This window comes from Eupeodes corollae, chromosome 2 (genome assembly GCF_945859685.1).
Source record: "Eupeodes corollae chromosome 2, idEupCoro1.1, whole genome shotgun sequence".
Taxonomy (NCBI): domain Eukaryota; kingdom Metazoa; phylum Arthropoda; class Insecta; order Diptera; family Syrphidae; genus Eupeodes; species Eupeodes corollae.
Window position 1 is genome coordinate 65,917,288 of NC_079148.1, and position 72,089 is coordinate 65,989,376.

The 72,089-nt window shown below is 34.5% G+C and overlaps 4 protein-coding genes across 4 annotated transcripts; 2 read left to right on the plus strand and 2 right to left on the minus strand.

Moving 5' to 3' along the window:
* Positions 1-3,554: 3,554 nt before the first annotated feature.
* LOC129945361 (ATP-binding cassette sub-family D member 3) lies at positions 3,555-56,366 on the plus strand. Its single transcript, XM_056055051.1, has 11 exons — positions 3,555-4,095; positions 50,940-51,052; positions 51,124-51,314; positions 51,388-51,485; positions 51,563-51,743; positions 54,390-54,672; positions 54,741-54,838; positions 54,900-54,990; positions 55,053-55,272; positions 55,336-55,510; positions 55,573-56,366. The coding sequence occupies exons 1-11, from the start codon at positions 3,983-3,985 to the stop codon at positions 55,984-55,986; spliced, it is 1,977 nt and encodes a 658-aa protein (XP_055911026.1). The 5' UTR covers positions 3,555-3,982; the 3' UTR covers positions 55,987-56,366.
* Positions 56,367-60,813: 4,447 nt separating this feature from the next.
* On the minus strand, positions 60,814-62,156 carry LOC129946717 (lymphokine-activated killer T-cell-originated protein kinase). The gene is made up of 4 exons (XM_056057001.1): positions 61,843-62,156; positions 61,622-61,784; positions 61,366-61,561; positions 60,814-61,293 (listed from the first exon to the last, which is right to left on the minus strand). The coding sequence occupies exons 1-4, from the start codon at positions 62,106-62,108 to the stop codon at positions 60,914-60,916; spliced, it is 1,005 nt and encodes a 334-aa protein (XP_055912976.1). The 5' UTR covers positions 62,109-62,156; the 3' UTR covers positions 60,814-60,913.
* A 4,323-nt stretch (positions 62,157-66,479) lies between these two features.
* Positions 66,480-67,118, plus strand: LOC129946596 (NADH dehydrogenase [ubiquinone] 1 beta subcomplex subunit 7). Its single transcript, XM_056056846.1, has 2 exons — positions 66,480-66,590; positions 66,650-67,118. The coding sequence occupies exon 2, from the start codon at positions 66,662-66,664 to the stop codon at positions 67,028-67,030; it is 369 nt and encodes a 122-aa protein (XP_055912821.1). The 5' UTR covers positions 66,480-66,590; positions 66,650-66,661; the 3' UTR covers positions 67,031-67,118.
* A 71-nt stretch (positions 67,119-67,189) lies between these two features.
* Positions 67,190-71,332, minus strand: LOC129946595 (RNA cytidine acetyltransferase). Its single transcript, XM_056056844.1, has 14 exons — positions 71,103-71,332; positions 70,933-71,027; positions 70,705-70,864; positions 70,354-70,641; positions 70,128-70,291; positions 69,542-70,031; positions 68,954-69,475; positions 68,798-68,894; positions 68,459-68,654; positions 68,179-68,399; positions 67,942-68,114; positions 67,642-67,887; positions 67,436-67,581; positions 67,190-67,369 (listed from the first exon to the last, which is right to left on the minus strand). Exons 1-14 carry the CDS (start codon positions 71,208-71,210, stop codon positions 67,264-67,266), a joined length of 3,012 nt encoding a protein of 1,003 aa, XP_055912819.1. The 5' UTR covers positions 71,211-71,332; the 3' UTR covers positions 67,190-67,263.
* Between the last annotated feature and the right edge of the window lie 757 nt (positions 71,333-72,089).

The window sequence follows — 72,089 nt, forward strand, 5'->3', positions numbered from 1 at the left end:
CAGTTGCTTTTTCTAGAAAAATTGAAAGGTTGCACAGTAAACACGAGTAATAAAAACGAGTGTTTCTTCCACGGAGGTTAATCAAAGAAGAAGCATATAATTTATTAACTTTTAGATTATAAGATGGTGGTTGACTTCAGCGCCACATATATGAAAATATTGTAACTCCAATACTCCTCCTTAAGCTAAAAGTTTGTTCTGTATTCCCATTGCCTTTCGGAAAGTTTCCATCTTGACTTTCTCCAGAGGCTTTGTTAAGATAACTGCTATTTGTTCGTCTGTAGAAATGTAGTTGACTTAATTTTACCTTTGCTGAGCGTATCTTTTACGAAATGATGACGAATGTTAAAGTGTTTCGTCCGGGGGTGAAAACCATTATTTTTCAAGATTGCTATTGCACTTTGATTATCGCACAAAATTTAAAGTGTGTTATTATGCTGCTTTAGGATTTCAGCTTTAAGGCCATTCCACCAAATAGCTTCCTGAACTGCTGCAGAGAGTGAAATATATTCAGCTTCGCATGATCACAATGCAACAGTGTGTTGCCTCCTAGAGCACCAGGTTATAACTCCTCCCTAAGTTAGGAAAACGAAACCTGTTGTGGACTTCCTGCCATCAATGCTGGCTGCCCAATCAGCATCTATGAATTCAATGATGTCATGGTTTTTACCTTTTTTGAAATTTCAGCTTCCACGCAAATAACGGAGTAGATGTTTTACAGCGAGCTAATGCAGTATTCCTGCTTTTGAATTGAAACGGCTAAGAGTGTTGACACTGAAACTTATATCCGTTCGAGTGCACTGGGATAGATACATGAGACATCCTTTTTCTTCCTGTTACGGAACAACGGAACGGTTTGAAGCTCATCATCATCTTGAGTTGGTAACAACTTTTGACTGGGATTCATCGGTGTCTTCACTGGTTTAGAATCGTTCATGCCGAATTTTATAAGAATTGATTCTATACATTGTTCTTGGCCTAGAGCGAAGAAATCTTGACCCTTGGTGATACGCAAGAACGTGTGTGGCTGGTCCTAGTTCCTTCATCTGGAACTTTTGGTGCAAACTGGTTTTGATTTCTTTTAGCCAATTGTTGCTGTTTGAAAACAACAATATGTCACCCACATATATGGCTAGTATAAGGATGTTCCCATACTTTGATTTTCTGCGAAATTTACGAACTCTAAGAAGCACCGACATACTTCGTGTTCTGATTTCTATTTAAGAAAGAAAACAAATTTCTTTCGCGAGCAGTCGTCAACGAAAGATAAAAAAGTATCGGCTACCTCCGAGAGACTCTTGCTCCATCGGACCGCAAATGTCGGAATGGACGAGTTTTAAAAAATCAGTTGCTCTTTTACCTTGCTTAATAAATCGAAGTCTAATTTGTTTACCAATGGGACACATTTTACAATCTGCTTAGGATTGGTTTGTAAAGTTTATTCCTGTTGCCAAACCTCCTTTTAACTGGTCGGACTGTTGTAATTCAGATGGCCCATTCATCTGTGCCAAAGTTCACGAGTAGCAGTTGCTCCACACGCCAGCGCTTTGTTCGGGTTTGCGATATCTTACCTTAACAAATCATTAGAATGTGATCCGGTTGCAATTACCTCTTGATTTCGATTAATCACTTGAACTCCCCTGTTTTGAAAGACAACCGTGTGACCTCGTTTTACGATGCGGCTTACGGACAGCAAGTTGGTGCTTAGATCTGGGATAAACTGAACGTCATTGATTTCAATTACATCGGGCAGGTTCAGACGACACAAGGGACTTGAAAGTAAGGCAAGTTTCTAGCGTCTGATTGGCCAGCTGCCAAAAAATTGCCTTCCAATTAAGGCAACTTTGTTGGAAAATTGACTGGAAAGTTAGTCAAGAAAAATCTACCTAACTATCAAGTCAATTCTATTCATGTAAAATGACAGGAGATCATGTTTTTTCATTCAACTGAACGCTGAACTTTATTACTCGATAAATTATTTATTTCCTGCACAACTTCATTTAATCCTTTCTGTAAAATGGTTCCTTGTCAATTTTGAAAAGAAATAACTAATATTTCTTTACAATGCAATATATAAATCATGAGGGAGTTGCCTGAGAAGTATTTTGTAAACAATAATTTTGTTGGTACTTTTTCCCTTGTGTTGCCTGAACCTGCCCATCGTCTGCGCTTTTCCAGCTTTCACCGTGAGATTTCCAGTAGTTTTGACGAGCATAACCCCTTTATTTGCTGCAATGACTGTACCTGTTGCTTCTTTGGGATTTTTCAGTGAATCCTGACAGTAAGTGATGTGGAATGTTGCGCCTGAATCAAAATACCAATCGTTGCTGATTCCAAGTGCAACTGTAGAGAGCGCAGTTCGAATGCATAAGTTTTGTTTGTCAGTTCTTGGCAATGTGGCCGAAATTGAGACATCTGCGACAAAATTTTCGCTGCTCCGTGTTGCTTGTTTGACGCTTATGGTATTTACCCGCAAAGAACGCAGAATCTTTTTCACCTGGTCGCATCTCCTGTAGAACCTTTGTCTTTATAACATCTCCGGTGATCCGGAATTTTAAAGCGCCATTATCATTGGTCGGTAGTCATCAGATAAGCCAGGTAATAAGAGCGTTCCAATCCATTTTTCATCAATTTGAAAGCCAATGCCGTTTAGTGACTGAGAGGTGGAGATAATTTCTTTGACGTAGCGCTCCATAGAACTACAGTTCGACATTGAAGTGGTTATTGTCTTACGCAGTAAACTTACACGATGCGTCAGACCATTGTAGGCATCTGCTAGCTTTTGCCACATTTCTTTTGCTGTCTTGCCACTTTGGGTATGGATGTAGCACACTAAATGGATTGCCAAACTTATTTTGCTTCTCGACTGTCCATCCTTATCTTCTTGAATTGGAATTTCAGGCTCAACAATTTCATCTGTGTCGTATTCTATGACTCCGCACCAGAGATAATCCAGGTTGAGATACGGCTGCACTTCAATTCACCAGTTCGAGTAGTTTGCCGTCCCAGCAGCTTTTCAAAGGAAAGTCCATTTTCTATTTTAGCCATTATTTTAATTCTTAAAAAAAAAACTTATTATTTAAAGAAAAGAAAATCAAATTTATAATTTAATCGAGAAAAGTTAGTAACTTTTTTTTTGGGTGTCTGGGCCCACCTGTAAGAGCAGTGGTTAATCAAAAAGGAAGGATATGATTTATTAACTTTCAGATTTTAAGATGGTGGTTGACTTCAGTGACACATATATGTAAAATATTGAAACTCCAGTATTTGTCGTTATTGTTTTTTGTAGCATTAAAAAGAGAAATAATAATTCCACTTATATAGATCTGCAATTTTATAAAGAAATTTATAGAGCTTTCTCTGTACAGTGGCCTTACCGAAAACATAACTCGTTCAATTGCAATCAACAAATGTCACATCACTATATAATACTCGTTACTTTTTTAACATCACTGAAGGCTTCCATTTTTTAATTGACAACTGTCACCTCAGCTGACTGACGTTATCGTTGTTGTACTTGTGGAAAAATATATGTTTTTGCGCCTTGTTAAAGACCTAGAGCTAGCTAGACCAGAAACGATTTTAGTTTAGGACGGAATAGGCAATTTAATTTTGATTGTGAACCTGAGGTGATTAACGATGAGTGTGGGGTGTCGCTAGTTTATTAAAAAAAATAATCTTCACTTTAGTAATACTACATAACAAGTTTAAGTGCTTCGTGTTTTTCTTTGTCTTTTGTCTATCCCAAACAAAGCAATTTTTATTGCTTTGGTAAATCCTTTCAAATACAACACGTAATCGTGCGAAACATCAATTAACAAGTAATCTTACCGGAAGAACAAATTTCACCATCAATTACCTATCCAAAAATAAATTTAAAAAAGAAACTCCTCCCAATATATGTACATCTAGCCAAAACATAACAAGTGACTAATTAAAAACAACAGGAGTACCGACGAAATATCGATATAAAAATAAAAGAATGGCACCAGCACTGAGCAAGTTGGCCCAGCACCAAAGTGCCATAGTCGGCCTAACTGGTATTTCAGCCGCTCTATGGATTATTGGTCATGGCAAAATGTCCAATAAGAAGAGGTAAGTAAAAATTAATGTGTGCGATCGTGAGCGAGTGCAATGCGCAAACTTAAAAACCAGATAACACGACAATCAAGGTCGATCAATGGTCTTGAATTATAAAACAAAACTAAACGATCACCTGAAAACAGTGAGTGGAAAAAGTAATCATACGCCTGAGAAGCTTAATTGCCTAGAAATTGGACACGATGCGATGGGCACCACAAACCGACCACATCAATGTAACGCAATTTTCTTTTAAATAAATAAGAGAAAACATTAAGACGTAAAATGATCATTTTGGTGGGGCTGCTGAAAAGAATGTTTTATTTCTTGATTATGTTCATGCAGTTGCTGTGGTCTGTCTGGTCCGATGAACATTTTAGCTTTGCATAACTCGGTTCCAGTTCAATGCTGGTTGGGTTAATCATGTTTGTTGTTTTCTCATTTAAATGGAACTAGACACTAGAGCCCAAATGCAAATGCAAACAAAACAAAGATATGAATTTATTGTTATGACGTTATGAAAGATTAGACATTTTTTATGAATGGATTTCATTTTCCATTCTAAGAAGATCGTAGAAAGATTGAAAATTCGCCTGATTTTATAGTTGAAACTAATTGTGCTGTCTGAAAAATTTAATCCCGATTACCACCTTAACACCTGTCGTGCAAGAATCAATAAAATAAATTATACAGTACGATTCAAATTTGTTGTGAAGATTATATAACACTTGAATGAAGGTGTAGGTATTCAAATTCTGGAACCAAAGGTGAATGCAAACAATAGAGAACTACGACGAAATATAAAATTATGTATATTCATTTCAATGCCTCTTATTGATCATGCTTCCCAGAATTTTATCGTTCATAGAAATATTTCAACAAAAAAAAAAACAAACTCAATTTGCGTTCAAAAAGGTTAGAAGTTGTTAGGGGAGATTCTTGAATCTAGAATAAAATTAAATAATGCCAGTTAAATTAACTGTGATTGTTCGGTTGAATGACTTGGCATATTATTTATTTTTTTTATTTTCTAGAACTGAAAGTTCTTGTATGAAAGAATATTAAGTATGAGAGTAAAAAAGATAGATGAAAGTTTGACATCTTCATTAAAAGCTTAGAGTATTATTTCTCTCTAGTTGCAAATATATTTCTGTTTTAGACAGATTTTGAAGTGATGTCAAGAAAGACGGCATAATAGCTTCTTTTTGTGTGGGATCTGCCAGTGAGTGTTATGACTCAGTCTGTACTTGAGCGAGTTAGTGATTCTATGGGACCAACCTTTTATCGCACTCATACTGTGGCAAGAGTTCTTAAAGATCTCAACATTCATAAATCAGCTGGTGCGGATGGTCTCCCCGCTATTGTTTTGAAGAGGTGTTCTTCAACGGTGGCAAAACCACTGCGTAAGCCTTTTCAACTGTCTTACTCCTCAGGTCTCGTTCCGAGCGGATGGAAAGCGGCATTTGTCCAATGTGAATCTTCCTCACTTTCTAACTACCGACCGATTGCACTTACGTTCCTTCTTTCCAAGGTCATGGAAACACTGATTAATTATCAGCTCAAAAAATATCTTGAAGAACGGAAGTTTTTTAATGACCGACAATACGGCTTTAGTAGCAATAGGTCTACTGGTGATCTCATGGTTCATATCACCGAACAGTGGAGCAAATCTTTACATCGTTTTGGAGAAAGTAAGATTATTGCACTTGAAATTTTCAAAGCATCGAAAATGCGTGCTTTTGGTTTTCACGAATCCCTGCTTCATTGGATTAGTAATTACCTTTCGGATCGTTCAATACAAGTAGTATTGGATGGATTCAAGTCTGAAAACCATAAAATAAATGCTGGTGTGCCCCAGGGCTCTGTTTTATCTCTAACACTCTTTCTCATTTTATTAATGATCTCCTGTCTGCAACATCTAATCCAATACATTGTTTCGCTGACGATAGTACTCTTAGCTTTTCATATTACTTTCCAGAATCACATCCCTCACCTTCGAATGTGGAACTGCAACGACAAAATATGATAAGCTCATTAAATTCCAACCTTAACAGTATTGTTCAATAATAGAATAAAAAACCGCGTGGAATTTAATGCTTCGAAAACGTGCAATGCTGTCTTGTATCGTTAAAGCGAGATATACCCCCCTTGCCATTATCAATAGATGGCACTTGCATCGAGGAAACTGAACATCTCGATATTCTCGGTATGTGTATCACTAACCACCTTTTGTGGAACGATCACATACGCGATGTCGCCAAAAATGCCGCAAGATGTTTGGGTTGTCTAAGGCGATGCAAGATCTGTCTGTTATTTACAAGACTTATATACGTCCAAATCTTGAGTATAACTCCCATATCTGGGCTGGTGCTCCTGCAACTTACTTAAGCCTCTTGGACAGTATTGAACGTAGAGCATTTATGTTGATTGGTGATATTACCATCATAAGCTCATTTACGTCACTTGACTATCTTCAGAATGTTTCTTGTCTCACCATCTTTTACCGTTATTTTAATGGTTTATGCTCTAGAGAAATAGCCAGCTGCATTCCTCCCCTTAAACAGTTCAACCGTAATACTCGCGCTTCTAGGAATGCTCATCAATATACCCTCGAGCCCATCTTCGGTCGTACCGTCAAGTATAGAGATTCTTTTTTTAGTCGTACTACGCGAATGTGGAATTCCTTACCACACTCTGTCTTTTCCAACTATTGCAATATTCAGGAATTCAAAACCAATGTGAACCGACATCTCCTTTCAACCTTTCTTTCCCTTTTCTAGTGCTCACACTGTGTCTGCATAATAAGGGTAGTAATATCCCCTTAAGTGTGTGTTTATTATATAAAAAAAAAGTTAAGAACAAATTAAAACATTAATCTTTTTGGCTATCCAAACGTTAAGACAATTTGGGTTTCTTGAGACATTAGAAATTCGTTGGGTAATGCTGTTGCTGACCAATCAAACAACTTTATTCTGGTTTCTATGTTTCGGATTAAGAAAATTAATGGTTAACTCAGGTGTATACCTATTTTTTATATACACTGCATCAAAAAATTGCACGTACATCTGACTGTTTAGTGAAAAAATGCACATACTTTATCAAAAATATTTATTATATATTTATTTTTTCATTAATTATTTTCTTTATTATGATAGAAGTAAAAACAAAATAAAATTCAGTTACATAGACTTCATAGGAATAAAAAAACAATAACAAAAAGGGAAGAAACTAAAATTAACATCAAAAAATTGCACATACACTTTAAAGTTTATTAGTTAATTGCTTCGTTTAGTACCTAGTATGGTAACCTTTTGCCTTAATAACATTCTTTAAACGGTTTTGCATGGACAGGACTAGTTTTGAAGTCACTTCCGGTGGAATTTTGTTCCATTCTTCATTTAAAACGGCTTTCAGTTGATTTTTGTTTCTTATTTCCGATTGTCGGATTTTCTTTTCCAAATAATCCCAAAGATGTTCGATGGGATTTAGATCTGGGGATTGAGGAGGATGAGGCAACTGCGATTTCACATTATACAACAGCCATTCTTTTACAAGCCTTGAGGAATGCTTAGGGTCGTTGTCTTGTACTAATGCAAATTCCTCGCTTAAGCCCATTTTATTAGCGCTGGCTTTTAAGTTATCTTTTAGTATTTGCAGATAAACCATTTTATCCATCGTTGACTCAACAAATACTAAATTTTTCACCCCGCTAGCCCCCATCGCTCCCCAGACCATGACATTTCCGCCTCCATGCTTTACTGTTGGCTGCATATTTTTTGTCTCCAAGGCCGTGTTTGGTTGCCGCCACACAAACCTTCTTCCATCCGACCCAAAAATGTTGAACTTACTCTCGTCAAGGAATATCACGTTTTTCCAGAAATCATCCGGCTTCGAAACATACGCATTTGCATAGTCCAAACGCTTTTGCACGTTTGTCTTCGAAATATAAGGCTTTTTTCTTATTGCACGTCCTTGATAACCCTTTGAATGCAATACGTTCCGGACTGTTTGTGGGTTTAGTGATATTCCATGACTTATTGTGATTTCTGCAGCTATCTTAGGAGCACTTATTTTTGGGTCAACCTTCACCATTCGTACGATTTTGCGTTCCATTTTGTCATTTAAAATTTTTTTTTCGACCTCTTCCTCGGGCCATTTCGAAGCTTTTGTTTTTTTCATAATTTTTTATCACGCATTGAATAGTTGATTTTGATCTCTTAACAATGGATGAAATTTCAGAATAACTTTTTCCATACTTTTTAAGATCCACAATTTGTTTTTTTATTTCAATAGGAACTTTTTTATGTGATGATTCCATAACTAAAAAAAATTTTTAAAACGCAAAAAAAAAACACTTTTAGCCAGATCAATTAAACATAACAGACTGAGTAGGAGATTCAATCTCATGATCGTACGAGTTTTTGGCTTGGAAAAGAACCGTTATTTCATTTTTGTAGAAAAAAAACAACAGTGTACGTACATTTGTTTGGTGTACGTGCAATTTTTTTATACTTATAGAAACATATGTTTATAAAAAAAAAAGTTATAAGAAGAAAGGTCGAAATTTGTGTTACCTATTAATACTGTACTTACATCTATGTATCATTTTTTGTTCAAAATAAAGTCAATCGGTACGTGGATTAGGTTATAAGTACATTAAATGTAATAATTTTATTTGAATTTGATTGATGTACGTGCAATTTTTTGATGCAGTGTAAATAAGATTGAAGCACCTTAAAAATAGAAAAAATGTCTACATTAGCCATTATTTTTTAAGTCTAAAAGACATTCTAAGTGAGTTTTCACCAAATATTTTCTAAGACCCAATTTTACATCTGAAACACGTTTTTGTCAGTAAAATATAATTAGTTGGCGCTCATTTCTGTGATAAAATGTTTAATTTAAAATAAATAATAACAAACTCACGATAACGTGAACATTTTAATATAAAGCTCATTAAAGATTGGGAGATTGTTTTTGGACTTTTGGCTTATTTCAAATAAAATTTGAATTGCATTGAACTTTCTGGAAAATGATAAAGACAAAAAATAAGTGTAACAGTCCCCATATTACATGTTTCCCTGTCTTCACAGAAGCTGATTCTCAAGGTAAGGTGAGTGTAATGAATGATATTCTCAATAAAATGCAGGTACCTATTGGCCTAACTTTTCTTTTAATATTTGTGTTGCAATAATTGCACAGTCAAGGCCATTTAAAATCCTTGCTTTTTATTTTATAATAACCACCAGTTGGCAATTGACTGGATTCCAATTATTATCAAAAAGATAATTTTGTAGCGATAAATACTAATTAATTTAACGTGCATGTACATATGTATGTATAAGTGTAGTTTTGTATTTAATATTTAATAATATACAAGATACTGAAGACATGTGCAATATTTTCTTAACATTTCAATCGATTTTATCACGACTCAAAACATTTCCTTCAATGTTTTTCAGTGTCTTCCATTAAAAAATGACTGGAAGTAGCCCGCCTACTTTTTAATGAATGCATACGATTTATTCGCTTTCCATGTTTTGTATGAATTAATCATTTTCTAAGAAAATATAAAAACTGAAAAAAAACCTATCAGGGAAGAAAAGTTGAAAATTGATTGAAGCTAACATATTGCTTCATTTAGTTTTGTATTAAAAATCGATTGATATTACAATTAAGATAGACATTGCTTCACATTTAAATTAATTACCTGCACGAGATTTCAAAACACCCTTTTTTACATCGGTTCTTTTAAATATCCTTGGTATTTTGAAAAAAATTGAAATGTAAAGGTTATTTTTACAGATTGAAATATACTTTGAAACAGATAGTAGAAGATTTTATTGAAAAAAAATGCGTTAAAAATGTGTCCTTAACCCAGAGCGTACGTTAAAGTTGTACATAGTATTAAAAGCCGTAAAATCAAATGCTTGACATAGAAGGAACCTTAGCTCTGTTATCATTTATGGGAAGCTAACTGACAAAAGGGAGAATACCTTTCCTGGATAAATAGGTCACTTACCTCTTTTGCTTTAAGTTCTAATTGTTTACTAGTTTTAGTCTAAGTTTTTACGTCAACATCAGAAACTTGTTTATCAAATCATAATTTACCATAATGGCATTTTGTTGAATTATGAACAGGTTTTGTTTACATATTCCAAAAGAATATCAACCTACAATTCTCAAGAGGTTTCTTGATATCCATAGATGGCAACCTAAAATTTTAAAGAGCCTTCTTTGTTTTAAGCCTTATATGCTTCAAAATTATAAATGCATGATTAAAACTAAAAAACTAATGTGTAACCACGAAGTAAATAACGATCAAATGAAATAAAAATTGGGAAAGATCCAAGATCAGTGTTTTTTTCGGCATTAATTTTTCAATTATTTAATTTTTTTTTCTAAACAGAAAATTGTTTCTAACAGTTTCTCTTGAAAACACATTATTTAAAATTGAAATTTCAATTGCTTATCGAAAACTTTTAAGATTAAAACGAAAAACGTGTAGACATGCAATAAATAGATAATAATAGCAGGGAGTGTAAAGAAACCCACACATCAAAGTTCATATCATTTATAGTCTTTATCTGAAGTGCAGATTTTTGTTTGTTTTGAGTACTTAGGTGAACTATTCATGCATCAATTCGTGCATTTTTATTTATTATTATTATATACATACAAAGTTTTGTCAGCTATCGGCTGACAATAAATACATTCATTTAACTTGTTATCAACTTAATATGTACTGTACAGTGTACAGTATATGTACCTACATTAGGGTGTCAATGTATGGAGAAATAAAAAAGTATATTGACAAAAAACACAACAAAACTTATTAATAAAATCTTAAAAATTCATAAATAATTGAAAAACTAGCCTTAATATACCTTCATTTTTAGTGTTTAATGTTAAAATTTCTTTTTGTGGGGAAAAACGGCAAAATACTTCGCAAATATATTCTTGATGTTATAAGCCCGTCTCTTGCTTTTTCACCAGCTACTGTACTTGAAGCTTCGGTCACCATCTTCACGCAGCGCTTTGGAAATGACATGTCGATTAGAGTTTTTTTTTGTAGAATGCCTTCTAAATCCTGATCACTCATTTCCTCCTTTTCCCCAGTTCTCTGATGTTAGGTCTTTCATCACAAAGCATTGCCATTAATATGTTCTCCGGATGTACAAAATAAGAATTGCGTTGAATAACGGGTCAATTATTTCTCTTACGCTTGAATTGAAGCATCTTGACAAATTTACTAACTCGAAAACGTGACTCGGACCATTTTGGAAAGAACTGCCTTTTTTCACACTGAACCAAACTGGGCCATACACCTTTACAATGTATTCTGCAATTATTTTTAAGTTTTCACTCGGTTTAGATGTGGCAACATAAAACCTTAGAATTCTATTGGCAGTTGTCAACCACCTAGAGTGTGACATTTTTCATGGGTTTCGGTTGGAGAGATTTCTAGGACAGGATCCTTTACTTATAGCGTCAAACATTTGATACAAATATTTTTGATCCGTACTTAAAGTATCTTAGTTTTTTTGACAAAGCAGGTAGGTTCGCTGGGACTGGTAAAAACTCAATAACAGGAAGGTCACAAACATTTTCCAGCGCCTTTCCAATGTGTCCTAAATAGATTTGAGGTCCTTATGTAGCTCCATCCAATTTGGTGGTCTCCCAAGCTTCAACTCCATTAGCCGGAGAACCCCACTTTTCCAACCAGTATTTGTAGCAGTACCATCGCAATTAACAACAGACAGTTTACTTAAATCCAGTTCTGTATGCAAGAAAGGAGTTAATAGAATCCGCTATAGTTTTGCCTTTTCCAGAGAACATGGTAAGATGTCCTAGGTAGTTTGAACCCGGCTCCGTTATTAGTGAAATATGTTCCATTACTTTAGTCACTCTGTAAAATCGTTGGCCTCGTTTTTCACTAACTAATGTCCTGTCTTTTCTTCCATCGAAATAAATGCTTTCAATGTTTGAAAGACAGTCTTTAGTTTGGAGAGCTTCTCTTTATCGTTTTCTGGCGCTGCGAAATTTACTTCTATCTATGACGTTTTCGACATTTGCTGTGGTTACCAAGTCAACATCCTGTAAAACTGCACTCGCAACTGCTCTTGCCAAATTTGGAAGACATAACCGATTTCTTACACTAATTTCTTGGCATTTTGAAGAATGACTTGGCTGTGGGTCATTATCATAATCAGTAGGTGGGCAAATTGGAGGTTTTGATTGAGATCTTGATATTGATCTAATTTTTGTGCTAGTTGATGATGTCGTCAAAGTTTCTTGTGTTAGTACCTTCTCACTTGATTTTTTTTTGCTCAAACTTTTTTCCTTTAGTTTTTGGTTTCCAAAAGGTCCAACCCGCCTATAGCCATTTTTCTGTCATTTCTTCGATCTAAAAGAAAAGATCTTTCTAGTAGGGGAACTTTCTTATCTCTTGGACAAATACAGTTATTTAAATTTACGCACTTGTACGAACAAATATCAAATAATATAGAAAGAGATTTATTTTTCCAGTCTTGTAAGTTGTTTTTATAGTTTTCATTTTGTTTCGATTTTGGGCATCTCAAAAAATGCAAATATTTATCATAGATACTTTTCATTTGTTGTTTTACGCGTTGTATTGTCACTGAAGGCAAAGATGCAGTCTTCCATACGTCAATAATGTCAAGTCCTAGGGTTTCGAATATTTATGTGATGGATGGCTGCTTTCCATTATTTTTATTTTTTTTGTTAATTTCTCACAAAAATGATGTGTTTTATAACTTCAGCAATTGTCGGTAACACTCTTTTATTTATAAGGCACGTTGCTCCAAAGATAGGACAGTCGGAATCTTGTCGAGTTCAACATTTTGAATTGTAGGTATTTGATAGAGAAACGAAAACGTGTTGCTTCTTACCAGTTCAATGAACGACTGAGCTTAAATAATTATTGCACTCTTAAATAAATACAGATGCAAACTATAGAGTGGCCCGCGAAGTCCATTTTTCATCGACCACTAGCTGCACTTGCGACCGATCAACCAAATCGGAACCTCACTACGAAATTCCGTACATTCATGACTTGGTAGGTATTCAAAAAAAAAATGGCTTCAGGTAGTATTCTTAGGATGCTTTTTAAAAAATATCTTGAGAACGACTCATCGCAATTTCAAGTTTTTAGTGTTATTTCCATAGGAAATCAAATTGTCTTTCTTTTTTGTCGGGAATACTTTTTTGTATGATTTATACTTTTAGAGTTACAGAGCCGACAAAAAAAAAGTGACCATTTCGCCTGTTTTTCAAAACTTTGAGCTGTGGTAAAGGGCTAAGAAAAGTGAAAAATATTTTTTTTCCTATTTTTTACGTATAGTCAACGTAATTATGGAATCTTTAAAAGCCTTGAGTATCGGGTTTTCTAGAAGCGACTTGACAACTTTGAATTTAACTTGTGAATACACCCTTTTACTATTCATCGAACTGTCATTGTCAATAGTCAGTAAAGTCATTGGGCCTTACTAATAATAAAATTTAATATTGAGTTTAAAATTTCCGTGAAATTGACCAATATGCTATGAACTCTTATTAATAAACGATACATACTTTGACCTATATATTAAAGTCGACTCTTAACAATAAACCATTTATGTTTTGAAATCAAACAAAAACTGAACTTAACATTAGGGGCCGGTTATAGCTATCCGAAAATCCATCAGTAAAATTCTTGTTTTTAGTTTTTGAACATGTTACAGATTAATTTCTAGCAAAAGATTGATGCAATAAAATGAATCTTATATTTAAGTATTTTTTTAAAAAGAAACAATGCATTTAAAGTTTTATTTAATTTATAAATCCATTTTAATTTTTTTAATGATGAAATTTCATTCTGTCAAAAGGCAAATAAAATTCCATTTCGTTTCACTTTTGGTGTTCCAGCTTTTTACTGTTCCGATCACATCATTAAACATTTTACTGACGAAAGCAACAGTAAAAAAATTGTCTAAGGAGCGAAGCACGATGTTATAATCGAAAGAAAACAACATTTCATTAAATTTATCATTACTTAAATTTACTGACTGGTATAAACGCTCGTCAGTAAAACATTTCAGATTCCTCCTGTTTTAAATTTTACTGATGGTTTTTTTACCGGTCCCTTATGGTTTATTATTTGTGATCCTTACAATATATGGTATTCTTTTCCAAGTTTTAAAGCCCACTCTAAATTTGATTATTGGTAGGCCCTATTGGCTGCGTTCAATCTCGTGTTCGATAGGCTATCCTGGATAGTTAGATTTAAAGACATCTTATTAAACGAGTTAGATATCCAAATTGAGTTAGCTGTCAAAAAAGTAAAACAATTTTCAACTTTTCACAAAAAGCACGCGTATATTTTGATTTCGAGGTCCAAAATTATTGTTAAATGAAATAATTCAATAATATTCGAGTTCCTTCAAATTCAACCAAATTTGGAATCAATTGTTCTGTCAGATACCCACATACATACATATGTATACCATAAATTGTAGGATACTTTTGGATTGCTTTTTGAGTCAGCTGTTCTTAGGTGTGAGTTATAGCTATCATTGGTTTTTATCATTGAAAACAAACATTGGATTGTTTTGGCAGGTCGTTTATAGCTATCATTTAAAATTTCTGTCATTGAAAATAATAATAATTCCTGATTGAAAACCACCGAAAAATGTTTACTGATAAAAATCTTTCATTGGAATTGTGCGAAATTAGAACACAAATCAGTGGAACGATTCGTTTCACTTTTGAACATAAAAGTGTAGGCTGTTCAGGAAAATTAATTTCTGTCCGGAAAATAAAGAAATACATTTTTAGAGAAAAATAAATGCGTTATAAGACTTGATTTCCGATTGATCAATATATAATTTTCATTTCTAATCAAAGGGAAACACCGTCAAATATCGATTCAAAGATTTTTCCGGATCGATTTCAATGATAGCTATAACTGGTCCCTAAGGTAAATTTCTAGCAATTGATTGGCTAGTTAATGGAAATCTGACTGGAAAGTAAGTAAACAAATCTCCCTAGCTATCAAGTCAATTACCCTTATGTCAAAATGACAGCTTATCATAATTTTGTATTCGACTGAAAACTGAACATTAGGGGCACTCACCAAACTAGGGGCACTCACCAAACTAGAACCAGTCATGTTTTTAGAATATTTTGCACGATCAACTGAAGTTCCGAGTTTAAAGTTTGCATTGATCAAAATTTACCTTCAAAGAACTCAGTTGACTGGAAATGAAGTCGCTTATGTGGTCTGAACCTGTCCATTTTCATCATTGTAAAGTGAACGAACCAGAGACTGTAGATCCCCCATCGCTGACAGAAGTAGTCGCACACAGGAATGGTTGAGAATTGTAAGTCAATAGGCCCTACTTATCAACAGACTGTTGCGCCACCCAATTTATTTATTTGAATTCAGGCCCTAATATACTATTCGTGGTACGATTTTTCCGTATCAGTGAGAAAACGGGTTAGTCGAATTTGCGGTTGCTAAAGTTGAGGCGTCCATAATCAACGATCCAAATGAGTCAATTCCAGGACATTTTCAAGTATTGGGCATTGTCTTGTTTTGCGTTAGGATCTTAGCTTAACGCATACAAAATCAAAAGCGACGTGCATTCTCCTATTGGGAAAATTGTCAAGTGCTTATTGGAATAACCCCTTATTATACTGTCATCTCCAAGTTTAAACACTGGTTTAATGAGTTTGGTAGTGAACACTGAACATATCTTACATTGGCATTTAATGATAGATAGGCTATCCTGGGTATGTGGATTTTTAGATACCGAACCGAGCAGCTGGTTGTGAAACGTAAAAATCATTGTCCACTAACTTTAAAACCGAAATGTGTACACTACGTCGGATGGGAATTTTCAGCTCTTTTGTAGGTTCATTTAACCAATCAGAATGACTTGACTACGTAGTCACTAATTTAATGAATGCCCCCATTCTTGAATATCTTTGGATTTCTTTTTTTGACAAACCATCTATTTTGAATCAGCTATTGCAAAAGCATGTACATAAAATAATGTTATGAGATTTTTCTTTGTAAATTGTAATTATCCATAAATTCAGTGCACTGTATAGTAAATATCTTCTGTGTACTGATAAAATTATGAATTGAATATTTTGACATGACATAAAGCAAGTTTCTGGTATCTGATTGGCCAGCTGTCAAAAAATTGCCTTTCAATAAAGCCTACTTTATTGGAAACTTGACTGGAAAGTTAGTTAAGAAAAATCCCACTAACTATCAAGTCAAGTCAAATTATGTCAAAATGACAATTGATCAAGTTTTTCATTCAACTGAAAGCTGAACTTTATTCTCTATGACTTATTTATTTTTTCCACAACTTCATTTATTGCTTCCGGTAAAAAAGTTTCTTGTAAATTTGACAAAGAAATAAGTAATCAAATCATAATGGACTTGTAACTTTCATGAGGTGTGTTTTGTAGACAATAATTTTGTTGGTACTTTTTGTACTATGAACTTAAAGTAGAAGTTTGCGAAGTAAAGTTCTGAATTTGAAATTCATGACACTTGAAAAACTAACTAGTTTCCTTTTTCAAAATTTAAGTTCAAAGAATAAGTTGACTGCAAATGAAGTCCCTTATGTTGCATGAACCTGTCTATTAAGAAGATGAAATGGGAACAGTCGAACTGTTTGTTCCGAACACCAATTATTTTAATAAATATGATTTAAAATCATGAAAATAATATTTTTATTTTTAAAATCATTAAATGAAAATGCGAAACGCATATTTGAACACTATGCTGGTTCATTTTTATTTTTATTTTCATTTAATGATTTTAAAAATAAAAATATTATTTTCATGATTTTAAATCATATTTATTAAAACTGTCTATTAACTTTGACTTGTTAGTTTTTACTTAAATTGAAAAATTATTTTAGCCATAGCTGTAGTTTTTTTTATTCCAAAAGCTGGAAAATCCTGCTTCGTTAACCCTAAAAACCTAAGACCTATCAGCTTATCATCATTCCTTCTCAAAACTTTTGAACGTTTGATCGATATCCACCTAAGGACAAGTATTGATAAGTCCCTCCTTTTAAAGGCTCAACACGCCTACAGCAAAGGGAAAACAGTTGAAACGGATCTACACAGTATAGTACGTACAATCGAATATTCCCTCCATCATAAAGACTACACCTTAGTTGCCTTCTTAGATATAGAAGGTGCATTTAACAATGTCGTCACATCTGCAATTTTACTGTATTGACATCTCTGAAGGTAGATAAGTCGATCAGTGAATTGATTAATCAGATGCTGATAATGCACATAGGAGTGTCAGCAGAGGTACGCCACAAGGTGGTGTCCTATCCCCTCTCCTTTGGAACTTAGTAATAAATGAATTACAAATTACTCTAGAAAGAGAGGGATACAGAGTGTTTGCTTATGCGCACGATGTTGCTATTGAATTAACGGGTAAACATTCCAATATACTAAAAGAACTCTTACAAAACGCTTTAAATAAGCTCACCAGATAAGCAAATCGGTGTGGACTAGGCGTAAGACCACAAAAAACCGACCTTGACCCTTCTCTCATAAACGGTGTACTACTTAAATTCTCTGAACAAGCAAAATACTTGAGTCTCATTTTGGATAAGAATTTAAGTTGAAAACCTAAATTCAAGAGAGAATAAACAAGGCCGCATTACACACTGGCTATATATCTCGGTCATAAGGCCGATCTTTACTTATGGAGTAGCGGTATGGTGGACGTCTCTAGATATAGCGACAAATCGCGATAAACTCAGCAAGTCCAAGGAACAGCCTGCCTGTGTATGGGAAAATCACTTCGCTTTACCCCCTCTGCCTCCCTTGATGTTCTGTTCCATCTAATACCGCTGGAAATTTTCAGCAAGCGAACCTCCGCTAATACAGCAATACGGCTTCAAGCCTCCTATCTGTGGATCAATAATGGAATTGGCCACACCACTATTTTGAACTCGTTCAGAACTATAAACAGTAATATTGACTACACCATACCCTATCCTCAGTTTAATAACTATAGCTTCAAAGTGACTATACCTCCCAGGTCTTCTTGGAAGAATACATCATTTTTGAACGGTGATCCTTTAAACTTTTATACAGACCGATCAAAAACAGAGGATGGGGTTGGTGGAGGCGTATACTCAGATAGGCTAAACTTAAGTCTCTTAGAGAAAACGTTATATCAACTAATGATATAAGCATCTTCTCGGATAGCCAAGCTGCGTTAAAGCCCCTAGACTCTGGCTCCACTAACTCACTAACAGTCCTAAATTGTCGGTCATCTCTTACCGAGATGGCTACACAGTTCAACATTCACCTTCTCTGCTGGCTCACAATGCTAGCATAGGTATCCCCTTAGCTACGTGTAAACTCATGCTAAAGCAAGATACCATAGAGAAAACAAACTTCAAGTAGTAACACCACCACCTGTTCAACGACAAAACTAATTTGGCCTAATCTTAGCGCCAGGCGCTCAAAAATTGATCTCTCTGAGTAGATTGCACATTAACTACGCTATTGGTGTCCTGATTGGGCACTGCTTAATAGGAAGGCATGCTATTCGACTTGGAGTCCTTGCAAATGATTTTTGTAGGAGTTGCATGGACGAGGAAGAGGAGGAGACAATCTCTCATCTGCTATGCACATGTCCTGCCTTATCACAAAGACGTAGAATCCACCTTGGAGACTACTACTTCAACGATACCAGCGATCTAAAAAATTCTGACATTATTTGTCTCCTACGCTTCATTCGGAGCTGCAATTGGTTCGACGAGTTAAGCTGATCAACTGATCCATGTGGTATCACAACCATACTTTGGTCTAAGTGTGTTGGACTTCCCAACCAACAGCTACTTTAACCTAACCTAACCTCTAGAAGTGAATTAATAAATTCCCCACTCATTTTAAGATCAATATTTATGTACATATACAATTTTAATTTGTTGATAAACAATGACCTACCCTCACATTATGACCATTTCATCTTACTTCATCTTTTGGTATTGTTATTGTTTTAAATACAAAAAAAAATTGTACAAGATTGACTTGTTTTACAAAAAAGTATTATTAACCGCTAAATCGTTTTTGTTCCAATGTGCGCAGCTAAGTTAATAATAATAAAAAAAATATTGTTTCTTAAACTTAGTCATCATAATTTTTCCACATGTTAAAGAAAAAATTATTATAAATATATTAAATAAAAGAAAACTTTTTTTTTGTTACTATTGTTTTTATAATATTTATGTCCACATAGTTCAAAAGCTGTGCACATATTATATATTGTTAAAGTGACGTTTTGAAGCGTTAAATTATATAATCAACAAAAGGTATTAAAATATTTTCCATAAATTAATTCAAATCATTGTCTGGCTATTCTGATTTTCTTGTGTTAGTGTGTATCAAGTCTAATCGTATACAAAATATATGTAAATGCAATACAAAAGCCATACCTATTCAATATGCACTTTATTATTAATGAAGACGAATGACGCACAGTGGGGCAACTTGTATGGGAGAGCGGAAAAAACTCCATACAAACTAAACCAATGAACCGATTTGTTTGAAATTTTCAGGAATGATAGTCAATAATAAGACAAATTTACACTATTAGTCTCCGCCCGATACCCTACCTAGTTTTTCTTGTTTTAATACAAAGCTTTTTTAATTTTTGTTTGAACAGACGTGTTCTTAATTCAATAAAATTTGAACTAATTGAACGATTTTTATGAAATTTTACAGACATGTAGACGTAGAGGATAGTATACAGAACAACCAGTTCAACCCACATGGTAAAAAAAACCGTTTTAACCCATGTTATTGGGGGAAAAACCGAAAGAATGTTCCATTTTTCTCTATTTCATTTTATTTTCATGTTATTATATAATATATGATTTTATTCTATAATAAAATTTACAACTTAAGTACAGTGTTTTAAATCAATTTAGTTAGATTTAATTTCAATTTAACCTAGTTCAATTCAATTAAACATAATATTAATTCAATTTGCTGGTGTCCCCCAGGGCTCTGTTTTGTCTCCGACTCTCTTCCTTATATTCATAAACGATCTTTTGTCTGTCACTTCTAATCCATTAAACTGTTTCCGACGACAGTACCCTCTGCTTTTCATATTCGTTTCTAGAATCACATCCTTGTCCTTCGGATGTGGAATTTCAACGGCAGCGTATTGATAGGTGATTTTTTTGAGGTGAGGATTTTCATGCATTAGTATTTGACAGATCACGTGGGATTTCAGACATGGTGTCAAAGAGAAAGATGCTCAGTATGCTTTGACATTTCATCATGAATAGACTTACTAACGAGCAACGCTTGCAAATCATTGAATTTTATTACCAAAATCAGTGTTCGGTTCGAAATGTGTTTCGCGCTTTACGTCCGATTTATGGTCTACATAATCGACCAAGTGAGCAAACAATTAATGCGATTGTGACCAAGTTTCGCACTCAGTTTACTTTATTGGACATTAAACCAACCACACGAATGCGAACAGTGATAACAGAAGAGAATATTGCGTCTGTTTCTGAGAGTGTTGCTGAAGACCGTGAAATGTCGATTCGTCGCCGTTCGCAGCAATTGGGTTTGTGTTATTCGACCACATGGAAGATTTTACGCAAAAATCTTGGTGTAAAACCGTATAAAATACAGCTCATGCAAGAACTGAAGCCGAACGATCTGCCACAACGTCGAATTTTCAGTGAATGGGCCCTAGAAAAGTTGGCAGAAAATCCGCTTTTTTATCGACAAATTTTGTTCAGCGATGAGGCTCATTTCTGGTTGAATGGCTACGTAAATAAGCAAAATTGCCGCATTTGGAGTGAAGAGCAACCAGAAGCCGTTCAAGAACTGCCCATGCATCCCGAAAAATGCACTGTTTGGTGTGGTTTGTACGCTGGTGGAATCATTGGACCGTATTTTTTCAAAGATGCTGTTGGACGCAACGTTACGGTGAATGGCGATCGCTATCGTTCAATGCTAACAAACTTTTTGTTGCCAAAAATGGAAGAACTGAACTTGGTTGACATGTGGTTTCAACAAGATGGCGCTACATGCCACACAGCTCGCGATTCTATGGCCATTTTGAGGGAAAACTTCGGAGAACAATTCATCTCAAGGAATGGACCGGTAACCAAGATCATGCGATTTGACGCCTTTAGACTATTTTTTGTGGGGCTACGTCAAGTCTAAAGTCTAAACAAATAAGCCAGCAACTATTCCAGCTTTGGAAGACAACATTTCCGAAGAAATTCGGGCTATTCCGGCCGAAATGCTCGAAATAGTTACCCAAAATTGAACTTTCCGAATGGACCACCTAAGACGCAGCCGCGGTCAACATTTAAATGAAATTATCTTCAAAAAGTAAATGTCATGTAACGTTTCAAATAAAGAATCGATAAGATTTTGCAAATTGTATGCGTTTTTTTTTTTTTTAAAGTTCTCAAGCTCTTAAAAAATCACCGTTTATAAGCTTCAAGAATATTACAATTTTAGACCGGAGCTCAGCGGACCTTTTTTTGTAGGCTTACAAAAGTTCACATTATCTGGTTATTTTTTCTCACTCGCTCTATTATTTTTATTAATGTTATATTTTGAAGAAGTGGGCTATTGTATATGTTTGTATTTTTCATACTTGTTTCATACTTGTATCTTTACAAATAAAACCACAGTAAGCGAAATTGTTCAATAGTTAAAACATATGACTTTTCAACTTTTGGGTAAAATAATATTGTTGAACTTCCTAAGTCTCTCAGAGCCACAAAAGAAAATGTAATAAAGAAAACGAATAAGAACTGTTTTCTCTGATTATTAATGAAAACAATACTATATCAAATATCGCAATAAATAAATTTTAAAAAAATTGTGACGTAACCGGCGCAACGGCAGCGGCGACATCGGCGCGACGCACTATCACAACGAATTTTAAAAATTCAAAACAAAATTGAAAATTTGAATTGATGTTCATTTTTACTTTACTATTTTTGTTTTTATTTCTTTTCTTTAGTTCAGGTATTGGTCTTGATAGACATTCTTAAATATACCAAATTCAATGTATTATTAATTTAAATGCAATTTTCTCCAATACTTATTTAATATTTTTCTTATTAAGACTTATAATAATTGTAATGATGGTCAAATATAGTACGCTGGCTAAAGTGATAGTTGTTTGTCAATTGATAATTTGATGCCAATTTTATTATCTCTTGATCTTCCAAACGACTTTTTATTTATGGAGTCAGTATTTTAATTATCACGATATGGATGGGCCCTGTTTTACTTAAGTTCATTAGACTCGAATTTAATAGGTACAAAAATAAACTACGTGTATGAACAAATTTTATGATTGTAGGTATAAAATAAAATAAATTTGTACCACAGTTTGGCGAGTGGCACGGCAGTGACCAACCAACAACAACGGAAGAAAAAGTGACTATAAAACAACTTGCAAGCGAGTATATGATAATTTTAACGATCACGCATATTGTGCAACTAACCTTTTCCTCATATAACCAAAGCGAGGTTAAGAAAAATAAAATATACGAGTATAAGAAAATTGTGATGACAATTATGTATAAAAGTATTGCACATTTTTATTTTATAATGTTTCTCGATTAACACAATAATATTATGCATGAGCTTTTTAAATTAGAATATAATTGAAATTTTTACAGTTATGTTTATGTTTTTCTTGCTTTAAAATTAAATTATGCTTGAAATGATTGCAACCTCATGAGAAAAACATACATACAGTTGTGTTTTTAAAAATAGCAGTGCTGGTCACATTTTATTAGATTGTCAATTATTTAAATAACGGAAATTTTTACAAAAAAAATTATCATGTTACTTGCACCTAATGGTCTTTCGTTTTCATATTGTAGACTCTTAGCTTGAAGTTATACCTTACTTTTCCCGGTGAACACACATTATTTCAAGCTCTCTTTATATATAGAGTGTTCATAAAAATAGCAGTGCTTTTGATTTTATAATTAAAAAGTGTTAAAAGTTTAATTTTTTTTTATTTTCCGTCAAGTGAATATTTTACTGTATAAAGTTTTAAGAATTTTTAACATACTAGCATATAAAAAATTAATAAATATTAGCTCAAAAATAAACAATGGGACGGTCAAGACACTGCACCGAAGAAATTCGAAAACTTATTAGAAAACTACGTTTGGAGGCAAAAACCTACCAAAATATTCAAGGCATCCAAGGCTGCTCACCAAAAATGGTCAGTAAAGCCTTAAAATAAACAGGAAACGCTAGGCCCAAAAAGGATGAGTACTGAAAGAACTGACAAAAAAATATTCAGTTAGCAAAACAGAACCCTTCCATAGGCTCTAGAAAAATAAGAAATGGACTTCAACTGTCTGTTAACGCTGTCACAATACGGAGACGTCTTTTATAAGCGAAGTTACCAGCCCAAAGTCCATGCAAGTTACCATTCTTGACGAAACGGCATGTGGCGAAGAGAATGGAGTTTGTTAAAGCGTATAGAGATTGGGCCAAGAAGAAATTTTCTGTGGAGCGATGAAAGCAAAGTCGTCTTTATTGGGTCGAAGGGCCGTCGGGAATATGTGACAAGACCCTAAAATGCAGAAATCGATCCAGGGTACACTAAAAAACAGTAAAGCATGGTTGAGGAAAATTATGATATGGGCTTGCTTTTAATATTACGGGGTCGGGATTATTATCCTATCGGGGGTATAAGGGATGCAACAGACTATGTGAAAATTCTCGAGGAGGTTATGTTACCCTATGCTGAAGAGGAAATGACGATGACCCAAAGCATACGTCAAAAAATGCAAAATCATGGTTTGCGCAGAAGAAGTTATTCGTTATGGAGTGTCCCGCTCAATTCCCCGACCTTAACACCATCACAAATTTGTGGGGGGATGTTAAAATCAGAGTTCATAAATCACAACCCAAGAATTCGAAAGAATTGTGGAAAGCAGTGCTTGATTCGTGGAACGCAATACCAGTCGAGAGATGTCAGGTTTTAGTGGAATCGATGCCACGTAGATGCGAGGCAGTCATAAAAACCAATTGTTTAGCAACAAAGTACTAATTGTAAGCTAACATTTACTTGTATACTTTCATATAATTGATTATAGTTTTTCTTACTTCTTACGTAATAGATCCAGTACTTTGTCTTGCACTGCTATTTTTATGAACAGCCACGGTTTTTACTGTTACAAAGCTAACGGTAAAAAATCGATAATACTTATTTTCTGTTAATAGGAATAAAATATTTTAGTTTGTTATTAGAAGTTTAATGAAATTTTTCTTAACGTTGATATAAAAGTACTTTTTGTTTTATTTGGAGAGCACTGCTATTTTTATAAACACAACTGTACGTTTTGTCATACGATGTGTGTGTGGCGTTCGTTAGTTCATTTTAAGTTTTTTTTTGCACTCTAATTCGACAGAGTTGTCAAAATTTTAAAATTTGGTTCAAAAATTTGTCCTAATAAAGTAGCAGAGAATATCAATTTTTATACTTATATTGGGACTTCTCCTTTCCTTATCTAAATTACTTACTTCTTCCATACTTAGGTCCTCAGACCTGTTAAGTGGGTTAAGGACCCCTTAAGGGGCATAGGGCCTCTACGACGCCTACGCACCATCGTGTGCGGTTTCCAGATATATGTTTCAGCTCCCTCTAACTCTTGCCTGGTGACGTTGATTCCTCCTCGTCTGTCCTGCGCCATGTGCTTCTCGTTCGTGCAGCTCTTCTTCCTTCTTGTTCAAGCGATTTCATGTCGAAGCGTATGTCCAATCCATTGCCACTTACGCCTTCATATAATAGAGTCTACAGGTTCCTGACCTGTCCTATGAAGGACCTCATAGGATATTCAATTTGGCCAGAAAATCCTTAGAATGTTGCGAAGACATCTATTTACGAAGGTTTGCTGAAGGAACTATTCCTCATAATTTTCGACAACATAACGAACTTCGTTTTTGCTTTACCGAAGCGGCATATGACGTCTTGTTCGGTTCCGCCTTCCATGGAGACGAAACTTTCAAGGTATCGAAAGCTCTCTACTTTCTCCTCTTGTTATGAAATTTTTATTTGAGAGGACGGTCGTGTTCCTAGGCTGATCATTTTTGTTTTGCCGGAATTAATTTTCAGCCTTAAGATTTCTTCTCACTCCACACTTGTTGCCATTTGATAGAGATCCATGTTCCTATGGTCCGCAAAACCAACTAGATGTACTCCCTGTTGACGCTTTCAAAGGGCTTTTCGAAGTCAATGAACAGCAGGTGTAGTGGTTCTCGATATTCAATACACTGCTCATTAATGATCCGCAGACTGTTGATATGATCAATACAGGGAGATCCAGCGCGGAATCCTGCATGTTTGGCATTGAGTGTGGTCTCAAGGTGTTCTCTGATGCGTTCTAGTATGATTTTTACTATTTTGGCAACGGCAGGTAAAACGCTAATCCCTCTCCAATTTTCGCACTTTGTAAGATCTCCTTTTTATATGGAGCTTGACGATCATTCCCTTCTTCCACTCATCGGGTTCGCTTGTTGATATTCGCGTTGCTTGTAATAGCTCTGCAGGAATTCCTTAAAACGAGGAAAAGTGTTCTCTCCACCTTCTGACGTGAATCACAAAATTTTCAAAATAGGAGATAATATAAACAAAAAATTATAGATTGAATTTAATTAAAAATTAAAATAATTCAAAATCATACTTCGTATTAATCTCTAAAAACCTTATTTTGGGCTTTGACCACCATCTGGGTAACTGCATCGATAAAGGACTCTAACAAAATGGTCGCATTCACAAAGTTAGTGGCTATGTAGTCAAAGGATTCTGATTGGCTAAATCTAACTACAAAAGTAGTTGAAATTTCCCCTCGTAGTGTAAAAAAGTCGGCTACAAAGTAAGTGGACAATTGTTTTGACGTTTCACAATCAGCTGCTCGGTAAAGTAACAAGAATTCAAAATGAAATAAATTGTTCAATAAATTGTTAATATTTAAAATCATTCAAATTGTGTCCTAAATTTGATTTCATTGAATTTAAAAACACAAAAGATAAGTTAAAGTTATCAAGTCAAAAATGTTTCCTATTTTATATATTTTCATTGGTCAAAAATATGACAGTTCCAGATTGACTAGCTTTGTAGTGAAGTTTTGCATTCACAAAGCTAGTTGAATTTTGACTACGTAGCCACTAGCTTTGTGAATGCGACCAATGACTTACAGCGATGTGACAGATATTTTAAGTTTTTAAAAAAGCTTTAAGTGATTTGTCATTTTTAACCCTCTACTGCACGCACTATGATCCAATGAAAAAAAACATTTTTTTTCGTTTTTGTTTTTCATTTTGTAAATTTAAAAGAATTAAACAAAAAAATTGTTAAAATATATTTTATTAAAAGTTAATAACTTCTGCCATATATGGCTGCTTGTGCAGTTTCGCATTTTTCAAGCTTACAAAAAAAAGACAAACATGTATAGCAAGAATTTACTTCAACAGCTTAAGGACTTCTTCTCCTGCCTATGCGAAAATACTTAGCTGTTGAAATCTTACTTTAAGAAGTTTTTCTCGTTCTGTCTTACGTGAAACGGTTGTCTTAGGAACCAATTTTAATATTTAAACAGGAACAGACCCCCTAATATTTTGCATGTGTCAATTTAACGTTTTAAATTTTATTTGGCACAGTTCAGTATTTTGACGTTTGGATTTTTGTGAATGCATTCAGGACTTATTTGTGAAAAAATCTGCTTTTTAAATGAATGCATACAGCTCAATTTTTTAGTAAAAATTATTAAAAAAAATGTACTTAATCTAAAGCGAACCACGCTGCTTGCTATTCAAAACCAGAATGACGTTTCTCTCTCGTTGCCAGTCGGGCTGACGAGTAGGTGCTGACGAGTAGGCGTCAGAAATCCTTTGAAGGATCTCATATGGACCATCCCAATCTGATTCGAATTTCGGTCCGTGCTTAGTGTTACGTAAGTCATACCGATGCTTCATTTGTCTGCTGCCGTTTTCCAGTCTATAACGAATGATGTTGTGTGTTCCTTCAAGCCGTTCGCGAATCTATTTCAAGAACTCGTTGGAAGCCTCGCTATCATGTTGATTTGGTGCCAAGAGATTTTCCGCAGGGAGACGAAGCTCCTGGACATAAATCAGCATAGCAGGTGTTTCACCAGTAAAACCATGAACTGCTGTTCGATAGGCCAGCATCAAAAGTGGTAAATATTAATCTCGGGTTCTGTTGTTCACAGAACTTCACTCGCTAGTCCAGTATAGTTCTATTGAATCGTTCTACCATTCCATCAGATTAAAGATGCTTAGCCGTTGTTCTTTTTTTCTTGGCAAATAACTCAGACTCAAAATTTCTACCCTGTACGCTGTGGTTTTGAATCAGCGTACCATGACGGGAAAAAGCGGCTGACTATAGTTTTACTTATTTGATCAGCAGTCCCAAAGCATTTAGGCTACTTTGAAAAGTAGTCCATGCAACACATTATGTACCTATTTCCAGCATCAGTTCAAGGGAGTGGTTCTAAGATATCCACTGCAATGCGTTCGAAAGGAGTGCCGACATTGTACAACTGTAATGTAGCTTCTCGGTTTTTTTTCTTGCTTGACAAACCTTGCCACAGTAATACTGAGAAAGATTATAGGAAACAGGACTGAACCCTGGGGTAAACCAGTATTTTTTTGTATGGCTTTCATACCTGAACCCATCGAATACTACTTTTATTGAATTGAATTGGAGAAATTCGTCAAAACTGAAGGTACGCATTGATAAGAGAGCCTCTGGCATAACTCCATCTAATGCTTAATGGTGTGACAACATTTTCTTGTTCCCAAACATTAAACATGTTTCAAAGGTTACAAATGACTTTCTAATCAATTCATGCGAGACTAGGTGACTTACCCAGTAGAGTCTTTATGATTATAGCGTCACCGAAATGTTAGGTTTGTATTTCTTCAGAGTTCACTTCAGTTATATTTTTTATTAGATCTTTAATTTTATCCTAAGTACTTGAGTATAAAACCAATTGTTATAAATTAAGAAGATAAGAAGAGCATAAAGCAATATTATCGGTATATTATCGATTACTTAATATGTTTATACAGTATGTGAAATATTTTTATAACCCAATTGATTTAATAACAATAAAATAACTTAGTTTCGTAAATATTTTAATCAACTCGTTCAAAGTATCAAAGAAATACTTGGTTTATTCATTTTCTACGAGTATGACCCGCCAAATCCAGGAAATATTCAAAAAGTTATAATTTCTTAAATTATTCTTAATCACATCTCAAGTGGTTAAAATTTAAGGTTTCTTAAAGCTTAGTGATTAAAACAATATTCAAAACATTTTACATACATTATTTATTTATCGATGGATTAAGTTTGATTGTAGCCAATTATAAATGATAAATCAATAATTTGGCCTGCAACAGGTTAATTTTATATTAATAATTTTAATTTATATTTTTCTTTTGAAATTATATCTTATCACGTTTTTTTTGTCAAAAATGTGTGAAGTTTACTTTGGTGCAAATGCACTAAACAATTTGAGTGCAACCTTCCCAAAATATAAATTCGTTTTGCTTTATCTTAAATCTTTTTTGGTTATATAAAAAATATAGACGATAATGAAGGTAAAAGGAATTCCAAGGTTCCGATTTTGATTGAATTTTATTTTGCATGGGCAAAGATCAAAATTGAAGATTCGAATATCAAAGTCTAGAACCAAACACCACACCACTCGTGTCGGTACTTATAGAATTTCAATGGGGGTGTTTAACTGTTTAATGCTATCTGAGCTAAACTCAGGTATATATCGTGTGTTTTTTAAGATCTTGAGAATTTATAATGATGAGACGGTAATACGGTTGGAATGGATATTTTGTGATTTTAATCTGGTAGATAACTTTATTGATCAATCCAATTTTTCCAATACATTTTTTGGTGACTTAAATATTCGATTGCAATGCTTAAAGAGTTGCAACTTTGGCGGCAAAAATCGCTGACTTAACGTGAGAATGACAAAAAACGTCAAATTTTAATAGATTAACGTTATTTTGTAATTACTTGAAAACATTCTTTGCTCCATTTCGCTAGAAATCAGCTCCATCATTACACTACCGGTCAAAAGTTTCAGACCACCTCTGAAGTTGAGAAATATCGAGTTTTAACCCCTAAACTGAAGTTTTAGTTAATACGTGAAAAAAGTGAAGAGCATGTCTAGTTGTAAATGATAGAAAAATATAAACTAGTTTTGTACTAAACATAAATTATTTATTTAAAAAACCAATAAAAACTCTAAATTGAGTTTTCATCAAAAAACCCTCCTTTAAATTCAATAATTTTATACAATTCTGGACAATCTTCTTACCAGGTTTTGTATTTTTTCTTGTGGAATATTATTCCAGCAATTTTGTAGAGTTTCCCAAAGAACAGATTCCGATGTTATGTGGTGATTCCGGACATTTCTGTCAAGATCATCCCATAAGAGCTCAATGGGGTTAATATCTGGAGTCTCCGGTGGCCATACCATTACTTTTAGAATTTCCTCTTCTTCTTTTTGTTTCAGGTATCCCCGATAAAGTTTTGAAGTGTGTTTCGGGTCATTGTCTTGCTGGAATACAAAACCTTCAGCGATTAATCGGAGTCCAGATACCAAAACGTGGTCTTCCAATATCGTTTTATATAGACTTCTTTATCCATTCCTCCGATCACTCGTGTTAGATCTCTTACTCCATCGAAGGAAAAACATCCCCACACCATTACTGAACCGCCTCCATGCTTTACGGTTAGGACCAAATAGTCTGGTAGCATCTTCTTTTCAGCACTGCGCCTGACGTACACTCTGCAATTTGAGCCAAATATCTCAAACTTGGACTCATCGCTCCATAAAACTCTGTTGAAGTCCTTATCTGTTCAGTCCTTATGGATTTTGGCCCATTTCAACCGTTTGACCTTGTTTTGGGGTCGTAGAAGTGGTTTCCGCACTGCAACGCGCCCAAAAAGTCCAGCATGTCTTAGCATTCGTTGTATCGTTGATACAGATAATGGTTCTTTCCGGATTTCATTGATCTCGGCGCGTATTTCTGGAGCTGTTTTCTTCCTAGAACGCTTGCTTATGGTGATGATATGCAGATCTTCGGTTTTCGTCGTAACTGTAGGTCGTCCTGACCTCGGTTTATTCTTAAAACCGTCGGTACTAGAGTAACGCTGTATGGTCCTGTGAACTGGTCTTTTGGATATCTTCAGTTTTGTGGCGATTTATCTTTGCGAATAGCCTTCTTCAATAAGGCTCATAATCGCAGATCGAGTTTCAATAGTTAATTCCTTAACTTTTCCCATAATGCGCACTTTGTTTACTGGAGAAGATCACAGTCTCAAATAAATTTAAATTGGATCAAACCGCACATTATATAAAAAATCCTGAATATGTAGGTATTCAAATTTTACATTTTTTTACCCTTTAATGTTACCGCAGTCATACAAAAATTCAAAATTGAATGTAAAAAGTCATAAAAAATAAAAACTGGTTAATCCAAATAGATTTTTACCTTTTTTCACAAAATACCTCAAAATTTACAGAAAGGAATTAATATCTGGGGTTTCTTCACTTGCACCTTTTATGAATGGTCTTAGTTAACAATGCAGGTACAAAAATCCTATATTCATTCATAAACCCAAGCACCAGGTACAAATAAAGCAACTCTTTTAAGGTGGTCTCAAACTTTTGACCGGTAGTGTATATGCACTGAAAAATAGACGAAGTGCTCAAAGTAAATATCCACAATTTAGAAACTTTATGATGACGTTAAACGATTTTTAAAGTATTGTCAAAGCTTTCTAAACAGAAACGTCACACAATTCGCAATTGGTCTGTCTTCGAAATATGCCGTGTTTAATGTTTCTGTGAATTTCGAGATATTATTCGCTGGATAAAATTCAAAATAATTTGATTGTTCCATTTCCATGCCAAAAAAAGATTGTTACAAACTTATATTGAGGGTGCCGTCACTAACACATCAGATAATTTGTAAAACAAAGAATGTGAGAATGAAATGTAAATAGAGTCTAAAGTCGCGGTCTATGGTGGTACAGAGAGCAGTTTTGGAGAAACGTTTTACTTTCTCGGAAGATCTTACGTTAATCAAAACCTTAAATATAGAAATTATGTTTAAATTGAAACTAATGAAGCTCTTTGACAAATAACAAAAATATGTACACCCTGTAAAAGGCGAAATCTGATATTGGCAGTATACTCGGTCTTACTATGTAACCTCCTATGCATCACGTGTAAACCGTTGTAAGGCCGGTCACCAGGCAAGTTATAAAGGCTATCCCAATCGGTTAGATTATTCAAAGAAAAAAGAGGTTGGCATGCGACCCACACTGATAACTTCCCGTGTGTCGATTTGTATTGCTTAAAAGTTTGTCTATATGTACTCGTATCAATTTTTACCAAATTTGCGTACTATTTTTTGTAGATTTTATTTTTTATGAAAAAAACGGACTGTTGGATATAAAAATATATATATATATATATAAAAATTACTGAATATCGAAAACAATATTTTCTGTAAAAATAAAATAAGTTTGAAGCCAATATTTCAAATTTTTGAAAAAAATATTTCAGTCAAAAATTAATTTTTACCACCTTTTGTTAATTTTTTAATTTTTTATACAAAAACTGTCAATTCGATTTTTTTCAAAATTTTACTGAATGTTAACAACATTATTTTTTGAAAGATAAAAGTAGTTTAAAGCCGATATCTACAATTTTTAAAAAGATATTTAAGTCGAAAATCAATTTTTACCAAGTTTTATACATTTTTTTAGGTTTTTGTTTTTGTAAAAAACTGTCAATTCGATTTTTCTCAAAATTTGTCCCAATGTTAAAAACAATATTTCCTATAAGTAAAAATTAGTTAGAAGCTATTATCTCAAAGTTTTGAAAAAATATTTGAGTCGAAAATAATTTTTTACCAAGTTTTGTTAATTTTTTTCGGTTTTTATTTTTTTGTAAAAAAACTGTCAATTCGATTTTTTCAAAATTTTACTGAATGTTAACAACAATAGTTTTTAAAAGATAAAAGTAAATTAAAGCCAATATCTCAGAGTTTTGAAAAGATATTTGAGTCGAAAATCAATTTTTACCAACTTTTATACATTTTTTTAGGTTTTTATTTTTTGTAAAAAAAACTGTCAATTAGATTTTTCTCAAAATTTTATCAGATGTCAAAAACATTATTCGTCGTTGCACAAAATTGTTTTAGGGATGAAATCATATTTCAGTCGTAAAATTTTGGAGGTTACAAATTTTTTTTTTAGTTTTTTTGATTTATAAAAAAAACGTTATATTGATTTTTTTTTAAATATACATGTTTTGTATCACGTTACAATATATTATATAAAATTTAATTCAAGTCTCTAGCGTTTTTGGTTCGTAAGATATTTAGGGTTAACCAAAATTTTCACCTTTTTTTTAAATTGCTATGGTAAAAAAAACAACCCACGCAATTTTCTTGAGAGCCCTTTCTGCATCTTTTTGCCTTATTATCTGTATAACAAAATTTATTTGAAATCGGTATCTCTTCTGGTTCTTTAGCTATGGACGGCGAAAAAAACGTCGCGAACACACGCACGCACAGACATCTTTCTAAAAATCTTTCAAAGTCAAAATTTTCAATTTGACAAATCGGACCCATTACAATAACTTCCTATGCTAAGTTATAAATTTCTAAAACCAATACAGATAGAGATGAGAAATAAAATTCACTTAATTGGAACACATAATAATTATCAATACCCTTCACTGCTAGTGTTATGCCTTAGAAGTGACGAGAACCGATCCGACTCTGTGATGCAAAACAGTAAATTCAATTCAAATAATCTGCTGAAACACAGATTAGCATATGCACCAATAATTTAATTAGAGAAACCTAGGCTTAGACCGTTTTGACAGTTGAAATTTCCCCTCCGACGTAGTGTAAAAATATCGACTACAAAGTTGGTGGAGAATGATTTTGACGTTTCACAATCAGCTGCTCGGTAAAGAAACAAAAATTTAAAGTTAAATAACTCGTTCAGTATTTAAATATACAAATATAAATCACTAAAATTGTGTCTTAAATTTGTTTTTATTGAGTTTAAAAACACAAAAGATAAGTTAAAGTTATAAAATCAATTGCAGTTGTCAGTAATATGACAGTTCCGGATTGACTAAGTTTGTAATACAATTTTGCATTGACAAAGCTAGCTAAATTTTGACTACGTAGTCACTAGATTTATGAACGCGCCCAATCTTTCTACTTATTCGTATGATCACATAAATACTGGTAGATGTCTAAAATTTTGATAAACAAGATAACTGGCTATCATTCTCCAACCAAATTAAACCCCTATCTTACAAAAAGGTCAAAAGAGTCCAAACTAAAATAAAAGATCTTGTTTAAATATGCATATCTAGCGCCATTTCTAAAAATAAAAACCAAATGTTTGGTATAATGTTTCAACATAAACTAAAATAACAGCGGTTAGTTAATAAAATATATGCAGATTTTGTACATTGTACATTCAAATATCAAGTTTGTGCTATTATTTATATTTTATCTTATCGTCGTTAATAATGAATTGCTGTTTCCCTACAAATATGCTCAATCAGAAAACCTTCATATCGATTGATTGCAAATAACCTAGGATCTTTTTATCTCAAAATTTGATTACAGTTTTGTAGGTAGGTGTAAAGATTTATGAATAGATTCAAATAGTGTTTAATCCAATACTTATTTCCTCGCAAAAATAAAAGAAATCAATCTGTATATTTAATTTATAATGTACAAAAAATTAAATATGTATGTACATAAATACAATTTGAATCAACATAAACGTCCAACCTTCTGTTTTAATTTTGCGTCCACTAAACACAAAATGTGAATTTAAATTACTCAATGGTTTTCTGTACTATACATTAATAGTTTCCTAGACATTAAAAAGTCATTGTTTGCTTGACTTGAAGCTCTTTGACCTTTTTTCGCATTTTAATTATAAAGCCCTAAGGCAACTTGGAAATTCAACACTTTTCGCTCAAGGGCAAATTGTTGATAGTAATTTTTTTGTTTGGTTGTTCACAAATAATGTGTAAATAATAATCATATTATAAAGTCACCTGGAAATTAAGAAACCGCTAATATTTAAATAATGAAAAGAAATTTTAACAAAAAGCATGTTAGTAGTATTTTATTTATGAATTACAATTTGGACAATATTTCCATACTGGTCTCCCAAGTTGTATAAATATGCATACATATTGTTAAAAATAAACGACAACTTTATGTTTGAGATGAAAACACGTTATTTTTGTTTAATTATGACGTTGTTGGATCTCTGATGAGATGACCAATTTTGTTTATTTATTGTGATCATAAAAAGCCTTAGCCGGTTCCACCCATGTTAAAAAAATGCAAACATTTTAAGTAATTTTATTTTATTCCTTAATCAAATAAGGAAGGGTAAGGTTAATTATTTTGGTTTAATTTTCTGTATCAGCAAATAAAAATCAAATGGAATACTATATATCGAAAAGAGTGACTTTAGTAACTACGCTTATAATTAATGAACTCTTAGAGAGATTTCGATGACTCGCACGAATTCGAACTGGTCTCGATTCGTTTTTATACGTCATGATATGACGTTTATGTTTACGTTATGTTGTGACAATGGGCAGGTTCAGAAAACATAAAGGCCTTTATAGCTGAAAAACATACACGCTTCAGCTTCGTCTGCGTTACGTTAGGGCTGCTTCGAGGTTGCTTTGAATGACATTTCTATTATTTCATCCCTCCAAAGAGCAAATATTTTGTTTGTTGACATTTTTTTTACTGCTGATGAGCTGTCAGACAAAGCAAATGTTCAGATAATTGAACTAGAGCTTCCGTTTGGAGTCACATTACGTTCTTTTCCTTACGATTGTCAAACGAAACGTGAGGTCGAAGCTTCATTGTGATAGCATGCATTGAATTCCTATGGCTGAACTCGTAAACGTCAGGTGAAGCCGAAGCTGAAGCGTGTTTGTGTTTCAGCCGTTATTTGCAATAAATTGCATTGAGTATGTTAAGACTATAGAAGGGACTTGAATAAAGACAACTCTAATGGAAACTCAGTCAAGCAACTAACTATAAAGGCAAGTCAACATACAAATATGTAGTTGAAATATTTGTTGGTAGTATAACTTCCATTCCTGGTCCATCTCAAAAAAGTTCTATAACTTTCATTTCTATATATTAAAAAAAACATCAAAAAATTGCTTCTGCATCACGGAGACTTTTTGGACTATGCGTATTTGTGTTTATGTGTTTCGGATATATTGATGTGTAATATTTCTAGTTAACCAGGGACGGATCATTATACAGATTTTTACTAAGGCATAACACTAGTGCAAATCTGTTATTGAAAAGTTCAAATTGGAAGCTTGTCAGATTATTTATCATAGTTAATTGTCCGAATTGTGTTTTTCTTAGTCTTTGACATTACATTACATTTTACACTACTCTGCACATAAATGTGCAGACTAGAGAACACAGCACCTTGAGCAACTAGGCTATGTAAGGTGATAACAGCACAAGACATTAATACAAGACAGAAGGACAGAAGAGAAAGAACAACAGAAAGAAAGCAACACATGACAACAGCACGCGGTAGGTTTCGAGACGTTCCCCCATCTTTCTACTAACCACGCTCACTGATGCTTGATTTCGGTGATCGATGGGAACCGAAGCTTTATCAGTGACTAGGCCGTTGCCCTTAGTCTTTGAATATTATAATGCTGGAAGAATTCAAAATTGTTTTTATCAACATTCGTTTTTATTTAAAACCAGGTCTCATTTCCACAGCTCGACATGTTTACTCTTAGGGAAAATCAGTAGTATCAGCACTTCACTCGCTGGTACGTACTATTGAACATTCCCTCGAATACAAAGAATATAACCTGGTAGCGTTCCTAGATATTGAAGGAGCTTTCAACAACGTCAGTTACCAGGCGATCACAACAGCAATGGATAAGCTGAAATTAGAGAAGTCACTCATAGATCTTATAAGTCTCATGCTCAAAAGTAGGACAATAATTTCTAACATGAGAAGTTTTACTACCACCAGATCGGTGAATCGAGGCACTCCCCAAGGTGGAGTCCTTTCGCCTCTTTTATGGAACATGGTAGTAAACGACCTACTTACAGCATTGGAAGCAGAGAAGCTGACGACGTTGCAATATCCGTATCTGGGAAGCACCCCCAAGTTCTCTCGGAACTCCTACAAAATGCCCTAAACAGGCTAACTAAATGGGCTAAGCAATGTGGATTGGACGTCAACCCACACAAAACAGAATTAATACTCTTTTCGAGAAGATATAAAATTTCTCAGATTAGCCCACCCAAGATTAGAGGAATACCATTAAGCTTTTCCGATCAAGCTAAATATTTGGGCCTCATTTTAGACAAAAAACTAAATTGGAAGGCAAATATTGATGAAAGAGTCAAAAAGGCTACTGTAGCGCTTTTTACTTGTAAAAAGGCCATAGGATCAAAATGGGGCTTCTCCTCAAAAAAACCCACTCTCTATACACTTCGGTAATCAGACCTTAACTCATTTATGGAGCCGTCGTATGGTGGACCGCACTGGACAAGATGGTAAATCTAAATAAGCTCATCAAAGTCCAGCGGTCAGCAGATATGTGCATCACAGGAGCACTTCGCACAACACCAACCGCAGCACTGGAAGTGCTTTTAAACCTAACACCACTTGACATCTTCTCTAAAAAGGTGGCTGCCAACTCATGTGTAAGGCTTAGAGCCACCTCTCAATGGACCAGTAACAATACTGGACATACTACTGTTCTAGACTATTTCAGATCTAGCAAGCAATATGCTCTAGAAACAACAAATGCTAGATGGTCACAAAGTACTACCTGCCTAGCAACCAAGCAAATATGGCCAAGTATTGACTTAAAACGGTCAAAAAGCTTGATATCACTGAGCAGACAAAGTATAAGCTCTACAATTGGAGTAATAACGGGACACTACCTCATAGGAAGACATGCTCTGAGGCTAGGGGTCTACACAAATGACTTCTGTAGAAGCTGCATGGACGAGGAAGAAGAGGAAACAGTCCAACACCTTCTATGTATATGTCCAGCACTCTTTATTAGAAGGAATAACTTTCTCGGTAATCACTTCTTCGATAATACCAGTGAACTGGCAACGATTGACACAAAACGTCTCTCTAACTTCATTAAAAGTACAAAATGGTTTGTTTAAATTCATTACTCTCCCATGAGTAACCTCATTAGTGGTATCACCATGGACCCTTGAGGTCTACGTGTGTCAATGACATCTGGACAGCCTCTCAAACCTAACCTAACCTAACATTCGTGGGCTTAGAAAGAATTTCTGTGCCGCATATGTTCACACTGCAACAAACAGGCCAGCTGTTTTGGCATTAAGTGAAACTCAGATAGGTGAAGATTCCGATCATTTGGAATTTAATCTAAATGGGTTTAGTTTAGTGCCATTATTCTTTTTCCACCACGGATTAGCCGTATATATAAGAAATGATGTTGCGTACCAACTTCAACCACAATATGGTTTGTGCTCTAACACAAACTAACTTCATGTGGTTAAAATTTAAGGTTCATAAGCACATCATCCACCCATGTTTTTTATATCGAAGTCCAAATCTGTACAGAAATTCAACTTTTAACGAATTTGATGCTCTGTCCGACTCCAATCAAAGAATTGTTGGACATTATCCTCACACTGAAATCGTCATTGCCAGTGAACACCGGAATTTTATCGTATCATGTGTAAAAAACCCAGTTAAAAAAAAAACTCATATGAGAACCGTTTGGCAATATGAGAAAGCCAACTGGGACGATCTCAATGAATTCTTCAGGAACTTTAACTGTCACTATGCTTCCTCGATAGTGACGTAGATTCCAGCGCAGATATGGTTACAAATTTAATTCTTTGTGGAATGAGAAAGAAAACTCATGGTTAGATTCGAGCTGTAAAGAGGTAATTAGGATCAGAGATGTAAGTTTCTTGATTTATAAAGCCAACCCCACTAAGGAAAACAAGCAAGAAAGACTTGCAACGGCCACATTCGACGAACCGAATTTCTGCATGACCAGAAATTAAGGCAAAAAATACTACAATGTCCCAAAGGTTGTAAAAATGTCTGGTCATTTGTTAAAAATGTGCGCAACACTACCTCATCGTCAGTTCCAACGCTCGTTTCCAATGACACTCCCTACGTAAGCGCGATTGATAAAGCCAATTTGCTTGCAGCACAGTTTGCTGTTAATTCGATGCTGCCAATGAGTGACTTGACTCCGCATTTACTTGAAAGCGTAAACAATTCTATGGGACGAATCTTCTTTCGCACTCGTGTAGTTGCAAGAGGCCTTGACATACACAAATCCGCTGGCCCGGATAGTGTTCCCCCTATTGTTCTGAAGAGGTGTTCTTCAACGCTGGCAAAACCACTGCGTAAGCTTTTCCTACCCTACAGGTCTCTTTCCGAGAGGATGGAAAACAGCATTTGTACAGCCTGTCCTTAAAAAAGGCGAATCATCCTCCCCCTCTAACTATCGTCCAATAGCTCTCATGTCCCTTCTTTCCAAGGTCATGGAAACGCTGATTAATTATCAGCTTAAGAAATATCTTGAAGAACGGAAGCTTCTTAATGACCGGTAATATGGCTTTCGTAGCAATAGGTTCACTGGTGATCTCATGGTTCATCTCACCGAACAGTGTAGCAAATCTTTACATCGTTTTGGAGAAAGTAAGATTATTGCACTATATATTTCAAAAACATTTGATAGGGTTTGGCATCAGGCTCTCTTATCGAAAATGCGTGCTTTTGGTATAGATGATTCGTTAGGTTAGAAATTACCTTTCGGACCGTTCGATTTAAATAGTTCTAATAAATAAATAAATAAATTGGGTGGCGCAACAGTCCGACGAGAACCAGGGCCTAGTGACTTACAACTCTCAACCATTCCTGTGTGCGAGTAATGTTTTCAGGAATGGAGGGGACCTACAGTTTATATGCCGAATCCGAACGGCTAATTCGAGAAGCACTTTTTCATGACAAGAGTTACTCTTGGAGAATTTGTCAAATCCTCGCAAGAGGCAGTACCCGTGAAAAGACTTTTGGTGGCATAGGCAGGGACAGTCCAACGCACTAACCATCATGCCATGGGTACTTGTGGGTTCAAATCTGATATCCACAAAATAAACGCTGGTGTGCCCCAAGGCTCCGTTTTGTCTCCGACACTTTTTCTTATTTTTATAAATGATCTTTTGTCTTAAAATTTCTAACCCACTTAATTGTTTCGATGATGACAGTATCCTCAGCATTTCATATTCGTTTCTAGATTCTCATCCTTGTTCTTCGGTTATAGTTCTACCAACGGCAGCGTATGATGAGCTCATTAAATTCTTATCTCGACAGCATTTTACAATGGGGAATCAAAACCGTGTAGAATTTAATGATTCGAAAACTCAATACTGTCTCTTGTCGTTAAAGTGTAACGACCCCCGATGCCGCTATCCATGAGCGGCACTTGCATCGAGAAAACTAATCACATTTCAGTACTCGGTATGAATATCACAGATCACCTCTTATGAAATGATCACATATTCGATATTGCAAAAAATGCTTAGGATTTCTCCGACGGTGTAAGAAATTTTCGACCTCTTCTTATCTGGCTGTAATTTATAAAGCCTTAATTCGTCCAAAACTTGAATATAACTCGCATATTTGGGCAGGTGTCCCTAAAATAAGTTTTAGTATTTTGGACAGGATCCAAAAAAGAGCTTTGAAAATGATAGTCGATAGAACTATAACAGAAACAATTACGCCACTTGAACACCGATATTTTTATAAACAGTGTTCTATCGAATTAGTCAGTTGCATTCCCCCCCCCCTCTAAAACAATTCAGCCATAATACTCGTATTTCTAGGAATGCACATCAGTTTAACCTTGAGCGTAATTTCGGACGTACTGTCAAGTAAGTTTTTTTAACCGCACATCGAGAATGAGGATTGCTTTACCCAGCTCTGTTTTTCCCTATCCTTCCCTATTTTCCTAACGCTCGCACTGTGTTTAAAGCTTAAAAAAATTAAGGGTATTAATAACCCCTTGAGTGCCCGTTTGTTATATAAAAAAAATGTCAAAAAATGACAGTTGATCATGTTTTTTCTTTTAAGTGAAAGCTGAATTTCATTACACTGTAATTTATTTATTTCCTGCACAACTCATGATGGACTTATAACTTACCTTAGCAGTTTTTTTTATGAACAATAATGTTTTAAGTATTGTTTGCACGATGACCTGAAGCTTTAGGGTAGTCAAGTTATTGACACCTGGGAAACTTACTTGTTTACTTGACAATTTATTGCCACCTGTCTATTTACATACTACTTACCATCAAGTCCCTTGTGTACTCTGAATCTGCCTAGTTTCGTGCGACAATTGGTTTTGCACTTAATTTATGTAACAATTGTTTATGTGACATATTAAAAACGAATATGATTTCCAATGCTGGGAATCTCAAACCTTTCCGTATCTACCTAAAAAAAAAACTATCAATCGAATTCTTTGGTAATAAGAACTAGCATGATGCTTTGTGCTAAGCTCTTCATCACGCTTAATATAATTTTTCGGAATTCCTTACAATTTGTATGGGTGCTTTAAACATTACTTTAGGCTATCGATTTCATTTTCGATATGCTTCACGTAAGAACGATTGAGCTTTTGATTCACTTAAATAAAATATCTGTCATTTTTAGACAGCTACTTTTCTTGTTGTATTTCTTAAGTTTTATTTAAATAATACTTTTACTTCACAAAACACGATTTTGTATTGATATAAATGTCAGAAATAAAAATACACATTATAAGAGTACAATGTAAAGTCTGTTTCGTAACTTGAAATTTCTGAAAAAATATTTACAATTTGCTGCCAAATAATCATAGAAAAATAAAATTTGTGAAACTCTATGAAAATTTTATTTTTCCATTCGTTTATTCAGCGTCTGTCAATTTTAGTCAACAAGAACGATATACGGCTAGAGGGCTGTAGTGCTACGTGACGCAAACTTCTGACGATATCGTTCTCGGCTATCGCTTAGACAATTTTTCTCAGAAACGTTACGTGATGAAAGCCAAAACGTCATGAAATAATTTCGACAAAATTGGTTTTTAAAAAAGTGAAAAAAACGCTAGTTTTCATAGTTCGTATTTATTGCATTTTTGCAAAGAGCAATAAAACCATGTTTGATAGTTAGCCTTATTCATTTGGCCATAGCCATATTTCACGGCCTCTCATCCATGATAGGACTGATTGGGTTAATTCAATTTATCTTTATTGAATGGCTAAACGCCTTTAATACAATTTTAACTTTATATTTATGAACCTTGATTCATATACAAATAAATAACTGTAAAGGTGAAAAACCAAAGTAATTCCAATAAAGCCGATATAACAATTTTAATCAAGGTATTAAATATTAATAATATATAATAATGTTAATTCTGTGTACATATGTACACGTTAACACGTCTAATCAATAAACTGTCTGAATGATTGTTTTTAAACACGTAAGTCTGACCGTGGATTTACTAACATGGCAAATTTTATTTATATTTCAAAAACTAAATTGCATTATTTCAAATGTATGTATTGGCCTCCTCTTATCGTTATAATTAGGGAAGTGAGAGAGATAATATTTATAATTACATTTTATTTATGTAATTATATATTTGCGCTGTTTAGCAGGAATATACACTGAGTTACAAAAAAAGTGGCACACTTTAAAAATTTAGAAAAGCGCATTATGAATTTCGAAAATTCAATAATACATAAAAGTCAATATTGTGAAAACAAAAAAAAATCAAAAAAGTAAAACTTAACGAATTAAAAAACAGAAAAAGAAAAAAATAATATTTTAAATTTGTTTTATTCTTTTACTTGCACAAAGAGAAATACTAAAGTAAGGTATTGTCTGCTGAACAACATCATCAATGAATTTCAAGCTGCATATAGAACCAACGATTCTACTGTGGACCAAGTTTATAATCTTTCATGCATAACTCAACTTCAACTCTGCCAAAAGAAGAAAGTCTACGCTTTTTTCATCGATCTTAAGACTGCTTTTGATAGCATTGGCAGCAATGCTCTTATTTATAAGCTATCGACTCTGGGAATATCTTCGAAGAGACTTCTGCAGCTGTTTGGAATGGTTCGTGTTTGTCAGACTTCTTCCCACGATGAAAGGTGTTCGCAATGGCGGATCCACGTCATGACCCCTATGACCCCCCCCTGGGAGATAATTTGTTTGCTTTTTCATAGGAATTCCCTTCAATTCAAAACTAATCGTATTGCGTTAATGGATATGACCCCCATTATATTTTGAATTATTTATTTTTTGGATATGAAAATAACATTTGTATTTTACTTCCTTAAACTTTGTTGCTAAAAGTACTACTTTTGACTGAAGATTGGACCAAGAACATAATATGAATCGGATATTCAGCCCTATTTCAAAAACACAGCACAAATTCGTCAACTTTTGACCAATTGACGATCCAGGGGGGTCATATGAGCCAAAAAGCTTATACAGTTAAGTTGTATAAGTAAAGATTTCATTTAAAGATTTATTAGTAATTTAACGACATTCACCCAAAAGTGGTTTGCTGTCAAAAACAACTCAAATTTTGATTTTCGCTCAATTTAGAACGCGAAAAAACTTTAGTCATGCTATAAATTATTTTCATAAAAATTGTTTCTAAGAAAAAGAGCAAATATTCAGATTCTTAAGAAGAAACCTTGAATAAGAGATCATCAATTTTATATTAAGTTGTCTTTGAATGCCTTAAACTAGCCTTCAATTTTATTATTACTTTTTTTGACACACATAAATAGTGATTATTGACGTGATTTTTACTGCGACATATTATAGTAACTATATAGCAAGTTTTGCATTAGTAAACAATTTCAAACTAGAGTTTTTAATCAGATATCATTACGAAGATGCCGAACAAAGTGGGTACCTCGATTCCTTCCTTCCGTCTGTCTGTCTTTCCTGGCCCCTACAGTCCAAACAATTGTGTTGATTGAAATTAAGATTTTCAGCTTAGTAATGTAAGGAGTTTTTACCATTTTATTAATAAAAAAAAGTAACACAATTTTTTTTTTCAAATACATACATATGTGATTTTTCTAAAACTTTCTCAAAATTTTGTGTTCTTAATTTGGCTTCTTTCTACAAGAAAAACATATTTTCGTATTGCTCCAGAAGGGTACCTCTCAAAAAATCTTTATTTTGTTTTTAAGTTTTCTCAAGAACTAATGGAACGATTTCAACGATTTCTTTTTCTGTGCAAGCTCTTGTCAATGATCAGATTGATTATGATTTTTATGATCAAAAATGTATTTTTTTTATTTTTAATAAAATACTAATTTCGTTTACAAAACTCGATATCTCAGAAAGGCGACAACATTTTTTTACGAAATTTAAATGTTCATATATTTATAAGCTCTTTATTAAGTGCTTACTTATACCAAAAATATTTGTAAGACAAAATTTAAAATGATCTTCGAAAAATATAGGTAGGTTAATGTAGATTTTTTGACAAATAAAATGGCATTTAAATTTTTGAGAAGAACTTATTTTGGAGGTACATTTTTAAATCTTAAAATATAGGCAATATTTTTAAACAGACTTTTTGGAAGAAATTATCAAGTTCTTGCGACCCAGTCGTGCATTTTATTTCTTTCAAAATTGGTTTTCTGTTGAATACAAAAGATCTTGAAAAATTAAATAAATCTACTTTTGAAGTAAATTTGCTTTGGATGCTCTAGAACTGAGATTCAAACATGAATTTCAATAATACAAATGTCCCAAAAAATCAAGTGACACTTTTGTTAAACTATTGGCTAAGTAAAAACATAATAAACGTTTCATATCCATTGACATAAAAGCTTTGAAACGTGTAACTTGTGAGTGCTACAAAACTTTTCTTCACAACTTATTTGTTTACTTACCTTACTTTGTTTTAATTTAGTTTTTTTTTTTATAGAAATTATGTTCTTAAATGCAACTATTTCCTTAAATTCAAGAACCAAACCTTTTTGTCTCTACAATTTTTAAGTTTTGTTGACGCCTTTATAAGATCCAAATACGAGTAAGCAGATTGATAACGATAGTAACAAGAGACTCCCGAAAATTGAGTTCAAAAAAACTAACTCAAAAAAAGCCCGACATTTTAACATTTCAGATCCTCTCTCATTTTCTGGATTTTTAAATGTTTTCAGCGTTCTTCGCATTACTAGAAATAAAAACAAGAAAAGTGTGTTTTGTTTTTGGAAAAAAACAACGTTTCAAAACAATTTCCTACATTTCTGCGCGAAATGTACCAAAAACCCTCTAAGCTATTGTATTTTAGCTCTTATATATGGCATATTTTGACAACTGTTCGAATCTTGGAATGCTTTCATATGAGTCATCCAAATTAAATAGTTAGACCATAACTTGCTGGACAACAGTGTTCTAAATAATTTGATAACCAAGCAATTATAAAATTTTGTTAGCATCCTTTACAAAACATTAAAAAACATTTTTAAGCGGTGAGTAAAAACTTATCTAAGTGTGTCACCCCCCCCCCCCCCTGATGAAAAGTCTGGATCCGACCTTGGGTGTTCGTCAAGGGTGTGTGCTAAGCTCTCTTCTTTTCGTTCTGTTTTTAAATGATCTTCATGCGGAACTTCCAATAGGTATTGTTTTTGACGATCTTCCAATTAACGCGGACGATATTGTACTGTTGTCCGATAATCCTTCCAATTTGCAACAGCTAATTGAGGGTTTTAAGACTTACTGCATTCAATTGAATCATGAAATAAATTTTGATAAATCGGAAATAGTAATATTTCGCAATGGTATAAGCAGAGCAGTGTGCTTAAAATGGTTTTACAATAATTCAGAAATAAAGGTGTCTAATCAGTACACCGATAGTACGCCTAACTATGCTCTGCACATTGAAACAGGCTTACCGAAGAGTTTTTAATGTCCCTCCAACTACATTTTTCTTTCATAAGACGAAATCTAAATCTTCCTAATAAGAGATTTATCGAAAACCATTATAAACAAGAAAATCTTTTGGGCTAAGGAATGGTTGGATCTGCTCCATGGATGTTCGTTGGATTTTTCTTTTGACATGAATCTTATTGAATGGCCCGGCTTACATAACATTCTCTTACTGAAAGAAAAGCACTGAACTGAATTTACTGTTAGTGCGACACAGTCTCAATAGCCGCGTTTTATTATCACCGTGATCTGATCCGGATCAGATCATGATAATAAAACAGCATTGGATCATCATATTTTTTATTATTTAAAGTTTGGTAGCAGTGTCAAATTCGTTCTTTCAAAAGTGACATTTCGAAGCAAACAAAATATAAACAAATACCCAAAATGGAAGCTGCTGTGGTTGATCGAAGTATTCATTTTAATTTTTATTTCTTTTCTCTTTTAAACTTTTATAATTTGCAGTTTTTATTTGAAAGTGATGAAAGCGAAAAATCCAAGAATTCAATTTTATCCCTATTGAATCTTATCGATGATGATTCAAGTTCCAGTTGTAGCACTGAAAATGTGCAAATCACAAAAATCAAAAAATGTTGAAAATACTTTTACGTGGGATTTTTTGAAATCATTCTTTAAATTAAAAATGAAATGACGGTGGGTTGTATGTGACACTTTTAAGAATTTTGTATGATTTTCTCTCGAAATTCTTGGAAGTGTTACATACAAACCACTGTCATTTCAAAACTACTCTCTTCATTGAGATGGTTTAGACGGTTCTGAGTTCTTATTTATGTCACCTAAATGTTTCTTACAACCATTTTTAATTAAAAGAATGATTTCAAAAAATTCAAATGTAAAAGTATTTTCAACATTTTTTTCTGCTGCAGCTTTCCCGAATTTATTTATGTTTTTTGACATTTAAAGCAGGGTTGCCCATAGGACATTTTGCTCAATGATTTTTTTTTGTTCCTTTTTTTTGGGCAAAATATTACCCATAAATTATGTCAAAAATATACATTTTTTTGGACTTAATTATTTGAATTTCACCAATTAATTAGTTTTGTTAAAATATCTAATTATTTCATGGATTATATACCAAATAAATAAATATAAAGTTTCTCGCTTTTTATTTAAACAAATATTTTATTTCAGTCAAATTAAAATGTTTATATGGCAATACAGGTTATATTTAATTTGTTTGCAATGATACCAACATTTACATGTGAAATCACAATGATAGAGCGCTCCTTGTTGTGAAAAAAAGAATTAAATTTTGGATCTCAAATTGAGATCCAAACACAAAGCAGGATCTTGTGTTGTTGTTGTAATGCATGTAAATCCAAGATCCGGATCAGATCATGGTGATAATAAAACGCGGCTAATATCACTATGAATATTGCAACTTGATGTACTCTGGCATACCGAACACTACTTTGATGATTCCAATTCACGTGATATGATTTCCATAATTTTTAAAGCAGTCCGCGGGCTCCTTAATATCAATGGAAGAGCCTTCCAAGGAGATACTGATGGAATATGTACATTATGTAATATGGATGAATGGGAAAATACCATACCATTATTAGAACCTGCCCAGTATTCAATACGTACAAGAGAAAATTTCTTGACAGCGGCATACTTTCTCATTCTCAACTTCTCAAGATTCTACTTCTGCTATGGCTACTGCTACTCAAACTTATATTACTTTTTAAAAGCGTCAATTAAATATCGCAATCTTATAATAAATGAATTTTCATAACACATGTATGTAACGTAATCTACTTACTAAGCTTATATATTTTTTAAAATTTCCTTTTTAACCTGACAGTCAACTTAAAGGTACTGTCAAAACTAATTTTAAACTAGCAATACTCACTTCTTGTAAAATCTTTTTGAAAATAAAATTATATATCTATCTATCTATCTTGTCCGCTGAACGTCTAACAAAGCACCGCCTGAGAACGGCAATTTATTACAATGTACGATCAGGGCAAAACGCATTCTTATCGTTTTTCCCCCCCAAGTCAAAAATGTTTTTAATAGGATTTATGTTGGCACATCACAGGCCAGGCAACTGTGTCGGTGTTCTTATAGAATTTTGGTGAATTCACCAATCCTTCCACGATGTATAATGCTATATTTTAATCAAACATGACATCACCACGGTAATGAAGTCGAAAAAAAGTGGTTCCGACAATTCCGTCCGCTTGTCTATCCACGCCCCTGTAGACTTCGCAGTTGATTGAATTCAAACTTAAAAATTAAGATTTTAAGCGAATTTGAGTTGGGCGTAACAAGTCCCCATAAAAATTTGTTGGTTGTTCGATAGATTTTTATAAAAATTTCAATTAATTTTCTTTCCCTAACTTGGCTTCTTTCAAAATAAAAATATGTTTTTTATTGCTTCAGAAGGATGCTCTCCATAGAACCCTTTTGATTATTTTCTTAACAAGTTCTTATATTTTCTTTACCTTATAAAAACGTCAATTTTTTTTTCAAAACAGCTCAACAGTATAGTCAAATCTGTTTATGATTATAGGCTAGGCCATGACCTTTTTTAATTTGATAACTTGTTTATCCCAAATCATAACGGCTTTTGAGTAACTTATGTCTTAATGAAATTTGGAAAAACACTTACATTTAGTATGTTTCTCATTCACCCTGTTCACAAATTAATTTTGTTTTTAGTGTTTTTGGAAATTTGATGAATTAAAAATATTGAAAGTATCCTCTTAATATATATTTCCTTTAGAAATAAAAACAAGGACTTCTTTCTAGTAACGATGATTATGATTTAATAATAATAATTTAATTTTTATAAAAATATTTAACGAAAATTTACTTGAAACAATATATAAAAAAAATTATAAATTAATTCAAAGTATTGAACAGTCTGAGAGCGCAGTTTCAACACCCCCATGCTCCAGATGGTTTCGATTGGTCATCCTTTCGAATTCCTAAAAGATTCGTAAAATTAAGGAAAACATCTTTTGAAAGTTGTTTTTCAAAATATCAGCTCTCATTTCATTTAATGGACATTATCTTAGTTCGATGACCTTCTTCTCTCTTAGGTCTCTTTTATGATGGTGGAAAATATACATATGTTTTGTTCGAGTTCCAAACTTGTCGGATTCAATTAGCCGAATGCATCCTTGATTATCTTCATAGATAATTGTGGGCTGATTAATATCTACCTCCATTTCTGTCAAGAGTCTTCGTAGCCAAATTAGTTTTCGACTTGCATGTGATGCCGCTACATACTCCGCTTCGGTTGAAGGCATAGCTACTGAGGTCTGTTTACGTCTTGACCAAGCTATGCTACTTCCTGCGAATTGGAATGCATACCCACTGGTTGATTTTCTATCCTTTGAATCACCAGCCCATCCAGCATAACATAGCACACCAAAGTTTTTTCTTCATTTGTTTGAAGCCTTAAAGATTTGTCAGCAGTCTTCGCCAGGTATCGCATAACCCTTTTTACAGATTTCCAGTCACTTTCAGTTGGAGATTATATTCTTCTGCTCAAAAAATTAACAGCTAAGGATATATCTGGTCTTGAAATGTTTGCAATATAAAGTAATGATCTAATAGCTTTGCGGTATAAGTTATTATTTGGTAGCTTCGGACTTGTTTCTTCACTTGGACTCAAGAAACCTGTTTCAATTGGCGTTAAAGTTCCTTTTGAATCTTCAAGTGTGAAGGTTTTTATCAGTTGTTTAATTTTTGACTTTTGGCTTAGTTTGAACGATCCATCTTTTTCCCGGTCGATCTCTATACCAAGATAATGTTTCGCTTCACCCAAGTCTCTCATCTTTACATGCTTTTGGAGTTCTTTATATATGGTGTAAGTTCTTCAGAAAATCCAGCCACCAGAATGTCATCAACATAAATCAACATAAATGTTGTTTGGGCGTTGCTTTCTTTCCTTGAAAACAGACACGGATCACCTGTCGTTGCCTTGAATCCCATTCCAAGTATGATTTCTGTTGCTCTCTTGTTCCATTCCCGGGATGATTGTCTTCATGACCCAACATTTTGAACCCTGGGGGTTGGGGTAAGCATTTTTCACATCAAAATGCCGCACATGCAAACGTCTCAATTGTGTAACCACTAGAAGAGTTCTTATAGTTTCGTGTTTAACCACTGTCGCAAAGGTATCATCGTAATTTTTTGAATTTTTGAGAAAATCCTCTTGCAACAAGTCGGGCTTTATGAGTACTAATGATTCCGTCTACATTTTGGTTTGGTTTTAAATACTCATTTACAACTTACTGTTCTTCTTCCAAGCGGCAAATCTGTAAGTGCCTAAACTTTAAGCTTCATCCCAGGATTCTGGTTCTATCGAGATACTAACCAGGGCTTTGTACCACAGACGTATTGGAGGAATGCCTTTATTTGAACGCTTTAAAACTCGAATTTCCTGATTTTCTGTCTGATCTTGAATGTCTTCACCGCCTTGGGCTACTGAGTCTTCTATAACGAGAAATAGATTTTTGTTTCGTCGCAAAACAACAAAAATAATTCAAAAAATTAAAAAGCATGTCTAGTCTTAGTGTACAATAAGTGTATTCATATATTGCTTTATTTTCCAACATTGAAGTTAATAAAACATTAAGCAAACCTAACAAGGTCGTGTCCAATCTAATGATTTATATTCCAATTTTATGATAAATTAAATAAAAGTGAAAGGTTTACATTTAAAGATCTCAATGCAACTGAGGGCTAATGTTTACAAAAGCATCACACTTTAAACGCCATAAAACAAATACTTTACTGTTGATTTTATACTTGTATCGCATAAGTATAAGGCCATTTTGTATTTTTGTATTATTTTAGTAATTTATTTAACAACATATAAGAAGCATGAACATTCGTCTGTCGTAGCTCGACAGCCTAATATAATTATATGTTTCTAAACTGTTCGAATCAGAATTTTCTTCGGGTTTTCAAAAACCTACACATTAAAAAATTGATACTTAAAAATGAATGATACCATTAACTTTCGTGACTCACCTGAATTAGAAATCTATTAAATCGATCTAATTCACCAATTAGTAGTACCCGTGGCTAGTTAGTGCGATGGACTGTCATGCGAGAGGTCTTGGGTTCGATCCCTGCCTTTGCCATCTAAAGTTTTTTTTTCACGGGTACTGCCTATTGCGAGAAATTGAAAAATTATCCAAGAGTAATTCTTGTCATAAAAAGTGCTTTCTCAAATTTGCCGTTCGGATTCGGCTTAAAACTGTTGGTCCCTTCCATAGGGTCATTAGACCCTAGTTCTCAAACGGACTGTTGCGCTTCCCAATTTATTTTATTTGTAATTCACCAAGGATAAGTTTCTTATCGTTACTGAAAGAAAACAATTCCAAAATATTATTGGTACCGGTTAAAATGTGTCCAAAATTGGTGGAAAATTATTGAACAATTGAATGACGGTATTGTTGGAGTATTATTGTCACATTTTGAAAAACTTAAGGTTGATAATCTTTTTTTTTTGAAACAAGAAATTACATTCACTCCAAAAAAGGATCTTCCTATCTTTCATATTTTTTGGCTAAAAAGTCATTTCGATGAGGCCGATTCATAAAATAGTTCTTCCATAAGCTTTTTTTATGTATCTTTAATATTTTAATATTTATAATTTTAATTATTTTTGTTCCAGAAAACCTCGCCCTGAAGACCAAATATTGTATATGATAAATGAAAAAAAGGATAAAAAATCACCAAAAGCTCAAGTTAATTCCCTTTTCTTTAAACAATTAAGACAGTTACTGCGTAAGTATATTTTATTCATGTACTATTGATTAAAGTTTAAAATAAAATAAAATCACGTTTTTCAATTAAAGCTATTCTCATACCTGGAATATGGAGTGTCGAGAGTGGACTTCTGGTTCTTATTGCTGGTGCACTAGTTGCAAGATCTATAAGTGATATATGGATGATACAAACAGCAACTGTTGTTGAGAGCACAATTATAGGAATGAATAAGGCTAAATTTAAATCAGCTCTCGTTAAGTACCTTGCTGCTCTTCCAATGGTATTTCATTTCTTGCCTAAATCAACATTTGTTTTGATAGTAAAAGATCTGTTTTGTTTTTTTTTTCTCCTAGATATCTGTGGTGACAAATGTCCTCAAATGGAGTTTGGGAGAGTTGAAATTGAGATTTAGAACAAATTTAACTCATCACTTGTACAAAGAATATCTAAAGTAAGTTAGAATAAGTTCAAATTTAAATTTATTAACTCGCAAATATGATAATAGACTTATTAATTTTTTCTTTCCAGAGGTTATACATATTATAAAATGTCTAATTTGGACAATCGCATAGCAAATGCAGATCAGCTACTCACAACTGATATTGATAAATTTTGTGAAAGTGCAACCGATTTATATTCAAATATCAGTAAACCAATTTTAGATATCATTATCTATGTTTATCGATTAACAATGAATCTTGGTGGACAGGTAAGATTTATTTTAATTTAAAAAATAGAAAACTCTTAAAATATCTTAATATATAGGGTCCACAAAATAACTTTTTTTCTGAAAATGCTATAAAAAGATCGAGTGTAGCTTCGTCTGTGTGGAACGTAGCGCCACCGTCCTGTTGAAACCAAATGTTGTCAATATCCTCCTCTTTAATTTTTGTGAACACAAATTCGTTCAACATGGCCCGATAACGATCGCCATTGACTGTAACGGCCACTCCTTACTCATTTTCGAAGAAAACTGGCCTAATTATGTCTCTGGACCAAAATCCGCACTAAACAGTGACTCGTTTTGGGTGTTCTTGGAACTTGATGAGCTATCTGAGACAAAGATTAGAGACTTAATCTTTTTTCTCAATGCGACAAAATGGCTCTAACATAATTGCTATGAAGCTTCTCTATAAATCTGTCCCTTTCAATCACAGGTCAAACGATTTTTTGGTATCAAAACGGCGCACTACAGCGCTAATTGGATCTCAGGATAGGTTGCCTTGAGATCGCCATTTCTACCTACCTACTTTGAGTGTTCTTTTTAATGTATGTGCGGGTTTTCTGTGCCCCAAATGCGACAATTTTCCATGTTTACATACTCGCCAAGATCAAAATGACCTTCAACGAAAAGATGATTTTTTTTGTCAAAATTGGCATCTTCTCTAAGCGTTGTTCCCAGCCTTGTTCAAGCGTATACAAAATTATATTCGTTCAGCGGAAGAATAAAACTTATTATCTGTTAAATCAGAAATCAGCTCAGTGTTACCATTCACGAAATAAGCACTTGTTGAATACAAAAAACGATAGATGGTAAACATTATGCAAGGATCGCTTTTTATATTTCCGGTAACAATAAGAACACAATAATATTTCATTCTAAATGGTTCTATTGTTATTACAACTTATTCTACAAGACTAAGTAAATATTTTCACTGCTATGTTTTCAACCTATTGTACTTTGGTGTAGAAAGCCTTTTAAAATTTAGTAATCAACAAATTCACCTTTGATCCAAAGACTTAAATTCTTTGACGACCTTATAAAGGGTGTCCCAAAATTAACGCAAGATTTGAATTAAATAGAAAACGCCGTTTTTAGTCTTTTGATTTTTATTGACTCGTAAAGTACATAGGATAGGGTTATGTATGGAATAACACATCGGATAAATGGCCTCCACGGCTTTGCATGCACATGCGCACTCTTTTGTTGAAATTTTCCATGACCATTCTGCATAAATGTGGCTGAATTTCGTTGATGCAGCGTTGAATCTCCTCCTTTAATGCACGGGTGGTTGTGGGCTTGTTGACATAGACTTGTGATTTCAAATAACCCCATAAAAAGAAGTCTAATGGTGTTAAATCACACGATCTAGGAGGCCAATTTTGATCACCGAAACGAGAGAGCACACGACCTGGAAATGTCTCATGCAGTAATTGAATTGTTTCACGGGCTGTATGACATGTGGCACCGTCTTGTTGAAACCACATATTGGACACATCAATATCATCCAATTTTGGCAGAAAGAACTGTGTCATCATGTCGCGATATCGAGCACCAGTAACAGTCACTGCTTGACCAGCAATATTTTCAAAAAAATATGGCCAAAATTGCGGCATTTGGGGTTTGGAGAACCCACATGTGATTGTCGAAAAACAAATGCATCCACAACGCGTGACTATATGGTGCGGCATTTTGGCGATTGACAAAGCCATCAAGATGAAAATGTGCTTCATTGCTTAGGATGATTTTGCTCGAAAAATCAGGGCCAATTTGTTGATGTTCAATAATCCATTCAACGAACTCTCTTCTCTGTCCATGGTCATTTCATTAGGCTTCAATTGTTGTGTTAATTGAATTTTGTAAGCATGAAGACACAGATCTTTGGTGAGTATACGCTGTAGAGAGGTTCTTGAAATTTGCAATTCTTGTCCACTACGTCGAATTGAGGTTCCTGGATTGTCATCAACACTCTCACGCACTGCTTCGACATTCACATTTGAACGGCTTGTTTTTGGACGACCAGTGTGTTTGGCGTCTCCAACGAATCCAGTCTCCATGAATTTTTCAATTAATCTCTTCACAGTTGACGAAGTTAAAACACTATACCGACCATATTTTGTATGAAATTTTCGAACTGCAGCCGCCAAGCTTTCACTATTTTTGAAATATTCTTTAATAATGAAGACACGTTGTTCTATCGTGTAATGCTCCATTTTTAATAACCCTATACTGTTAGCTGTCAAATTGCTTTTTTTTCAGGGTTGCCAGCACTCACTGCACAAATGGCGGCAAATTCAAATCTTGCGTTAATTTTGGGACACCCTTTACTAAAATCATGATACAATATTCTTCAATAAATTTCTCCCTTTTTTATCTCAAACAAACCTAAAATGCCTTACAGTATAAGCATAAATTAACACAGTGAATTAGGTCTTACTACTCTTGTAGATTAAATTGAACAGTTTAAACTTCTTATCCCTAAACAAAAGGTCAACAAAGATCGTCAAACTTTTGCATTCAGCATCACAATACAATAAACCTCATAAAAGTTAGTTTAAGGAATAAATTTTGTTGTCCATTATTTATTTTATTGTGTTTAAAAAATCATTTAAATTTAATTTCTTATAAATTTAGACACCATCAATACTAATGGTTTACCTTCTCTTCGCTGGAGTTATGTTAACTCGTTTGAGACGACCAACTGGAAGGCTAACAGTAGAAGAACAAAAACTCGAAGGCGAATTTCGTTATGTTAATAGTAGACTTATAACGAACTCCGAAGAGGTTGCCTTTTACCAAGGTAACAACCGTGAGAAACTTACACTTTTGGCTAGTTTTGCCAAATTACGATCACATCTGAGAAAGTTCTTGGAATTCCGAGTTAGTATGGGAATCATCGATAATATTGTTGGAAAATGTAATAAAAAGAATTTATTTTTCGTCTAAAGCGTTTTTACTAATTTTCTATTTCCTTCTTGGGTACAGATTTCGCATCAGTTGTTGGTTTCTGGGCAGTGTCGTTGCCTTTCTTCACAGAAAATCATCCACTTCTTTCTGGAGGATCAAGTGCGACAAGATTGCAAGTATGTTTTTTCATTCTAAAAATATTTCCATGTTCTTTATATTCAATTGAATTATTTTTAGGCATACTATACATACGGAAGAATGTTGGTTAAATTAGCAGAGGCTATTGGTAGACTTGTCTTAGCTGGACGTGAAATGTCCCGACTAGCTGGTAAGAACATATAAATTAAATTGTGTTTGATTTCGTTGGTATTTATGGTGAGTTTTATATAGGTTTCACTGCTCGTGTAACTGAATTGATTAAGGTGCTAGGTGACCTTAACCAAGGGCATTACGAGCGCACAATGGTCAACAACGTGAGCAACGGTGAAACGAATTTCGGTCCAAATAAGGGTATCATCGCGTTCCAAGATCAGATAATTCGATTCGAAAAGGTTCCATTGGTCACACCAAATGGAGATGTTTTATTAAAGGAATTATCATTCGAAGTCAAGTAAGTTGAAAGAAATTTAACGAAAAATCTGACTAGAAATACATCATTTTATGTTTCTTATAGATCAGGAATGAATGTCCTTGTTTGTGGGCCAAATGGGTGTGGTAAATCTAGTCTTTTCCGAATTTTGGGTGAACTGTGGCCAACGTGGGGTGGCAAAGTAACAAAACCACCACGTGGTAAACTATTCTACATTCCACAAAGGCCCTACATGACCCTTGGAACACTTCGTGATCAGGTAAGTTTTCATTTAAATAATTCAATTTAGAAGAAAATATTTAAATATTTTATATTTTTCAGATAATTTACCCACATACGTACGAAGAAATGACACGACGAGGTAAATCAGATAGCGACTTGAGGAAATTCCTTGAAATAGTCCAACTAACAAACCTAGAACTACGCGAGAATGGCTTGGATGCCATTGAAGACTGGATTGATGTACTATCAGGAGGTGAAAAACAACGTGTTGCCATGGCCCGGTTATTCTATCATAGTCCACAATTTGCTATTCTCGATGAATGCACCAGTGCCGTTTCGGTTGATGTAGAAGGATCAATGTACCAATATTGCAGAGAAGCTGGCATAACACTCTTCACTGTATCGCATAGAAAATCACTTTGGCAACATCACGATTATTATTTACAATTTGACGGACGTGGTACATACGAATTTGCGCCAATTGACAATTCCAAAGAACAATTTGGATCGTAGAATAAGAAAAATAGAAAAATCATTCCCCTGTTACCCTTAGATCAATTTAATTGTATATTTTTTTTGTTTTTAATATAACACTTTATTCATTTCCTTCTTAATTCTTGCGATTCGTTTATAGTATCTTCTCTGTGGTTTCAGTTTGAATAAACAAAAAATAAAAATAGGAAACAAATTAATTCAAAGTTGGGGTTGATAAGTCAATGTATGATTTTATTGTATATGAATATCATTGAAAATGAGGTGCTGGATTCCTTCTTTTTTTATTTATATCATGATCTTTCGATGAACAATCCTATTAGTTTATAAAATTACTTTTGTATTATTATAGGTTAATTTGGAAAGAGTAAAGCAAATAAAGCTTATAAAAAACATAATAATTATTTTTTGTATTCCTTTTTATTTCAAAACGATTTTATTTTTAGCTGAAAACACAAAGTTTAAATACAAGAACTTGAAGACTTTGCAAAAACTTCGTTTGATGATAAAAAAGTTACACATAAGTCGAATTCCAAAAGAAAAAACCAAACAAACGTTTTCGCTTTTGACTACGATTTGCTTCGTATGTATAATTAAAAAAACGAAAAATTTGATCAGAAGTGTTACGAATCTCATATTTTTACATAGTTTTTTTTAAGCTTTTGAAAAAGGTTCGATGATATTGATGTCACATCGGGATGTTGCCTACAGTCATTGGAGGCGGTACAAGTTAGAGCTTTTAACAAAAAATCTTATAGTAGACTACACAATCAAAAACAAAATAAGGGGATGGTGAAGGTGTGTACTCTGAGCGACTGGGTAGTGCCTCCCCAAAGAAAAAATCTTATATAATAATAACATCACCACGTGTCAGGTCACAAAAACAACTGGCTACACTAGATTTAAAGCGATCAAGGAGCTTGTTGTCTCTAAGCAGATCGTATATAAGCTCCATAATCGATGTCATAACCGAGCACTGTCACGCTAGGCAAATTCTCAAATGAGTATTGCTGAAGCTGTATGAATGCGGAAGAGGAAAAAACAGTACTTCACCTCCTATGTACTGTACATGCCCTGCTCTTGCTAAAAACGAAAGAATTCTTCTATAATGATCTCATATTAACGCAATCAACCTATCACGTTTCGTAAGTGACTCAAACTGGTTTAATTGAAGAAAGCCTCAAGATTCATGTGGTATCACAATGGAACATTGACCATTAAACTGGCCTTAGTATGTCCAACTCCATCACGGACAGACACATTAACCTAACCTACACAATAAAGTTGTAATAATTAGAACTGAAAACGTTCTAGGTCCCTAAACTCAATCCCAACTTCCGATTCTCGAATGAGAGGATTCAACTGGTATAAACAATTCTTTCAACTTTGTAAAGATAAAAGAGGAGGATATTGTGGAAGCCATAACGTCAATTATGCCAAATGCAACACTTACTTAAGGTGGCGCTACAGTCCTGTGTGAACTAGGGCCTCACCCAACAAACTTCTCCATCTAGCTCGGTTCCTAGCTAGATGTCTCCAGTTTCGCGCTCCAAGTTGGGTGAGGTCACCTTCCACTTGTGCGCGCCACCTGATCCTCGGTCTTCCTCTACTGCGCTTTCCTGTGGATGTGGATTCGAAAACTTTCCGGGCCGGAGCATTGGTTTCCATGCGCTCTACGTGACCCAGCCATCTTAGTCGTTGGACTTTTACCCTTCTGGCTAAGTATTCGTCGCTGTACAGCCCGTACAGCTCGTCGTTCCATCTTCTCCTCCGCTCCCCTTTGATGCATACGGGACCGTATAGATCACACGAAGAACTTTTCTCTCGAACCGACCAAAGGTGCTTTCATCCGCTTTTGTAATATTCCATGCTTCTGCACCGTATAGCAGGACGGGGATGATAAGGGTTCTTATTTAGCAACACTTTGGTTCCTCGAGAGAGGACTTTAACACTCAATTGCTTTCTTAGTCCAAGGAAACAGCGGTTAGCAAGTTTACAATGGAGTCTAGGTAGACGAAGTCCTTTGCTACCTCAAAGTTACGTCTGTCGATGGTGACGTTTTGACCAAGACGTCGGTGTTGTATGTCCTTTCTTGACGACAGCATGTACTTTGTTTTGCCCTCATTAACCGTTAAACACATTTTTGCCGCCTCTGTCAATACTCACAAAAGCCCCATTGACATCACGCTGAGTTCTTCCGATTATGTCAATGTCATCAGCATATGCTAGTAATTGGACAGACTTTTGAAAGATAGTGCCTCTAGTGTTGACGTGCGAGCTCTGCTCTATTCTTTCAAGCACGATGTAAAAAAAATCGCATGACATCGCATCACCATGTCTAAAACCTTTTTTTGACATCGAAAGGTTCTGTTAAGTTGTTTCCAACCTCTATGGAGCAGGGTGAATTCTCCATGGTCATCCTGGACAAACGGACGAATTTGGCAGGGATGCCGAAACTAGACATGGCTCTTTACAGCTCGTCCCTGTAGATGCTGTCGTATGCGGCCTTGAAATCGATGAAAGATGTTGGGTGTGGATTTGGTATTCTTGGGTTTTTTCCAGGATCGGTCGTAATGTGAATATTTGATCAACTGTGGACTTTCCTGGTCTAAAACCACACTGATAAAGACCTATCAGGTTGTTGACGATGGGCTTTACGCATTCACAAATTACGGTAGAGAAAATTTTGTAGGCGATGTTAAGTAGACTGATTCCTCTATAGTTGGTGCAGTTTAGAGGGTTTCCTTTTTTTCAGGATGGGGCAAACAATACAGAGATTCCATCCATCGGGCAGGCTTTGTTCCTACCATATCTCCTAACCAAATTATTTCCAGCTGCTTTAAAGAGCTCGGCATTCAAGCCATCCGCTCCAGCGGCTTTATTAGACTTCAACTTAGATATGGCAATCTTTACTTCGTCTAAGTCAGGAAGACGGGATTGTTGGCTTTCGTCGACTATGTTGAATGAATCATCCTTCCTGACAGCGGAATTCATTTCGTCGTCGGCGTTATACAGTCTGCAGAAGGGATCCTTCCATATCCTCAGCATTGTAGCCTTCGGTTCTAGGTTTATGTACCTGTGAATTTCGTTTCACCTGTTCATAAAACTTTATTCCTGCTTTTAAACCTCTCAACATCTTCGACAGCACGCTTTTTATGCCCTCTCTTTTTCCTTCTGAGAAGTGGGCGTTCCTCTCGCCTCTTCTGCTCATAGAGCTCATGAGCAGCTCTAGTCCTTTTATTCAGCGCCGCTTTGCGTGCCTGTTGTTTGGCTGCATTTGCCTGCCGACATTCCTCATCAAAACAGGGGTTCCTTGTTGGCGGCTGTTTGAAATCCAGCACATCAGAGGCGGCTTCTCTGATTGCATCTTGGTAATGTTGTTTTCGATACATTGTGTTGGCGGCAGAGAACTTCGAGAGAGGTTACTTGTAACTCGGTCGGAAAAGGATTTGGCGATCTCTGGCGATTGTAGCCGTTCGACGTTGTACCTTCTCCCTGCAACTCCCTGTTTCGCCTTGGGTCTGGAAATCCGAAGTGCTACCTTGGCTACAATTAGGTAGTGGTCCGAGTCGATGTTAGTTCCTCGGAAAGTTCGTACATCCATGATGCTGGAAGCGTGTCTAGCGTCGATCGCAATATGGTCAATCTGGTTGACGGTAGATTGATCTGGAGAACTCCAAGTTCCTTTGTGAATGTTGAGGTGTGGAAAACGCGTACTGGCTACCATGACTTTTCGCCCCGCAGCAAAATCTATGAGCCTGAATTTGTGCATATCCGAAGTTCGTTGTCCTTAATTCGTTTGCGTTGGTTGTCAACAGTAAATCCGTCCGTATCCGAGGTTTCGCAACTATTAAAGCTTTTACGTGGCGAGGAAGTCACCCCGACGGCAATCCCCCCAACCTAGAGGGTAAGTTCCTAAGTATATTTGCAAGAATGGGGAGCCGGATAAAACCGCTGCTTATAGGCCTGGGCTCCGAATAAGTCGAAGAAGCCCTATAAGGTGTTCACTATGTAGTTCAAGCTTACTGGCACTATAGACGCCACTGTTGATTCCATCTCGGGTGCTTTAGTGGAAACACTTCTCCCCCTCTCTCGTTTGCTGCCCCCAACAACTTTCCACTGGGTTTGGAACCCAATCTCCAGTTGAAGTACTAGGCACCCGATGTTCACCACAGGGAGGTGAGAGTAGGAGTTTATAGACAGAGGTAGGTTTTGAGAAAAACCTGTGGACGCTTGTGTCCTCTTGAATGCACATGTCTACCATTTGAACATCGGTTATGAAAAAAATAAATACAAACACAAAATTGGGTTTTATAACGTCAGATTGTAGGTAAGAGGAAATAATACTGGGTGAGGCCTCGCAAGAAAGAAATGAATATGATAACTTTGGTTCAGAGTCATGAGTCTAATTTTGTGTTACTTTATTGAGTAATTTCGTTTTCCTCGGAGTTTTTGTCTGGTATTGCAAATCCAAAGTAATAATAATTAAATTCAAAGGGTAACAGTACGGTATCATTATTCTCGAGGCAGGAAAACATTCCTAGGATTTTTTTTGAATTTTATTTCATTTAACACCTTTATGCAAGATATTGAAATTGTTGTTCTTTTTTTTTAATTAATAATCCGAAAAATTACGGTAATTTCTATTCCGTATCCATACCATATATAATCAGAAATCCATCAGGGTCTTGTTAAATTCTCAACTGTTAATGAAAATTGGAAACTGTTTTAAGTAGGTACATAGTTTCCCTCATCTTCCTAAATGGGTTATAGTAATAACATCGGAATTATCCCTTGCAATGTCTTATTACCGGAAATTTGGCTTTCATTTCATACGCCAAGAATAAACATAAATTTGTATATCTATTCTGATAACCATAAATTGGTTTCGTTATTTTTATTTTTTAATTAGAATTAGAAGTAAACATAAATATAAAATTATTAAAAATTATTTCTTTCCTAAAAGTTCGTTCTTTTCAAGTGAAGCACCAATGGCTTTTGCGGTTGGTCTATCTTCAGGTTCTTCGTTTGTGCAACAATAAAATAATTCAACTACAGTATTATATTCAGTTGTTAATTGAAATGCCTGTGGCAAAGGCGGTCTAGTGCCGCATGCTCTTTCGAAACTGATATCGAATTCATCCACCGACATATTATTACTATTTTCCTTAAACGACTCCTCCGATTCATCATCGTTTAAGTTCAAAGTGTGTGGAGGGCATAGTGCGATTGTTTCATAAATAATTAATCCAAAACTGAATATATCTGCTTTTTGATCTATTACATCTTCTCTATCTATTATTTCTGGAGCTGACCAAATATCAGTTCCTAAGGAAGAGACAAATAAAAATTATTACAAAACACCTCCATAAAGGGTCCTTGGGGGAAGACAAAACTTACCAACATATTGTAGATTAGGATTCTCTCTGAAATTGATAAGACCGTCTTTGTCCAGGGGAAGACTTACGCCAAAATCACATAACTTACAGATTTCGAAATCATTTTTGACAAGAATGTTGAAGGATTTTAGATCGCCGTGTAAGAGTTTCGCCTCATTGTGTAAATAGTCCAATGCCTTTGACACATCAAAGATCATCTGAAATTTTATATTCCACCATTTAAATAACAATTCTGTCAATAACTTTAAACTTCATACTTTTAATGTTTTGTTTGCAGGTAAGGCCCCAAGACAATCGGCCAAACGATCTTCGAGTATTGTTCCCAAACATGTTTGGCAACATTCTAGTGCTAGAGAATCAACTCCGTCTTCGGTTTTTTGTAATCCTCGGAAGCCCACAATATTTGGATGTGATAATTTTCTGCTCTTAACAAAATATATACATAAATACTTTTAGAATATCTTTTAAAGAAACACACCTTAGAATTTCGGCTTCTTCCTTAATTCGAGTATTGTATTCGATTTTTCCTGAGAAACGTGCTTTTCGTGAGATTCGTTTTACAGCCCAAGGTGAACGCATTTGTCCACATCTCGGAGAACGATCTAACTTATAGACATTCACGCAAGTTCCATACCCGAGACTTTTCATAAAAGGTGATGGTGGTATCCTCAATGGGGTGCTCTGGCAAGCAACGTTTTCTAAATGTAAGTTGCGAAGAGCTTTAGACGGCGGCGTCTTGTCCATTATGTTGAATTTGTTTATAGTTAAGTTATTTTCTCTTTTTTCAATACAATTTTAGTCCTTTTTCCTTGGATTTTGTATCCCGTTTTGTCGAACGTTTCTTTTGAATAATGTTTGTGTTTGGTTTTAAAAATTTGAAGTATTAAACGTAAACGTAACGTAAGGTGATGTTAAAAACGTGATGAGCGCGTCCAATGGCAAAATAGTTAAATTAACAGAAATAAATGACAAGTTAATGGCCTAGCTACATTCAAAACTTGTTTTAAAAATAATAAAAGTAAAAAATGTTTGTATTTGTCTTTTTAAGAATTTAAGCAGTGTAATTAAAATTGCATGGCCTTAGAGCTCTTCATAGCGGTTTAACCGGGTAATACCTGTGAATTCTGGCTTGGTATTAATTACATCGGTTATTTTCGGGTCAAAATTAAGAGCTCTAATAAATAGAGATTGATTTAAAATTCAGGAATCCTTGTTTACAAATTGATTTAATGATTTCTCTCGTAAATTAATCTTAATTCACTCTCAAAAGTAACATGTTTGACAATAAAAACTTCATGCTAGCCTTTTTATTGCCAATACTTATTCTCATACAAAATCCTCCTTAAAAGTTATTTTACGTCTTTTTAATTATGCTTGTCCTTTTGTAGGATTTTAGGGAAAAATTTAAATAATTCATTTTTAAGTGCCATTTCTTGTTTCTTTGCCTCAACAATCTTTTAGTTTTCAAAGAATTTAAAGACATCTAAGTTCAAAATTATCTCCATATTCTGAACCTACATAAGGGATAGTATCGTTAAGAAATAGATGACACCAATGCGAAGTTGGTTAGATGTAATACTAGCAGTACATACAATTTTAAGAAGTATTTTATTTAAGAAACACGAGGATATAGTGTGAAAAGTTATTTTTTTTAAATAGCTCTCTCAGTATTTTGCTTACAATTTCTCGTCGTTATCCTTTGCATTTCGCAAGAGGAAACTAAATTTAAGTATAAAAGGTTTTAATTAAACAGCGACGCCCAAGTAAACTTAATAGGTAAACCAAATAAATCAAATTTGGTTGAAACGAATTGTCGAAATTTGAATAAACGTGGTAAAATGAGTTATGTATATGTATACATAATAAATACAAACAAGACTTCACTTCATTCATTTCAGTTGTTATAAATATGAATACACGTACATCCTCCGTTTGTTTGTCTTCATACATAAGAAAGTCTTAAACTTCGTAAGGAGCTTACGAGCTGGCTTCTTAGCTTTTATCATAGTGTGAATGGATTTTCTGAAATGTAGGTACATGTACTTTAGTATTTGTATCTTTATTTAGTTTAGTTTAGTTCAGTTTATTCATCAATTAATCATCATTCATTAATTAATCATCTTACAGACTACTTAACATTAAAATTAAATTAATATTTAAAATATCAAAAAATAAATAAATAATAAATAAATACATTTCATTCAATATTTAGGAAATGGAACAAAAGTTTATTTCATTAGAGACAGAATTGGTTTCCCTAACACAGCGAGTTATAGGTTCATTAACTGCGTAATTAACCCTATGTTAACTTACGTGGAATAGATCATAATCTTTAAGTTGACGAGAAGGAATATTAAACTCAATTAAGATATTTGCAGTGGATATGATGCGACAGAATATCACGAATAAATTAATATTTATAATAATTTACCTTTAACACTACAAACTCTCTCTTCAGTTCTCAGCAAATCAGCTGGGTTCATCAGTTTCCACCTTATTGTGTCCCAGCATCTGAGGCTAGGCGCGCACATGCAACTTTTAGCTTCGAAACTGTTTGGTTTCTCAACTGAGCACTATAGACTTGTATGAGAGTCCCGCACATGTAGAAACTATTCTGTCGCCCATTTGAGCAATTTTTTAGTTTGTGTTTTGACACAACTAAATATAGGTAACTGCGCGGACATTCAACTAATTCGTTGGAAAATTTTCTTTAAGTGCAAGAGAGAAAAAAACCTAGTCAATGTTTTCCTTTCACAAAAAATTCTAGTTTTTTCTTAGTTTTTATACATTGATTGCGAAAATTTATTAGTTGCTTAAACCCATAAAAAATGTCTGTTTCTACTACTACTACTATGATACACGTAATTGCACGCACATGCATCTAAATAGTTTAGAGGATACTTCCGGGTGCGCAAAATAATATATCCTTCTCATAAGTTTGTTTTCATAATTCAATTTGCTACTTTTTAAAGGTCAAATGTATTTATGTACTGGAAGGCGGTGGTAAACTTATTTTTTAATATTTTTATTTTCAGATTATTATGTACTGGGCAAATCGTTTGACTTGACAGAAAGGATAAATTCGCGTGCATCGACGGCGAAGCCGAATTAATTTGTCCATCTGAAAATTGGAATTTTGCCTGTCACAAATGGGAATGTCAAGAGTAAACCAAAACTGTCGCTGTGGAATGCTATTACCAATACTGTAAATGGAAATGTATACAACAAACAGCAACATAAACAACACTGCAATGGAAAAGCAGCCACAGGAGCAGCAGTATCAGTAAGGGGAGGATTCTATGATGATCCTAATCGGAGCAAATCGTCATTAAGAGAGCTTCCTCTATACACAGCCTGCCTAACGTATCTTGGCTTTTACCTGCTCATGATATTGGGCTGCATCAATCAGTTGACGTGTGCCCCAAAAATAGATAAAGAAAATATTTGAGAGGTAAGATGACATTTGAATCGATTTGAAATCCAAGAACTGACTCCGAAATTCAATTTGTTTTTAGGGCTATGTTACGCTTTACGATGCCTTCGAGAGCTTCTATTCACGATTTGTTTATCGGGGGGTTCGAGATTGCTGGAATCGCCCAATTTGCAGTGTCCCTGTGGCGGAGGTTACCCTCAAGGATTGCATAACAAGGGACTACGGTTGGACATTCGAGTTCACTGGAACAAAAACACGATGTTTGAACCCGAGGTTGTACAACTACTTGGGATTCGCCGCGGCCGAGGGTCCCTATGCCGAACAGTCTGAGCAGTCTCAATTAATGGTGACCCAAAAACAAGCAAACCATGGAAACAAAATTTGATTATTGTTTTCTATATGAAGGTATCGACCAAAATTGGAGTTGTAGGTCGTACTTTTACTTTCCGTAAGGTAGTTGTTGTTGTTGTTGGAATAGGGTTTCCTGCTACTAAAATTATTTGTATTTCCTTATCAACGGCTCACACTTAAGATCAGATTGATTATACCTTACAAGTGATTGATGAAATAAGTGATTTAGTTGGCCTTAAGTAATCACGTAAACCACGAAATCCTAATTATATTACTTATTAAGTTTAAAGGAATAAATAAATAATAACAAATAAAGGAATAAGGTCATTTTATGAATCGTTTAATAACAATGTCATTTATTTGAGGTATGAAAACGGTTAAGTATAAGGTTAGTAACTGAAGATCTATTATATCACTAAAAATAAATAAGTAAAGTAAAAAAAATGTTTTATTTTCATTAATAAAAGTTAATATCTATCAAAAATGGCAGTGTTAAAAAGCGTTTTGGCAACCGAAAGGAAACCAAAAAAGGAAAAATCGCAGTCGTCTAGTAGCCACAATTTTTTTTGGGGTATTTTGTTTCGATATTCGATTAATTACAGGTTTATTCCGTCTCTTTAATTCAAACGCACATATCAGTGCCAATTCGTAAAAATCCATATCCAGAAATTTGTATTGACTTATGAAACCTCTTTCAAAAAACAAAAAATATATTTTATATAATTTTATATTCCAACAATATAAATATTTTTTTCTTTCATAAGCAAAAGAATAGGACAAATTTTAAACTTTGTTTTGTGTATATGAGATAGAAAAAGTGAATAAATGTTTCCTGTGACTTGGTTCATTTACTTGATTAATTTTGGAGTTGCTTATGTGCGCGATATTCCTCCTCATGGCATTTTCTTTATGAGTCGCAAAAGTCCAACTAACAATTACAACTATATTGTATTTTTCTGATTCTCCCCTTAGTGCTTTTCACATAGATCCTTCTCATAAATTCAAGTATAAATTTCAGTACTTCATCCAATCAAAAAGTTACTTGACACAATCACTTCTACTTAGACGAACACGTTTATTGTGAAAACACTACTGTGAATTTTATGAATATGGTATTGGTTCCTTAAACTGGTATTTTACTTACATGTTGTGGAATAGGCACTGTTCCACAATCTTCATTTATTCAATTTAAATTCCCAAAACCATGAGTTGAATTACAACTGTACAAGTGACCCTAATTGTTGAGTCTGAGTGTGATTTCAAGACATTTGCTTTGAACACATTCACTTTCTCTGGTTCTACATGTCAAAATATAAAAATATTCTATTACAATTAACGTCAGTGTCACATTTCATAATTTGCTGTCAAAAAAAATCTTGCAGGCTAAAACACCATCAAAGAAGAGTTATCTTTACGTAATTTCGGATTTTTACAACCGCTATGTGAGCTAAATAATAAATTATTTAAATCATTTATACGAATATGTCAATATTTCCCACAGAGACACAACGCCATGGGTAACGCCTTCGCCCTATACGCCAGACCCGAAGTCACCCCAGATCCAAGGAAAGAACCAGCATTCGATCCTCAAATGGGCTTTCCAAATGGTCGCAAGGAACGTGTTATGATTGCCACTGAAGCTGAAATGCAATCGGCCAAACTTGCCCAAGAAGATCGTGACTTCTGTGCCCACAAACTTCTCAAGTATCGTGCATGCCGATCCGATAAGTTCCCATGGGTGTACAAGTGTCATCATGAGAAACACGAATACATGACATGCGAATATGAAGATTATGTGCTGCGAATGAAGGAATACGAACGTGAGAGGCGTTTGATGGAGCGTGCCGAACGCATCAGACACCGACAACAATTGGCTGCCTAAGGAATAAGAATAACCACGAGAAAATTGTAACTTTATTTTTTGTCTAGTTTAATTTATCATTAAACAAAATCATTTGGTTGGAACTTTACTTCGGGTTTGTCTGTAAATGTTGGCCTAAAGTGGAATTTGAGAAACCAAACAATAAATCGACACCATGAATGTTGTGTAAAAAATAAAAACGTCTATATTTCAAATTCTTAACGATTTTTACAAAATAATTAGAGACAAATTTGCTAAACAATAGACTTCCCAGCATGTTTCTTCTTTTTACCAAATTTCATCTTCTTTTTCGATGGTGTGTCTTCCGTCACAATTGGTTCATCCAGCCTTTTTACTCCGCTAAAGTTTAAGAGTTTTAAAATGTTAATAAAATCTTCACTTTTATGGACTTAACCTTAAAATTACCTTTTTACAGAAATAAGTTTTGATTTACTAGCTCCAACTGAAGAGAGTGCCTTTGACCAATCTTCATCTGTTCCTTTGATAACAAAATCTTGAAGGCTTTCCTTTTTAAGTTTCTTTAATTCTTCTTTTTGTTGTTTGGATAAAAGCTTGAGGGGAGTAAGATATAAAAATATGGGTCAATTATATTTAAGTCTATTTTAACCAACCTTTGCAGTTTCTTCAAGTTCGTCGTTTAGTGAGAGTGAAATGGGAACAAAGTCTTCACCGTGATTAAGTCGTTTCTCGCTAACCATAGAGCTCTCGATATGGCCTTCTATAACATTGGCAAAGTATTTTGTCGTCTTTTTCATCATATCATAGAATTTTGCCAGGATTTGACTTGAAGGCATATTCAACTCGGCTGCGATTGCATCCACACTCTTACCTTGAACTCCCATTGCAAGAAGAATTGCCTAAAAAGTTTGAATACTTTAATGAAGATTTAAACAAACAATATTCTTGTTTACCTTTTGCAAGGAATCAGCTTGGAATCCTTGAATTCGTCCCTGGAAGAATAAAGAACTTATATCGGTTACTAAGTCCAAAATAAGTCTGAATTCAACTTGATTCCTAGAATATGCTTCCAGTCTTTGAATATCGTGTGGCAGGAAATACACATCCAGAGTCTCTTTGTCCAACTCTAGAAGAAGACAATCATTTACTTTCCAAGTTTTAAATCAAAATCAGGTTCAATTTTCATTTACCTGTCGTTTCGACTTTCACTGATCTATTGTCCAACAAGGAGAGAGCTAAACTTGTTGGGAAATCTTTAAAAACACGTCCCAACAATTTGATAACTCTCCGACGGAAATCGTTGAAATACAAAGACAACCACTCGCCGGTTGCCTTTTCTCTGATTCCTTCCTTGTGCAGGGTCTGTAACATTATGCAAGAATGTTCGCCAGTAAGATCATTCGCCTTTTGGCTGAAATTGGACACTTTTTATAGTTCTGTCGATGAGGTTTGATTTGTCGCCACACTTACCTCACATAGACCGGAACAAAGCCTTGATTCTTCCAAAATTTAAGAAGATCTTTCGTCAAGCCGTAAGATGTTCCAATATAATCAATATTTTCTGGAGCACGTTCGTTGAGACGTTTTAGCAGAGTTGGAATCTTTCGACGTGGAGCAATTGTTTCCTTAAGTAGGCCAACGTCATCTTCGTCTACTTCTTCGATACCTGGAAATTATTTTCATTGCAAAATCCATATTCTCATAACGACACGACCAAACAAGACAAGACAAGAACAGAGAATGGTCGACAGTTGTTGGTCTGTAAAACCAACCACGTCCTTTTTCTAAGTTTGGTTTGCTTGTACTCACCTCCATTTTCATCTCCATTTACATTCTCGTTCAAATCAGTGAACTTGAGATCATAGTAGTCCTTAAGAAGTTTTATCGCCCTCTTACCATAGCCCATCTATAAAAAGAAACATGTTTAGAGTTTCCCGATTTAATGACAACAACCTTCTTGCTTACTCTCTGATAATTAGGATGCGTTGCAATGCGAACAATTCGTAGTCCAGATAGTTTGGGGAACTCATGGTCACCAAACTGTTCCGATATATTCCATGGTATTAAATCACCACTTGCTTTCTTGCCCCTACCCAACGAGCTGGTTATTGTTTGGGATGATATCTCGCCTTCCAACGCCACTTGAACGACAACCAAGATCTCGGGCAGTTGATCTTTCCTCTGAATCGGACCCAACAAACAGAACAAGTGATGAGCTGGGGCGTCGCTTATCATTTGTAGGTCATTTGGACTGTTTTTGTAATGCGATGCCACGTAAATGGATATCACTCGATGGAGGAACGACTCGGCTGCTTTGTGGTATGAGAATAGGGCATCACGATCGATGTAGTACAATTCACAGACATCAGGAGTTGGACAGCCAGAGCTTATGTTAGGAACCGTGGTTGCATCGAGACACAGGAGATTGATGAGCCAACTTTCGATGTCATCTCCTTCACGATAACGAATGGATTCTTCCAATTTTATCTACAAATATAAACAAAAATGGAATACCTTAAAGAAAAGACCTAACTCTTCTTTTAGGGAACTTACCGGTGGTGGAGCATTGCTTTCCTTTTGCAATTGTGAAATCAATTTCAAGCTCAATGATCTTCCAGTTCCTTCATAACCGTTAATGGTCGAGGCCATAAAAATAAGATAGGGTCCAATCATCTTCTTGACAAGTGGCAATGGGATAGCAGCAGCTTCGTCAATCAACAAAAGATCTGCAGCATTGAGAAGGTGGGTGTCATTGGGTGAAATATATTGAATTGTTTGTCTATTCTGTCGATTGATGTTAATGCGAATTATTGCCTTTTTGTAATCCTCATTTGTTGATCGAATGATGGTGTAGTCGGAGTGTTCTTGATACTCTAAGGCATCGAAGCCTTTAAGGACAAATTCAAAGAGAGTAATCAAATTCTCTGGGTGAGGAGATGTCACGTAGACATTGACATAACCAAAAGAAATAGCTGCAGCAATTGATAGACCCATTGCAGCTGATTTACCACGACCACGAGCTGCAGTCAGAGATGTTGGAGGTCTAACATAGAAACGGTATAACATGAGAGGCTGGTTCAGCTGGCCAACAAATGGCTTTTTCTTATTAAGGTTGTGAAAAACCTAGAATAGAACTTACTTAAGTTGTTTCTCTGCGAGAGCTTCAATAAACTGAGCAACAGCTTTTGCTTGGTCATAAGTTCGGCAGAGGTTGACCAAAGGTCCTGCTGGTGGAGTATCCCGAAGATTCTCTTTTAGGTCCTGAAGCATTTCATCATTTTCTGATTTACCAATTACAGCTGGCTAAACATAACAAAAGTTAGTGTTTGGTTTTGAATTAAAATAAACACAAATTGTGTACTCACATTAACCGGGTCAACATTGATAGTTTTTGAACTAAGAGGCAGTACAGTGAGATCGTCATTGACCACCAAACACCGCTTACAATCGGCCAGTGAAAGAATCAAACGTTCATTGAATCGACAAGTTATTGTCTGATGAGCTTCTGTTCTGTACCTTTTGTGTACATCCATACTCATTGTGTAGAGTTGTTTCAGAGAGGATAAAGACTTCAACAGTAAAATGATTAGTCCACCTCCTTCGACTGTTTCCACAGTTCGAGCGAGTAGATTAGGAGTGAGGGCTTCGAAATCCTAATACATTAGTCAATTCATTAAAGGATTCTTATATTTTTGTATGTGAAATTCTTAATTAACCTGAAGCACACAAACACCATAAGTTCGACCAAGAACAGCATGAGTCTCATTATAGTATCGCCCATGAATTGTGGTAGACACTCTAAAGGTATCGAAAAGATCGGCATCGTTAACATCTATTTTACCAGCAGCAATTTTCTTAGCTCTTTTTTTTCCATGACTTAAAAATAAAAGAAACAATTTGTATATGATTCCATAGCAAGATTCATGGAAATGATTAATTCTTACTTTGAGATAGCTTCGTCTTTGTTTTTATAACACCAAAGTACGGTGGGTCGGGTTTTGACTGTTGATTTTGTAAGGATATCATACAAAATAGGAACCTAACAATCAAAGAATTGATTAATTATGTTTTTCATTCATGAAAATATAAAATTTTTGAAAGAAATGTATTTTACCTGATCTCTGGCTTTGTCGCCAATGATAATAAACATTGTCCGGTGACCGAGTTTAACACCATTTTCGATCATAACACGAATACGATTGTCAATCTTCTTTTTAACCATTTTGGGGAAATATTATTTTTAGTATTTTATTCGTTAAAATAAACTAAAACTTGTGGTTTATTGAAATTGTTTTTAATCGACAGCTTCTTCTGCACGTGCGATCAGAATAATTTATTTTTGTATTGCAGCGGGTTGTTGGTTTTTGACGTTTGTAGCTGTCAAATTGACTGAAGTTGGTACTGCCAATAAATAACTAAAATATTCTACTACATTTTTATTAAAAATGGTTTAAGGGTGTGCTTACACAATAATATAAGTTTATTAAATTGTTCGATTTTTTAATTTGTTTATTATTTGCAATATGTGCTTATGTTTGCAAACAGTTCTTCACGTAATTGAACATTTATAATAAGTTTTTGTTGATAACTCACTCTTGTATCTATTTTCCAATGTTAATTACAATATATTATTTATTCAAAAAAGACATGTGGAATTATTTGAATGGTTGATATATTGAAAATTTGTATAATGGTCCAATAGTAAAAATTAAAGTTCACTTCATTTTTAACTAGGCTCTAAGTATTTGACTACAACATTAGAATAATCAAATAATTTCTAAAAATGTCTGTTTGTAAAAACTATGTTACAATTTACCTTTAGGAATATTTTTAAGCTCTCCTTTTTTTGTAAAGGTTATTTATATTTTAAGGGCCGATGTTGATTTTGAATAATATACAAAATTATTTAGGAAATTATAGTCATTTCTTTTTAATACGATTAAATTGGAATGGTTCAATAACATACTTACTTACTTAAGGTGGCGTTACAGTCCTATGTGAACTAGGGCCTCACCCAACAAACTTCTCCATCTAGCTCGGTCCCTAGGTAGATGTCTCCAGTTTCGCGCTTCAAGTTGGGTGAGGCCACTTTCCACTTGTG

Coding starts and splice junctions, on each gene's coding strand:
- LOC129945361 (XM_056055051.1), top strand. CDS start 3,983: ATGGCACCAGCACTGAGCAAGTTGGCCCAGCACCAAAGTGCCATAGTC. Junction 51,486..51,562: donor TTGTACAAAGAATATCTAAA/GTAAGTTAGAAT, acceptor TTTTCTTTCCAG/AGGTTATACATATTATAAAA. Junction 55,273..55,335: donor GAATTATCATTCGAAGTCAA/GTAAGTTGAAAG, acceptor TGTTTCTTATAG/ATCAGGAATGAATGTCCTTG.
- LOC129946717 (XM_056057001.1), bottom strand. CDS start 62,108: ATGGACAAGACGCCGCCGTCTAAAGCTCTTCGCAACTTACATTTAGAA. Junction 61,785..61,842: donor GAAGAAGCCGAAATTCTAAG/GTGTGTTTCTTT, acceptor TGTTAAGAGCAG/AAAATTATCACATCCAAATA. Junction 61,294..61,365: donor TCCTAATCTACAATATGTTG/GTAAGTTTTGTC, acceptor TCTCTTCCTTAG/GAACTGATATTTGGTCAGCT.
- LOC129946596 (XM_056056846.1), top strand. CDS start 66,662: ATGGGTAACGCCTTCGCCCTATACGCCAGACCCGAAGTCACCCCAGAT.
- LOC129946595 (XM_056056844.1), bottom strand. CDS start 71,210: ATGGTTAAAAAGAAGATTGACAATCGTATTCGTGTTATGATCGAAAAT. Junction 70,292..70,353: donor TCAATGTTGACCCGGTTAAT/GTGAGTACACAA, acceptor TGTTATGTTTAG/CCAGCTGTAATTGGTAAATC. Junction 68,115..68,178: donor AGTGAAAGTCGAAACGACAG/GTAAATGAAAAT, acceptor GTCTTCTTCTAG/AGTTGGACAAAGAGACTCTG.